Source organism: Crinia signifera, chromosome 4 (assembly GCF_055691185.1).
Source record: "Crinia signifera chromosome 4, ASM5569118v1, whole genome shotgun sequence".
NCBI lineage: Eukaryota > Metazoa > Chordata > Amphibia > Anura > Myobatrachidae > Crinia > Crinia signifera.
In genome coordinates this window covers 307,948,918-308,021,006 of record NC_139220.1, presented here as the reverse complement: position 1 = coordinate 308,021,006, position 72,089 = coordinate 307,948,918, and the positions used below count along the sequence as shown (strand labels likewise).

At 46.5% G+C, this 72,089-nt stretch overlaps 2 protein-coding genes across 5 annotated transcripts; both read left to right on the top strand.

Annotated features, from left to right (window-relative positions):
• Positions 1–13,099: 13,099 nt before the first annotated feature.
• Positions 13,100–38,197, top strand: LOC146075788 (mitochondrial adenyl nucleotide antiporter SLC25A23-like). 2 transcript variants are annotated; one of them, XM_083185384.1, is made up of 10 exons: positions 13,100–13,421; positions 16,263–16,389; positions 19,067–19,154; positions 19,893–20,004; positions 25,678–25,836; positions 25,928–26,080; positions 26,211–26,318; positions 26,552–26,719; positions 26,809–26,962; positions 36,314–38,197. In XM_083185384.1, exons 1-10 carry the CDS (start codon positions 13,266–13,268, stop codon positions 36,496–36,498), a joined length of 1,410 nt encoding a protein of 469 aa, XP_083041510.1. In that variant the 5' UTR covers positions 13,100–13,265; the 3' UTR covers positions 36,499–38,197. The 2 variants fall into 2 exon arrangements, with proteins under 2 accessions (XP_083041510.1, XP_083041511.1); XM_083185385.1 differs by lacking the exon at positions 13,100–13,421 and having other exon boundaries at positions 16,368–16,391.
• A 12,630-nt stretch (positions 38,198–50,827) lies between these two features.
• Positions 50,828–67,870, top strand: KHSRP (KH-type splicing regulatory protein). 3 transcript variants are annotated; one of them, XM_083185383.1, is made up of 20 exons: positions 50,828–51,074; positions 54,817–54,910; positions 55,041–55,079; positions 55,195–55,231; positions 55,322–55,374; positions 55,466–55,537; positions 56,447–56,504; positions 57,675–57,846; positions 57,941–58,039; positions 59,137–59,298; positions 59,377–59,479; positions 60,973–61,073; positions 61,158–61,299; positions 61,411–61,571; positions 62,652–62,761; positions 63,407–63,507; positions 64,504–64,629; positions 64,720–64,791; positions 64,876–65,069; positions 67,237–67,870. In XM_083185383.1, the coding sequence occupies exons 1-20, from the start codon at positions 50,964–50,966 to the stop codon at positions 67,243–67,245; spliced, it is 2,016 nt and encodes a 671-aa protein (XP_083041509.1). In that variant the 5' UTR covers positions 50,828–50,963; the 3' UTR covers positions 67,246–67,870. The 3 variants fall into 3 exon arrangements, with proteins under 3 accessions (XP_083041509.1, XP_083041507.1, XP_083041508.1); XM_083185381.1 differs by having other exon boundaries at positions 50,830–51,074; positions 64,429–64,629; XM_083185382.1 differs by having other exon boundaries at positions 50,831–51,038; positions 64,429–64,629.
• The last annotated feature ends 4,219 nt before the right edge of the window (positions 67,871–72,089 follow it).

Genomic DNA, 72,089 nt, shown 5'->3' with positions numbered 1-72,089 from the left:
TCTGGAAAATGCAAACTCTCCCTGTGCACCTGCTGGCTGACCTGGAACATGTGACCTGCTGCTGATGGTCTGGGAACTGTGACACTATTTGCAGCCATCCACTAAGCAGGGATTTGTCCAAATTTGTGTATTATGGGGATGATTCAGGTTGGTGTGCTAATGGGCAAAACCATGTGCAGTGCAGGTGGGGCTGATGTAACATGTGCAGAGAGAGTAAAATCTGCGTACACGCCTACAGATTTATCTGTCCAAACTGTCTGGTGGGAACAAATATCTAGTAATGTACGGGAGCAAAGGACAATCTACCATCCACTCCCAAATGCTTGGAAAGGGACAAAAACAATCGTTCGCATTCATTTGTTAAATTACATGGATTTAAACAATTTGTCTGAGTGTTTATTTTTTGTTTTCCAGTGTTTCGGAGCAAATGTTCGATTCTCGTATGCTACCATACACTACCAGATCTTTGGACAGATACATCTGTAGGTGTGTACCCAGCTTTAGATTTGGGTAGGGTTTGTACTTCAAACTGATATCTATATTGTAGTGTAAAACTCAAGCAGCCAGTATTTACCCTGCATAGAAAAAAAATAAAACCCACCCAAATCTAATGCTGCCCATACATATGTGAGATATTGCATGCAATCGTCGATTTCGGCCACATCTGGCCGATAAATCGAATGATTGCATGCATTTTGAAGCGATGCGCAGGCACGCCGTTGAATGACGCATCGATAGATATTATGTGCTGTGCATAAAATTGATCGAATTGCATGAGCAACCACATGCAATTGCTCAAATTCAATCAGCGTGGGGACTGGAGCGGGGACCGGAGCTGGCAGCGGGGACCAGAGCTGGTGGTGGCGGAGGACCTGGACAGGAGTGCTGGCGGGGAGTGGGGTACATACCTGGCTGGGGACCGGAGCTGTCAGGCGGCGGGACTCAGCAGTGGCAGCATATGACTTTGAAACACTGGATATCCCTCTGATTGGCTGAGGCCGCTGAGAGAGAGCTCTCTCAGCCATTCAGCAGCCGCCTGAATGTGAGGCCGCTGATTGGCTGAGAAAGCTCTCATACCCCTTCACACTTAAACGCGCATCAACCCGGGATTTTACTCAGTGTGAAAGGGTCTTGAAGGAATATCCCTGACCTGGGTAGATTCCGGAATCGACCCGGGATGCAGTCAGTGTGAATGGTCCTGTACCCGGGATTGGGTACACAGGACTTTAAAAAAGCTGCTGATTGGGCTCACAAATGCTGTCAACGTTCAGAGCGCTGGAGTCCATTTCTAATGACATGCAAATGTATTTGCAGGGATTTCCCGGGATCAGTGTGAATGGGGCTGTCCCGGGTCGATCCCAGGTCAGAGTGCAGTGTGAAAGGGTAAATTCCCGGGTAGAGTCCCGGGAAGCATCCGGGAACACAATCCCAGGTATGACCCGGCTCTGCGAGTGTGAAAGGAGTATCAGTCTCAGCGGCCTCGGCCAATTAGAGGGCCATCCAGTGTTTCAAAGTCCTGCTGAGTCCCGCCGCCTGCCTGACAACTCCACCGCTCTGCTCCTCAGCCAGGTACGTACCCCGCTCCCCGCCAACTCTCCACACAGCCACTTCCAGCACCCGATGTCTGGCATGCGTCATCGGGTGCTGCACCGGGCACCACTTGATGCGATCAGGTACGATGGGACATCGCATTGCGATGTCGCATTGCATCTGATCGCATAAGTGTATGGGCAGCATAACTCTCTGTGCACATGTTACATCTGCCCCCCCCCCCCTGCAGTGCAGCATGGTTTTGTCCATCTGCAAACCAGATGTGCTTTGCAAACCAACATGAATCGCCTCCTATGTTTCTAGAGAGTCATTTACGCACAGGTAATGCAAAACTTTCATTTGCAAAGGCTATTGTCATGGCCCAGAATTCCATCTGAGGAGCGAATGCCTATCCACACAGAAAGCTGCTATAAACAAAGTTATTCTTAGATGGTTCATTGGCACAAACTGTGTGAATCTAGTTTTTACAGAATTCCAGCAGGGCTGCTACCACAACTATCCGCTGCTGGAAGAAACCAACGCCGGCACAATACTTTTAGGGAAATTTACAAAACAATAAGAATAAAACTTTTTTTTTTTTTTTTTAAACTGCGACAAATTTTTCTGCCTGAAAATGTCTCAAAATAGGCCCTTATTCACATCTGAGCGCAGTACAAATTTGTTTGGAAAATGGGCAAAACCATGTGCGCTGCAGGTGGGGCAGATGTAACGTGCAGAGAGAGGTAGATTTGGGTGAGTTAGTTTGTTTCTGTGCAGGGTAAATACTGGCTGCATTGTTTTTACACTGCAATATAGATTTCAGTTTCAACACACCCCACCCAAATCTAACTCTATCTGCACATGTTAGATCTGCCCCACCGGCAGTGTACATGGTTTTGCCCATTCTCTGAACAAATTTGTACTGAGCTCAGAACTGAATAAGGGCCATGGTGTGAAAAATAAAAAAATATATTGGGGTATATTTTATTGAACGTTACTACTCTTTGTGCCTGATTCCGAGGTGTTATAGCAATGTATGGTAATTCAGCAGGAGGTACAGGATCTACTAGACATGGCCCTCGACAGTGCCAGATTAAGCCTTCGAGGGGCCCGGGGCACTTTAGACAGGGGGGCCCCCTTGCACTTGTCATTACTGGCCGCAAATTGCATGGGGGAATATTACACTGTCAAAACACAGAGTAAAGGCATTATAAACTTGGTCAATGGGTAACTTCAGGGGATATATATTTATATACATACATACATACACACACACACATACACACACACACACACACATACATACATACATACATACATACATACATACATACCACATGAAAAGCCTGTGTTTGTCCCTCTGCACCTTACTCTGTAGGAAACCTCACAGTCCCAGTGCTACCTCTGATTAAAACCCCTCCCATGACTAGGCTGCTGCTGTTATCCATGGGCCTGAGAAGCATGCAATGAGCTCCACCAATCAGAGCTCAGCACAAACGTCTCAGCCTCTGCCCTCTGGTGCATAGTGTCATGGGACTTCGTCAACTCCCAGTAATGCACTGCACACTTGGCTCCCGATGCTCAGCACCATTAATCATTGTCACATTGGCAGATAGGTGAAGCTGCAGCACTACCCCACTCCCATGCACAAAACCTTTAGCTAAAAAAAAAGAATTGAAAAAATACATGCCAACCACAGGGGGCCCCTAGCTAGAGGGGGGCCCAGGGGCACTGACCCCTTGTGCCCCCATTATAATCCGGCCCTGGCCCTTGACCATCGATGATTCAAAATCATCGATGGTGCATGACCGTTGTAGAATAGTTTGCCATCGATGGGGGAGAACCAGGTGACACCCGTAAAGCTCCGCCTTAGGTTTGTAGATCACATAGAAACATAGAATGTGACGGCAGATAAGAACCACTTGGCCCATCTAGTCTGCCCCTTTTTTAAACATGTTACCTCAAACCATATTTGATCCTTATTTCTTTGTAAGGATATCAATATGCCTATCCCAAGCATTTGTAAATTGTTCTACTGTATTTGACTCTACCACCTCTGATGGGAGGCTATTCCACTTATCTACTACTCTTTCTGTGAAGTAATTCTTCCTCACATTTCCCCTGATTCTTCCTCCCTCTAGTTTCAGTACTTGTTTGGTGGAAAGTGGGAGCTTTGCAAGAGGAGATTGATATTCGTGATTTTGATTTAAGTATTTAACGTGTCCCCCCCCCCCACTGCTCGGATCCCCTCTCCTTACCCTGAGTACTGATGTCATCCATAGACTGAAATCATTCTGATTTACAACAAAATGTCTGATATTCGTCTCTCTCTCTATCACAAAATGTTATCAGGACATTATCTAGTTACCTCTATCATAATGATAGATTTTCTCTATCTATAAATCGAGTTAGTTTTTTTTAAAGCATGTCCAGGTTTCCTCCAGCACAGATAAAGATTAGTATATACAGGGGCACAGGTTACCCCCATTGCTGTCCCCCTTATTTTGAGATAGTCATAATAGTCTTTAGAAAGATCCGATCTGATTAGTTTCAAAAGGAAGTTGTTTATTTACTCATTAGCCACCAAATCTAAGAAGTACTTCACTGATTTAACGCATTTTTCATGGTTAATGTTTGTGAATGGGCTTTCGACAGTGCATGTTCCTAGCATAATAGTGCCCAGTCTTACAGCTTTTATTCTTGCTAATACGCATCAAATGTGTCTCTTATAGTAGACAGTGTAAAAGTGGTAGCAAATGAAGATTTTATCTCAGAAACTGTGGGACAAACTCATGGAGTGTGTCATGGAAAGCGGTTGTCATGGAGAGCATGGAAAGCGGTTGTCATGGAGAGCATGGAAAGCGGTTGTCATGGAGAGCATGGAAAGCGGTTGTCATGGAGAGCATGGAAAGCGGTTGTCATGGAGAGCATGGAAAGCGGTTGTCATGGTTTTCTTATGGTGTTCTGCACATAAGGAATCGGAACCTTTACAATGTAAGCTCTCACGAGCTGGCCCCTCTTGTGCGTTTCCTTCTCTTACTTAGACCATCTTCGATGGCACCAAATCCTGTGGTTTTCTGCCACCCTGATACTTATGTCAGTGCCGCCTGCTGATGCAGCTATGGTTATATCCCCTGTACTTATCCTCTATTTTACCCAACTGGAAGTCACTGTTTTTGCTTATTCAGTTATGTTCTCTGTAATTGGGCGCTGCGGATCCCTTGTGGTGCCATATAAATAAAGGATAATAATTTTTTGGGATGAATCCTTACCTATATTACCTATGTACCTATATGTACACTGATACGGTGTCAATGTCGACCCCCCAAAAAATTTGAAAAACTCTTCGACCTTTTAACTGCCGACCTTCCCATTGTCGAGCGAATGTTGTGTAACAGGAATTAGCGGACATTGTGCGTTCTGTCTCCAATAGATCTTTATCCCCGAGCCGCATCACAATGCTTTGTCCTTTGTCCGTGAGGTTTTTCTTGCTGGCTGCAACCGTACTTTATAAATTCCGTTCATTTCCTCCTCCTTTGTCCCTCCCAGTCCCAGCAGATAACGTCCCTTGTCCAGGTCATGTGATGCTAAGACAAGAAATACATTTTCTTATTTTTAATGCAATCTATTTTTTTTTTTTTTAAAGCAAAGACAAAATAAATTCACAAGCAACAGCCGGCGTTACCGTGCAATTGAAACAGACAATAAAGTTGATTCATTAATACAAGAGGCAAAGACATTAAGGGAAACATTTACTAAAGCTTCTAAAAAGTGAAAAGAGGGGGTGTTACCAATAGCAACCAATGAGATTCTGTCTATTATATTCTAGGATGCAATAAAATGCCAGTATTTCAGGTATTGCACAGCAGGGGGCGGGGCCACGATGACGCGATTTGCATCATCAAGTCCCCACGGACCCCACGCCATGTGTACTGCGTCCCCTCACATGGCGCGATGCGCTCGGCACATTATCATCTCACTGGATGCCCACTGGGATAGTGAAGTAAGAACAGGCCGCAAGAGGGAAAGAATGATGGGTGGGGTATTGCATGTTGAGGGGCACCTCCCAGATTCTGGAGCCAATAGGTAGCTGCCTAAAAGTAGATCCGGCCTGCCTGATAAGTGCTAATTGCATAGCTCCAGTGTTAATTTTGTAGTGCACTGTCAGGTCAGCCATGTAAATCTGAGTGCTGATAAGTAATATCCCTTCTACACCGCCACAAAACCCCAGGTCTTCGGCAGGTCAGACCCGGGTCAGCGGGGTTGTAATTCACGCCGTGTCCCTTTACACGGGACTTCTACCCAGGTCCTGACCTGGGTAGAATATGGCTAGGACCTGGGTAGAGGGCGGTGTAAATGGGTACGCTGGGTCATCCGACCCGGCTCCCATTACATCTATGGGGGACATGCAACCTCCGGACGCAGCGTCCACAGGTTGGGCGGGGGGGGGGGGGGGGGGGGGCAGAGAGCCTTGGCTGCTGTCTGCTATACTCTGCAGACAGCAGTGGTGGCAGCGTAGGAGATGAATGGCTGCCTGTGTGCGGCATCCATTCACCTCCCGGACGACGGTTGGGAGGGTGCACGGGGGCTGGGGGCAGCCCATCAGCTTACCTTGATGTTGGGCTGCCCCCAGCACGGTGATCAGCGGTCCCGGCGTGGATGACCGCGGTCCCGGCGCTTGGAGATGATGTCATCTCCAAGTGCCGCCTCCGTCTACACTGCGGGTGGGCACCGCAGTGTAAATGGTGTAAATTCCGGATCCAACCCGGTTTGGATCCTTCTTCCAAATGCCCCGGATCCGGAATTTTTGGTGTAAAAGGGTTATAAATAAGATGTCTGATCTGCCTCTAACAGAGCCAGTTACAGTATATAGTATATGTCTGATATATTGGGGGTTATTCTAGTTCACTCTTTCTGACAAATTCCTTCTTAGATGGACAAAACCATGTGCACTGCAGGTGGGGCAGATGTTACTTGTGCAGAGAGAATTAGATTTGGGTGGGGTTTTACTTCAAAGTGAGATCTATATTGCAGTGTAAAAATAAAGCCGTCCGTATTTTCCCTGCACAGAAACAAAATAACTCACCCAAATCTAATTCTCTCTGCACATTTTACACCTGCCCCCTGCAGTGCACATTGTTTTGTCCATCTTAGAAGGAATTTGTCAGAAAGAATGAACGAGAATAACCCCCATTGTCACATAGCAATGCTGCTGTTGTATTTATACTGTGGTGCCACTGAGCACTGATATATTTACACCGCTTATTGTGTAACATGTCAGCAGCCTGTGCATGCCCTGGCGTAGTCATTCCCATGTATCATCATACATGGGGCTGCACCTGTACACACACACAGCTCAGTGTCATATATCATAGCAGGAGGCAGCTGATATAAATGCAGTGACAGCAGCGTGACTATTTACATAAACCCCTTCCTCGGCCAATCACAGGACACAAGGAAGTGTGTATGGGGTAAATCTGATGGTCACAGAGCTTTGGAGTCTGCAAAGTGACACAGGAGGGATGAGCTTTAAAGCGGCTGTTTTGGGAATCCAGTGCTTCCTAGTTAGATCCTGATATTCCATTCACAAGACAACACTTGTGCTGTGTGCATAGGACTTGCTTGCTAGCTGTAGTACGGCCTTAGGACACAACTCGATACAGCAGGAGGTGTCTGGTATAAGCAGGGCTATTTTTCAGCAGGCTCCAGCAGGAACTGAGGCCCTTATTCTAGTTCACTCTTTCTGACAAAATATTTCTTAGATGGACAAAACCATGTGCACTGCAGGTGAGGCAGGTGTTACTTCAGGGTTGCCGACTTTCAAAAAATCCTCTACGGGAGAAGCCCGGAGAGGAATCTTGCATTACGAGTTTTGGGGACGAGGCTTAATGGTGACGTCATTAAGCCCCGCCCCCATTATGACAAATGGGCAAAATAACTGATATCCATGGAGGGGGCGGGGCTAAAACGACACGATTGTGCCGTTTTAGCTCCGCCCCCTCCCCTGAGACCCGCGGATTGCGGCATATAAATGCCGCGATCGGGGGGCTCAGTGGGGGTCCCCCTGATTCCGGGAGGGTTGCCCACCCTTCCGGGGGCCGGGAGGAAGGACCCGATTTTCGGGAGACTCCCGCAAATTCCGGGAGGGTCGGCAACCCTGTGTTACTTGTGCAGAGATAATTAGATTTGGGTGGGGATTTACACCTGCCTCACCTGCAGTGCACATGGTTTTGTCCATCTAAGAAATATTTTGTCAAAAAAAAAGTGAACTAGAATAAGGGCCTCAGTTCCTGCTGGAGCCTGCTGAAAAATAGCCCTGGGTATAAGTAAATGCATTTGTGATCAATTGTTGCATTATAATAGGTAATGTTGGATCACATGCAACACCTTTGGCCGACTACGGGTCAAGCAAACCGGCCACCACAGTTCCTACAAAAAGGGCAGTAAATTCTGTCACACTCCCCACCGGCAAAGAGCTGTCACTCTACTGACATCGTCATCCATAGCGCCTCCGACCCACGCTGTACATTATCAGACGACATCCTTTGGAGTCTGAGTTAGGCCAAAAATGCAAGTGTACTTCAAATGAAACAACATGGAGCAACAGGTATCCCCCCGTCTGATAGGCCGACAGTGTCTAGGACGACAGCCAATAAAACGACATTGTTAGCCTGCACTGATCAATTTGATGTGCGACATTCTCACACCTGAGTGTACACCTGCCTATATAAATGACTGAGATAACAGGGGCTGCACAGTTTTCTCACGCCAAGTGTCATTCCGCTTCATCTGCGACTTTAAAAGGAAGTGGAGGCGTTGCCCGTAGCAACCAAACAAATTCTAACCATCATTTCTCCATGGCATCTGAGAAAATGATATACAGAATCTGATTGGTTGTTATAGGCAACACCACTAAGGCCAAAATGTACTAAGATGGGAGTTCTATTTCACATGGGATGTTGCTATGAGCAACGAATCAGAATCGACTTCTTATGTATTTAGCACATTCTAGAAGATAATAGACACTGGGCCAGGTTCTCTAAGCTTCAAAAGTGATAAAATGGAGAGTGATAAACAGTCAGCCAATCAGCTCCTGCCTGACATTTTTCAAACTCAGCCTCTGACATGGCAGGCAGGAGCTGATTGGCTGGCTGTTTATCACTCTCCATTTTATCACTTTTGAAGCTTAGAGAATCTGGCCCAGTATCTGATTGGTTGCCGATAGCAGCCCAATCCTATGTGACATAGAAATCTCATTTTAGTAAATTTTTCCCTAATTGTCTGATTTGGAAGCTTTGGTTAATAATATGCCCCAAACCATAAGTGCCCCTAGCCATAAGTGCATGAGGTGAGGACACATATAGGTTTTATTAAGGTGGCCATACACTAGTAAGATTTATCTTCAGATCTGGCTGGTTGGAACAAAAATAAGGTTATGGATGAGAGACAGTTTGTCAGTTTTCCAGCATTTCCAAGCAAATGGTCAACTGTCATTTGCTCTCATCCATAACCATGTTTTTGTTCCAACCAGCCAGATCTGAAGATAAATCTGTGTGTGTATGGCCTATGTTTTACTCCATCTTTCCCGGTTTCCAGGCAATTGTCAGCTCTGCCAGATGCACAGTCGCATAAGGACTTATTCTCACGGGAAGGCCGAGGCTGGTGAATATCCCTTATGAAATATGGCACCGGATTACTGTGATAAACCCACACGGATTATAGGATTAAATCCTTAAAATATGATTGTAAGGGCATCCGTCATAATGAATTAGCAGTGTGGGATTCAGCCGACTATCGCGTACTGCTTATATAATACATCGCTTGTCTACCTGACACTTACTTTTCCTGTAGACGTCTCCTAATTTGTACGGAATGTTGACCTTTTTTTTTTTTATTGACACTTGCAGTTATATTGTTTGGTTCTGTTGTTTAAAATTGGGTACACACTATACGATTCGCGGCACCGCCGATACCAGTCACGATATTGGCGGTGTGCCTGGATGATCAATCTATCGATAAAACACTGAACAATATTGTTAACGATATCATAAGTGACACCACCCGGCCCTCCGCTGAACATGCAGTCGTTGACGATATATAGTCAAAGTTGACTGCATGTTCAAACAACAGGGAGGTCCTTAATGGGCAGCGGGAACGTGCATCGCTAACGATATAGTGGGAATGCACTAGATCAGGGGTGGCCGAAACCTGTCCTCAAGATCTAGCAACGGTGCATGTTTTCCAGACAACCTGTGGATCTATAGTAGGAATGGATGCGGCAGATTTGAAAATGTGACAGTTATACCCCTCTCAGACCGCACTTATTACCTGCTATTCTGACGTTTTTTTTACTGTTTCAAATTGGTAATATGTGCGGTCTGAAAGGTCCAGAGTTAATTTACCGTTTTAAAAAGTGTCACCGCCGCTAGCCAGCTCCACCCAGGGCCTGCCTCTGTACTCCCCTCCGCCGGACTCCGCCATGTTCCCGGGGCAACCTTACCTCAGGTAAACGACTTCATTGCCGATCAGTGGCCCCATGCTTTCACACCCCAAACCTGCTTATACCCGGTATAATACCGGGTAATATGTGCGGTGTGAAAGGGACATTAACCTGCATGGATCAGTTTTAAGAAACGTTTTGAATACCGGGTCTAAGCAGGTTTTGCGGTGTGAAGCAGCATTAGTAATGACTGCACCGGTGCACCAGCTAGGTGATCTGGGGAATGTGACAGTTAGTAATGACTGCACCTTTGCACCAGCTAGGTGGTCTGGATAATGTGACAGTTAGTAATGACTGCACCTGTGCACCAGCTAGGGGGGCTGGATAATGTGGCAGTTAGTAATGACTGCACCTGTGCACCAGCTAGGTGGTCTGGGTCATGTGACAGTTAGTAATGACTGCACCGGTGCACCAGCTAGGTGATCTAGGTCATGTGACAGTTAGTAATGACTGCACCTTTGCACCAGCTAGGTGATCTAGGTCATGTGATAGTTAGTAATGACTGCACCTTTGCACCAGCTAGGTGGTCTGGATAATGTGACAGTTAGTAATGACTGCACCTGTGCACCAGCTAGGGGGCCTGGATAATGTGGCAGTTAGTAATGACTGCACCTGTGCACCAGCTAGGTGGTCTGGGTCATGTGACAGTTAGTAATGACTGCACCTGTGCACCAGCTAGGTGATCAGGAAAACGTGGACCGTTTATAGTTCTCGAGGACAGTTTGGCAACTCTTGCACTAGATCACAGGTTCTCAAAGTCGGTCCTCAGGTCCCCACACAGTGCATGTATTGCAGGTCTCCTCACGGAATCAAGTGAAATACTTAGCTCCACCTGTGGATCTTTTAAAATGTGTCAGTGAGAAATGAGTGCACCTGCCGGGTGACCTGGAAAACGTGAACTGTGTGGGGTTCTGAGGAACAACTTTGAGAACCACTGCCCTAGATCACAGGTTCTCAAAGTCGGTCCTCAGGACCCCACACAGTGCATGTTTTGCTGGTCTGCTCACAGAATCAAGTGAAGTAATTAGCTCCACCTGTGGATCTTTTAAAACATGTCTGTGAGTAATGAATGCACATGTGCACCTGCCGGGTGAACTGGAAAACATGAACTGTGTGGGGTCCTGAGGACCGAGTTTGAGAACCACTGCCTTAGCTGATATGCGCAAAAATTTCGTTAACAATATAGTTTTCGTGTATATTGTTTGCAAATATCGCATAGTGTGTACCCAGCAATAAACCCAGCAATAAATGCAAGTATGCCATGCAACAACATCAAACCTGCTGAGCAACCCCATGTATGTTACTGTAGGACAGAACAATGATTATTGTGTTCTTCATTAACAGTGTGTACAGGCAATCCGATCTGACTGGGATTCAAGTCCGATGTCTGGGGTTGCTGTCTGTGTGTGAGCCATTGGGTCCAATAGCAGTTTAACCATCGATGATTTCCTCCTGATTATTAAATACCATTTATATTTGCCATTCCTAATGTGACGTGAGGGCCTATAGCTTTATTACTGGCATATGGGATATGTTTTATATGACAGGGATATTATCCCCCGCTGGGCATGTTCCTGGCACATTACTACTAGGAATAGTGACTAACGTAATGTAACGTGGGCCTTACTCAGAGAGAGACGCAGTGTGGCAATGTCGTATACAAGTTTTATGTCCTGATGGCTAAAGCTTGTCTTCAATATAACTCCCATCTTAGTAAATATACCGCCATGTGTTTATCCTGTGTTGATGTCAGCTGTTTTACTTGAGACAAACTTTACGATGTTAACCCTTCGTGGCATACTGTTGCAAATTTGCTACATACCCATATACATATACCCATATACATAAGCAGGGTTGTCTACCCTCCCGGAATGGCCGGGAGGGTCCCGAAAATCACTCTCCCGGCCCCCCCGAAAGGTGGGCAACCCTCCCGGTTTCAGGAGGGGCGGGGCTAAAGTGTCACAATCGCGTAATTTTGGCCCTGCCCCCTCCAAGGAAATCAGCAAATTGGGTCATTTTCCATCGTGGAGGCGGGGCCTAATGATGTCACTCTTAAGCCCGCCCCCCGAACTCTCCGGAGAGGAGATTACAAAAGTCGCCAACCCTGTACATAAGGTATATAGGTATACCATTACATGGTGTATCAAATTTGCTACAGAGAGTTTTTTTCAAAAATAACTTTTATTTTTTGCCTGTGTCTTTTTTATTATTATTTTTCCTTGTCGGTACAATACACAAGAATCATTAAAATATATTTTTCAAAAATCACGCAACAATGGGTTAATGGTGACATTAAGAGCCTCACTGTAGCTTTACAAAGGCTATGGACCATTGTAGGCTGCAGGGGGCACTAGACCAATGGATTGACCTAAGTAGGCTTGGCCTGTTACCCGATAGCTATTACAAACCAATTGCTATTATAAATAAAAAATTTTAATGCACCAAATCTGCAATCAGTGGGCATAATGTGGGCATAATGTAGCATTGGTACTTCCTCATCTTTGCGGCCACAGGTTACGCTACGGAACTTATGCAGTATAACCGGCACCACCTTGGGTCCACGCCACCATCTATTACCTTTAGTAAAGTTGTGGCGAGCGAAGCGAGCCACCAAGCCCGAAGCGTAGCAAGCAAAGCGAGCCCGCAAGGGGACAATGGTGACATTCTGAAAGCGGCTAATGTCACTGGCGTAAATTGTGGTTGCAAAGATGAGTAAGTACCATGGCATGTAATGGCATTCTGCTATGTTGCCTCTAGCACAAGCCACCATTATGATTAATTACAGTAAGCTTCCCCTGTATATTAGTGCATTCACAATGTATTCCACGGGATGTATTCCACTTATACACTAATTTCTTTCTGCAGCACACCTGACCACTGTGCAACCATGCACACATTTTGACAGACTCATTCTCATGTTTCACAAGGCATAGTACGCAACAAACATCGAGTGAGTGGTCAATTCATTGTGCTGCCAGGAAGCAGCACATGCTGCGCCATGTAGTCCCACAGAGCTCAGGTGGTGCAGCTGCTCTGTCAGCACTGTCTTCTACCAGCAACACATCCTGCTACTAGCTGCTATGTAGAAGCAGCTGCACATCCTGTGCGGGCGGGCCCTACACACAGACATTATACTCCGCCGATTTACAGAGCTAGTACGCGTGCTGCAGCAGGCTGAGAGCCGGAGCCGGCATAGGCCCCCGGGGGCCACAGGCTTCCATCTACCTCGCACAACATGGAGGGTCCTGAGGCCAGGGACCCGGAGAGAGAGGAGAGGTACTCCAGGCTATTCCATTTGATGGACTCCAACCAGGATGGGCTTGTGGATATCAACGAGCTGAGGGAAGGACTCGCAGCCCTGGGGATGAAACCCTGCCACAATGCAGAGCAAGTGAGTGATACACAGTACTGCTGTATAATGCTGCCATACAGCCACTGCAGAGCTAGTTATTCCCAGTACTGCTATATAATGCTGCCATACAGTCATAGTGAGAGCTAGTGATACTCAGTACTGCTATATAATGCTGCCATACAGTCACAATTCAGAGCAAGTGATACTCAGCACTGCTGTATATTGCTGCCATACAGTCACAGTGCAGAGCTAGTGATACTCAGTACTGCTATATAATGCTGCCATACAGCTACAATGCAGAGCAAGTGAGTGATACTCGGTACTGCTGTACAATGCTGCCATACAGTCACAGTGAGAGCTAGTGATACTCGGCACTGCTGTATAATGCTGCCATACAGCCACAGTGCAGAGCAAGTGATACTCAGTACTGCTGTATAATGCCACAATGCAGAGCAAGTGAGTGATGCTCACCACTGCTGTACAATGCAAAGCAAGCAAGCAAGTGAGTGATGCTCACCACTGCTGTACAATGCAAAGCAAGTAAGTGAGTGATGCTCACCACTGCTGTGCAATACTGAGCAAGTGAGTGATGTTCAGTACTGCTATATAATGCTGCCATACGGTCACAGTGCAGAACAAGTGATACTCAATAAGGCTATATAATGCTGCCATACAGTCACAGTGAGAGCTAGTGATACTCGGCACTGCTGTATAATGCTGCCATACAGTCACAGTGCAGATCTAGTGATACTCGGTACTGTTGTATAATGCTGCCATACAGTCACAGTGAGAGCTAGTGATACTCAGTACTGCTGTATAATGCTGCCATACAGCCACAGTGCAGAGCTAGTGATACTCAGTACTGCTGTATAATGCCACAATGCAGAGCAAGTGAGTGATGCTCACCACTGCTGTACAATACTGAGCAAGTGAGTGATGTTCAGTACTGCTATATAATGCTGCCACACGGTCACAGTGCAGAACAAGTGATACTCAATACGGCTATATAATGCTGCCATACAGTCACAGTGAGAGCTAGTGATACTCAGTACTGCTGTATAATGCTGCCATACAGTCACAGTGAGAGCTAGTGATACTCAGTACTGCTGTATAATGCTGCCATACAGTCACAGTGCAGAGCTAGTGATACTCGGTACTGCTGTATAATGCTGCCATACAGCTACAATGCAGAGCAAGTGAGTGATACTCGGTACTGCTGTATAATGCTGCCATACAGCTACAATGCAGAGCAAGTGAGTGATACTCTGCACTGCTGTATAATGCTGCCATACAGTCACAGTGAGAGCTAGTGATACTCACTACTGCTGTATAATGCTGCCATACAGTCAGTGAGAGCTAGTGATACTCAGTATTGCTGTATAATGCTGCCTTACAGTCACAGTGAGACCTAGTGATACTCAGTACTGCTATATAATGCTGCAATACAGCCACAGTGAGACCTAGTGATACTCAGTACTGCTGTATAATGCTGTCATACAGTCACAGTGAGAGCTAGTGATACTCAGTACTGCTATATAATGCTGCCATACAGTCACAGTGAGAGCTAGTGATACTCAGCACTGCTGTATAATGCTGCCATACAGCTACAATGCAGAGCAAGTGAGTGATACTCGGTACTGCTGTATAATGCTGCCATACAGCTACAATGCAGAGCAAGTGAGTGATACTCGGCACTGCTGTATAATGCTGCCATACAGCCACAGTGAGAGCTGGTGATACACGGCACTGCTGTATAATGCTGCCATACAGCCACAGTGAGAACTGGTGATACTCGGCACTGCTGTATAATGCTGCCATACAGCCACAGTGAGAGCTAGTGATACTCGGCACTGCTGTATAATGCTGCCATACAGCCACAGTGAGAGCTAGTGATACTCAGCACTGCTGTATAATGCTGCCATACAGCCACAGTGAGAGCTAGTGATACTCAGCACTGCTGTATAATGCTGCCATACAGTCACAGTGAGACCTGGTGATACTCGGCACTGCTGTATAATGCATCCATACAGTCACAGTGAGAGCTGGTGATACTCGGCACTGCTGTATAATGCTGCCATACAGCCACAGTGAGAGCTGGTGATACTCTGTACTGCTGTATAATGCTGCCATACAGCCACAGTGAGAGCTGGTGATACTCGGCACTGCTGTATAATGCTACCATACAGCCACAGTGAGAGCTAGTGATACTCAGCACTGCTGTATAATGCTGCCATACAGCCACAGTGAGAGCTGGTGATACTCGGTACTGCTGTATAATGCTGCCATACAGTCACAGTGAGAGCTAGTGATACTCAGCACTGCTGTATAATGCTGCAATACAGCCACAGTGAGAGCTAGTGATACTCAGTACTGGTATATAATGCTGCCATACAGTCACAGTGAGAGCTAGTGATACTCAGTACTGCTGTATAATGCTCATGAGATTGATCTCCAATGCAGAGCAGATTAGCCATACTTAATACTGCTGTATAATACCACTGGGACAGCGTCATACTCAGTAACACTGCCAGCTTAAAACTGTGGGACAGAGTTACCCTGCACAGCGATCTTTCCCTCCTCATTCTTATTTAAAACAGAAGAGACAAATCATCACCATAACACACAATAAGGTAGAGAGAGGCTAGCAAGGAATGCTGTGACTTGTAGTTCCACATTGTATATGTCCGTATTTAATATCTAGGTGATGCACATAATTCACCATGCGTCCCACCAGCTGCTGGGGAACTACACATACCAGCATTCCCTGCCACAGTGTTAGCATATACCCCAGCTCCTATACTGCGACAGGGCATGCCGGGATGTGCTGCCAGCCTTACGATGGTGCCCAGCGCTCACAGCATCTTCCCTCTGTTTGCCCAGGAGATCCTGCGGGCCGGGGACACTGATCAGGACGGACAGCTGGATTTTGAGGAGTTCACACGATACCTCGTGGAGAGGGAGAAGCGCCTGCTCATCATGTTCAACAGCTTGGATCGCAACAATGATGGTGTATATATAACACATCCGTAATTATAGACGTGTCTGGGGCCACGTACACACACACACGTACAGAGGGAAAGCAATAGCTGGGGTCACCGGGGACCTCGTCTGGGACATCCGTCAGCAGGGACAGCCCAGTGTGTCACTTCCAGCCGGGGGACATGGCCTGCTGATTTTGGTAGATTGTCAGTTTCTATGTCCCAGGGTAGATAATATACTGATGGCAGCAGGTATCCTCAGCCTAGCTGGTTGTGTAGAGGGAGCAAGCCAGGAACAAGGAACGGTCCAGAAGTTGCTCATGGAGCACTGCCATATTTGTGTGACTGTTGTCACGTCCGGGGCCCTTGACCAATTATCAGGTGCAGGATATATAGGGATACGGTCATATTATCTACAGCATTTAGGTCTACAAGCATTATGTCTACACCACTAGGCCGACCTGCATTTAGGTCGACATGACTGAAGATCGACATGACTTAGGTCGACAGGGTCATTAGGTCGACTTTTATAAGGTCGACAGGGTCATTAGGTCGGTGTAGCGAGGCACCGTGCCCGAAGCATGGCGAGCGCACGCGGTTCTATGTTGACTGTGTCGACGCTTGAAAAAAATTGAATTTTTTTTGAAAAACAAAACCCCATGTCGACTTTTTCACTGTCGACCTTATACCTGTCGACCTAACACATGTCGACCTAATGACCCTGTCGGCCTAATGACCCCATCGACCTAACCCATGTCGACCTTCAGTCAGGTCGACCTAAATGCAATTCGACCTAATGGTGTAGACCTAATGCTTGTAGACCTAAATGCAGTCTGACGAATGATCCCATTCCCTATTAAACTGTTTTGCATCTCCACCTGTGGGTGAAGGGGAAAAACTAGAGCACCTAAGCTCGGCCCAGTGAGAATGTGATCACGGAGTTGCGGGGTGAGATGTACTGACATGTACATACACCTGTTACCAGGGTTAGGGCTGGTGCTATGACACCAAGCGTACTGATGGTGGCAGCATTTAGTCCTGCACACACAGTGCGTCAGCTGTGACAGCCGCCTCCAGTTCCGTTCTGAGTTAGGACCAGACAATCTTATCTCTGCCTTTGTCTGCGATACAAGGTCAGGGGACTATACCAAGATAAAGGCCCCCATACACTACGCGATTTGTGCTGGACTTCATCTGATTCCACCTGACACCCAAATAGCATGTGTCTGATGTCCCGTGTGCATTGGAACCGAGGTGGAGATCATGTAAAGGCCCCCATACATTAGGCCGACTTGTCCTTAGGACAAGTCGGACCCAATTCTCCTGTGAGCCGCCCGGCAGCTCCCCGGGAGGCTCACATACAATTTGGCACTTGATGAGCCAGTTTTTACATGTGATAAATCGCTTGCGATTTATCACATGTAAAACAAATGGGGAGCTGCAGGGCGGTGAGGAGTAGTGGGGGCGGGCGGCGGCAGTAGTTGGGGCGGGCGGCGGCAGTAGTGCCTGGCCGGCATGCTGTGATCACAAATAGCAGCGCTGCCGCTGTGGGACGGGACGCACAATGGCGGCTATTAGATTTTCAAAATACCTGTCAAATGACCGGCCGTTCTGTGATTGGCTGAGAGCTCTCAGCCAATCACAGAACGGCCGGTCATTTGACAGGTATTTTGAAAATCTAATAGCCGCCACTGTGCGTCCCGTCCCGTAGCGGCAGCGCTGCTATTTGTGATCACAGCATGCCGGCCAGGTCAGCATCACTCGCCGCACCCGGCACCCGCCGGGAACTCATTTGTGAGCCGCCGCCTGCCCCCACTACTGCCGCTGCTATTTGTTATCATAGCATGCCGGCCAGGTCAGTGTGTCTGCCCTCCGTGCTCCCCCGCCCCCCGGTGTTTGCATGCATATGCCTGACAGGTGGGCAGGCATATGCATAGCATACAGGGAGGTCGGATGATCTTATGTGCTGACCGTCCGACCTCCCTGATCCGGTCCGATGCGCAAGGGACCGCGCATCGGATCGGATCATACATCACACACCTGCGATTTTGGGGCGATTTCATCCGGTTATCGGCCCAAAGTGCTGAAATCGTCCCAAAATCATATAGTGTATGGGGGCCTTAAGATCTCCGGGTTGGGCCCCCTCCCATATACTCACTGGCACTTTACAATAGGAGACGGTGATGCAACAAACTGGGTATTTACAGACAGTCAAAAAGGTAGGAGGGCCCTGCTCGCAATCTCTAATCAATACTGGGTATTATAATGGGTATCGAGGTTGCCTCTCCGATAGGCAGAATACTGCCAGCAGCGCTCTGACGTTCCCAATTCCAACGGATCTTGAGGAGAATCTTAACCCTACTCCTAACCCACCCCTATGGGTCCGAAAAACTCCAATGTTGCCGCGCGTTAAAAACCCATCCACTAAACCAGGAATGCCCCAGAAATGCAGGAACTGTGCTATTACTTAGCTTTTGTGGGCTGTAGTTTTATTCCTCCAGGCTGTTTTATACGTACGGTCCTGTACATTCATCCCACCGGGAGCAGAGGGGACACCTACCATGCTTGGCCCGGGAATGTGATGTGCATTTACCAAATACGTAGGGATCAATAATCCCCACTATAGACCTGCACTGCGGATAGACTGTGAGGCCTGCACCTCCATCCTGACTGCTACAAATCAAAAGCCTTTCTCTCCTCATCCAGGTCGCATCGATGTCTCTGAGATACAGGAGTGTTTTCACGGTCTCGGAGTCCATATCACGCTGGACCAAGCCCAGAAAATCCTGCAGAGGTGAGAGCTAAGAGGTCCTAGGGAGAGGGGGGGGGGGGGGTGGTAATTTAAAGTCTCTGGTTGCAGGGATATTTGTTCTATATCTTCAAACTAGGCACCCTAATAGCCCAGGATTTCCAAAAATCCATGCTTTAGTACTGGTGACTAAATTGGAACATCAGTTTTTATTTTGATGTAACCGTCTCTGCCCAACCATAGACAGCCTCAGGACTGGCAACAGAAATCTTGGGGCCCGGAACATTGAAATCTCTGGGGCCCCCCCCAACACCGCATGCAAATTTTTATTACATTGCATATTGAAAAGTATTTTTTTTTATTACTAGAAATAAACAGATAATTAATATTTACTATGCAATATAATAGAGAAGGGCAGATTGGAGGGCACAGCATTGTGTGTCGTGTGGTTTGGTGCTGTGCATGATGTCACTAAACTCATTAGAACGGGTAGCCAGACAGGTCAGCCATGCTTACAGCCCCTAAATTCCTCAAAGCCTTGGGGCCCCTCAACTGGTCGGGCCCGGTACGAGTGTCCCCTTTGACCCCCCCTGTCACCTGCCCTGGACAGCCTTTAAACCTGGACTGCTAGGGTGCTTTGAGGACAGTTTGAGAATCACTGTGCTAGATAAATCCAACCCTGCCACCTAGTGGAGCTTGTTATAATTGCACGGATGGTTCCTTTGGTCTATAATAAAGTGTGTACCAGAGGGCTGTATAATGTTGTGTTGTGTGTGTACACAGCATGGACCGCAACGGCACGCTGACTATCGATTGGTTGGAATGGAGGGATCATTTCCTATTTAATCCCCTGCACAATATGGAGGATGTGGTCACTTACTGGAAGCATTCCTCGGTGAGTAAGTCTGTATATGAGTGTGGACTCCCTGCCTAGATGCAGGGCAGCCGAGAGGAATGCCGGGCCCCGGTAAAATTTTGGGGGCGTGGCTTAAGTGTGTGCTGTGGGAACCTCCCACACTTAGGCCACGCCCCCAAAATATTTAGCGGAGGGTGAAAGAAAACTCTAAAAACTGTAATCTCAGAAGCAGCACACACCTACAGCATGTGCTGTGCTGACTGTAGGCTCAGCATGACCTCTCACGCTGTCAGTGAGACACTCATGCTGAGCCTGCTGTCAGCACAGCACATGCTGTAGAAGTGTGTGCTACTGTTGCTACCCGGGAGGGATGGAGGGGGAAGGGAGGAGTCAGACCAGGGCCCCTTCGGGGCCCCTTCAGCAAGTGTGGGCCCGGGTAATTAGTACCCGCTCCCCCCCTCTCTCGGCTCCCCTGCCTAGATGTGCTGTGTATAGTTTTCCCAATCGCTACAACTTAATAGGATAGATGGGACGCAGTAAATGAATGTATTCGCAGCTGCGCAGTGTGTCAGTTGCACAGGAACAAGTAATCGTTTCACTGCCATTGTATTGGGTTTGTCTGTGAAGCCGTCCTCCGGTCACTCCAGTATTGGCCACATGGCACAGTTACTGCCGCTAGACTGACAGAATTATGGCCCGCCCCTTGTTTGCCAGGCTGCGAATGTGTTTTGTTATGGTACAAGTGGTAAGTCCTACCCCACACACGCCTACCTTCATGTCATCATTAAGTAGGTACCCAGCAATTGCCAATACCTGGAGGATGGATGGCTGCTGTACAGACCACGATGAACTATATATAATTCAGAGTTGGATTAATTTTTTTTTTTTTTTATGAATTTGATAGAAAAACATTACAATAAACATTAGAGATTTATTTTTATTTATTTATTTACAGTTTCTTATACAGTGCAGCAGATTCTGTTGCGCTTTACAATAGTAGACAGTGATAAAACAAACTGGGTAACAACAGACAGACTTGGAGGAAGGAGGGCCCTGCTGCAAGCTTACAATCTATAGGGATATAGGGGGAAACACAAGGACAGGCAGCAGTAATAGCATAGCAGTCCCACCAAGTTACAAGTCCAGAAGGGAAGCTATATAATACATAAGTGCCTCAGAGGGTTATGCATGTAGAACTTAAATATGATAGGCTTGCCTGAAGAGGTGAGTTTTCAGGGAACGCTTGAAAGTTTGGAGGCTAGTGGAGAGTCTTATTGTGCGTGGAAGGGCATTCCATAGGGTGGGAGCAGCCCGATGAAAGTCCTGTAATAGTGAATGGGAGCTGGTGATCTGTGCAGAAGAGAGATGTAGATCTTGTGCAGAGCGGAGTGGTCGAGATGGGAGATATTTTGTGATCAGTGCAGAGATATATGCTGGTGCAGTATGGTTAATAGCTTTATATGCGAGTAGAAGTATTTTATAGTGAATATGGTAAGATACAGGCAACCAATGGAGGGACTGGCAGAGCGGATCAGCAGACTATGAGCAGCTTGCAAGGAAGATCAGTCTAGCAGCAGCATTTAAAATGGATTGCAGTGGAGACAGATTGAATGTGGGGAAGAAAAAACAGGTCAGAGTCGAGGGTGACCCCTAAGCAACGAGCTTGTGGGGTAGGGTAGATTGTTGAGTTGTCGACAGCGATGGAGATATCAGGATGGTAACTGTTCTTAGTTGGTGGGAATATAAGTAATTCTGTTTTTGGAGTTTGAGTTGGCGAGAAGACATCCAAGATGAGATGGCAGAGAGACATTCAGAGACTTGGCCCAAAACCACTGGTGACAACTCTGGGGTTGATAGATAGATTTGAGTATCATCCACATATAAGTGATAGTATAGATTGAGAAAAGCAGAGGACCTAAAGCTGGGTACACACGCTTCGATTTGCTTTAGATTCGATTTTCTATTAGATTTGGCATTAGATCTTCCCATTCAATTTGGCATTAGATCTGTACTTTTGCATTCGATTCGATTTCACAGTGTAGGCACAATGTACTCATTCGATTTACTGGATCGAATTTGAGATTTCCTTGGCTGCACAGTAGATTTTTCTTTTCGGTTTTGAGAAAACGGGAGCGCGCATCGAATCGAATGCAGATCGAAAGTGTCCTAAAAACCATTCGATGTGGATTCGATTTTGCTTCTATAAGCAAAATCAAATCAAAAACTGGGAAAAATCGAAGCATGTGTACACCGCTTTAGACTGAGCCTTGCGGCACTCCGACTGACAGAGGTAGTGAAGAGGAAGTAGTGTCAGAGAAGCGAACACTGAAAGAGTGATCAGATAGGTAAGATGAGAACCAGGAAAGGGCTGTATCATTAAGACCTAGGGAGTGTAGTGTTTGTAAGAGAAGAGTGTGATCCACAGTGTCAAATGCAGCAGTAAGATCTAGAAGAATTAGAAGTAGTGAGTAATGGCCTTTAGACTTAGCAGTTACCAGATCATTCGCCACTTTAGTCAGTGCTGTCTCAGTGGAGTGTTGAGAGCGAAAGCCTGACTGAAGCAGGTCTATTAGGGTGTGAGAGTTAAGAAAGTTTGTGTGGCGAGAGTAGACAAGTCTCTCCAGTAGCTTGGAGAGGCATGGGAGCTGAGAGATAGGACGATAGTTAGAGAGAGAGTTAGGGCCGGAATTGTGTTTTTTCAGAATGGGAGTAATCACTTCATGTTTGAGCAGAGAAGGAAATGTACCAAAAACAAAGAGTCACACACATGATTGTATACAATAATGGTTGCAGAAAAAAAACATGACCTGTATAAGATATTGCTTTGATTATCCAATAGTAACATTCACTCGTATGGTTAGTTCATTGCTTAGCGAGCCTTGTAACGCCCCCCCGCCGCACTGCGAATATACCTGCCGCACTGCAAAAACATCAATTCGAAGGCTAGCACGTGGGCCCGAAATCATTCGAGGGTCACCAACCATCGAATGATTTCTCTAGTGCTCGCAAATCTAAGTCCGTCTCTGCTGACTTAGATGTGCGGCGTCCTGCTCCGAGAACTGGGCGGGCGGCTGACGTCCGGTTACGTCAGCCGCCCGCCCCCAGAAGGCAGGTACCTGTCCGTGTTCGCATGGGTATTTTTCCTGGGTGCACCCAGTATTTTTGTGGGTATGCCCAGGAAACGCATGCAAACACCCCCACTTTGCGAGCACCTTTGAAGGCACCCACATAGAAGCCCTGCACATGCGCAGAGCTTGAACATCGATCCCCCGTGTGAAGGCACAGGACCCTTCTGTAGTCAGAATGACCTCCATAGCTAGAACATCGGACCATTACTGATAGACTTCACTGTATACCAAGAGGTGGTTAGGAAGATATTACGCATTGCAGTCGGATCCACTTTTAATTGTACCATTGGGAACGTCTAATGTGTAACTATGTAGCCGAAATGTGTTCATGCTGTAGCATCCTTTGGCTTAACCCTTTAATCGCTGAGTCTTTTTGGGGGGGGGGGCATGTTTAGGGCTGGGCACATTCCAACATCAGAAAAAGTATTTATAAACACTGCGCTCTCATACCCTCCAACATGACCCATTCCATTAGGTACAAAATGCTCTGTTCCTGGACTTCCCTGCCAGTGACCGTTACAGATGTGAGCCTACAGCACAGTCCAATATTCAAAGAGTGATGTTTGGGATGGCAGTAGGTGTGGCTCCCCTTTTTGAATATTGGACTGTGCTGCAGCCCAACTCTATAACTGCCACTGGCAGGGAAGTCCAGAACCAGAGCATTTTGTACCTAATGGAATGGGTCATGTTGGAGGGTATGCGCTCTGCCTGTGTGGTGTTCTAAACTAAACTCAGTACATCAGTGTCAGTAATTTGTACCCCAGCGTTGTGCACTCTGCCCTATTGCCCGACTATGTCCTGCCTGCCGCATCTCTACATTTACACCCCCCCCCATGGGATAACTATATACCTGCGGCCCACCTGCCCCTTTCTCCGCACTTGGAGAAGGGGGCACCTTCTCCCACCGTTCTCCCACCGTTTGGCTACTCCTAGTCCTGCAACCAGTGGTTTCACGTGTGATCACCAAAGAACGACTGAAGGGTCACATCGTTCTTAACATGGTTACCGATGCCAGAGTGGGGATCCATCCCCCCCCCCCCCCCCCCACATCCTGCCCTGTGTTACTGATATCCATACAGACCAGAGCTTATTCTGTGATACTCGCACATGATCACCAGAGAATAATTCTGCAGGCGCCCGCATATTTCGAATAAGACTTTTCTATTTCACATGTGATGTCGCTATCGGCAACCAATCAGATCCTATCTATTATGTTCGAGAAGGTGCTCAATACGCAACAAGTAGATTCTGATTGGTTTCCCATAGCAACATCCCATGTGAAGTAGAACTCATATCTTAGTAAATGTCCCCCTTTGTGAGTTAGGGAATCCAGTACAATTGTGTAAGACCCCTAGAACCCTGGGGAGGGTGTTGCACCTAGAACGGCCATCGCTGTTCCCTTAGTGCCAGATTTACACGCCCATACTCGGGTGACTGCCAGAGCTTATACCTCCAGTAGTAGGAGCAGGCACCTGGAACACAGACCAGCAGTTCACATCAAAGTACAGACTTTTACTGCCCTTTAAAGGGAACCGGGCCAGTCAGCAGCTCTGTGGGGGAGAGCACCTATATATACATGTCCTGTGCAGATGCTGCGCTGCACGTCTCCCGTAATCCTGGCTGACAGCAAGAAAACAGTCCCGCATCCTTAGCAGCTGCTCGGCATCCCTGTTGCCTAGCAACCAGGGGGAACTCCGGGGACGGAAGTGGCGTGGCTTCCTGGTCTCCTAGTGACGACTGGGACCTGCGGGAGAGATGTGTATTTTATGTGTGACTTGGCGCCACCTGAATATTTCTCCTATAAATGGCACCTAGGGGTAAATTTAATAAAGCTTCTAAAAATTAAGAGGTGATTGTTGCTCATAGCAACCACTCAGATCCTATAATTTCTCTATTGCATCCTAGAAAATGATAGATTGGGCCCGATTCAAATGCCACATTGCACCCAATCTCCCACCTGAAGTGACGTGGGATTGCGAGGCGATATGCAACTGAGTGCGCCGATTAAAGTTTCGTTTAGACACGAAGCATGGTTTAGAGCAGGCATGTCCAACGTTGGCCCTCCAGATGTTGTGAAACTACACATCCCAGCATGCTTTGCCACAGTTTTGCTATTAGAGAATGCTAAAACTATTGCAAAGCATGCTGGGATGTGTAGTTTCATCTGGAGGGCCAACGTTGGACATGCCTGGTTTAGACCCATCAGCAGAAAAATTTGAATACCACCAGCGGGTGCCCGGAACCTGCGGCAAACATTTGAATCGGGCCCATAGAATCTTGGTTGTTATAGGCGACATCACCTACATGATCGATACTGTGATTTTCAAGTTTGCTTTATGGGATCGTGTTCTAGAGCTGCTCTAGGCCAGTGGTGTCAAACTCCTGGCCCTCCAGCTGTTGTGGAACTACATGTCCCAGCATGCCCTGCCACAGATTTTATATAATGGATTGCTAAAACTGTCAGGGCATGCTGGGACGTGTAGTTCCACAACAGCTGGAGGGCTATGAGTTTGACACCACTGTGTCGGCACAGGATCACGTTTTGTCTCTGGAATTGACCGTCCCTCTTGTAAAATGCCTGCAGGTCCTAGACATTGGCGAGTCGCTGGCCGTTCCAGACGAGTTCTCCCAGAAGGAGATCCGTTCCGGGACATGGTGGAAGCAGCTGCTGGCCGGGGGAGTGGCTGGAGCGGTCTCGAGGACAGGTACCGCCCCCCTGGACAGGCTGAAAGTCCTCATGCAGGTGATATAAACATGTATATTACATGGCACAGGCAAACCATCCATCGCCACGTGTCCACCCACATACTATATTTGTCTCTGCCTGTATACAGGTTCACGGATCAAAATCTCGGGGGCTCTCCATGCTGCGAGGGTTGAAGGAAATGATTCAGGAGGGGGGGATCCGATCTCTCTGGCGCGGGAACGGCATAAACGTCCTGAAGATCGCGCCGGAATCTGCCATAAAATTCATGGCTTACGAGCAGGTGAGTTTGGTGACATTACACCTGACATAGGCCTTCCATGAGCGTCCAGCACTTCCTGTTCGGCTTTCCATTGAGTCAGTGGCAAGGTCTGACGTATGAGTAGGTACTCACGCCTGTTCTTCTTTCTCAGATTAAGAAGGTAATCCGGGGCCAGCAAGAAACTCTGAGGGTCAGAGAGAGGTTCGTCGCTGGGTCGCTGGCTGGTGCCATCGCCCAGACTGTGATTTATCCTATGGAGGTGAGAAGAGGGGGCCGGGGAACGTCGGACGATGGGGAACGTGGTGTAGTTATTGGGATTAGACCATGCTGGGGTTGTCATACGGAGAAACGCGTTATGATGTTCTAAAGAGAAAGCCACAGAGAGATAAATTAGATGAATATTTTAAGATCTTAGGTTTAAATCATTTAAATTTGTAGAGATTATGTTGTAGAACTCAGTGATGACGCGTTTCACCCCTTTACGTCTTCCAGGTGCTGAAGGTGCGCCTGGCTCTCCGCCGCACCGGTCAGTTTAAAGGGATGTCAGACTGCGCCCGACACATCTTGCGCACAGAAGGCGTCAGAGCATTCTCTAAGGGCTACCTACCGAACCTGCTGGGAATTGTGCCATACGCCGGCATTGACTTGGCAGTCTATGAGGTGAGTTAATGTCTGGTGGCGAAATGCGTTGAAGCTCCAATAGTCAGATCATCTCCTCCATTAATTCTTATTTTCTCAATCTGCCCTAGACACTGAAGAACACCTGGTTACAGAGGTACCGGGCGGGCACCAGCGCAGACCCCGGGGTACTTGTATTACTGGCGTGTGGCACAGTGTCCAGCACTTGTGGGCAAATTGCCAGTTACCCACTAGCCTTGGTCAGGACGCGCATGCAGGCGCAAGGTGAGAGGAGCACTGTAGGGCTGGGGGCTCTAGTTTATGATATTTGTTATAGTCAAAGTGTAACCAGCAGAAAATAATATATGTACTGTATACAAAACAGGAAAGGGAATTTTGTGTACACCCTTATATTTGCCAGCCTATTATGAAAGGCAAAATGGATCTAATTCATATATGTTTGTATGTATGTATGTATGTATGCATGCTATGGTTCACGCAAGTGAGGAATGAGCGGCAAACTGCACATGTGCTGCGATCACACTGCCGCTGCCCCTGACACCGTCAGGGGTAGTCTGGTCCAAGTTTGGACCTTACCTGGTATAACTTGATAAATGGTTCAATATTATATTTCATAAATTCCTCCGCCCTATTGGTGACTCTGATCCCCAAACATCTAGTGTCATCCACCCAGCTCAATGTTCCTACATTATTGCCCTGTTTTAATCTACTTCCTCTCATAGGTATTATATTGGACTTCCCCCAATTAATTCTTAGCCGAGAGTATTTCCCAAAAGTTTCTACTATCTTTAGGACTACCGGTATTTCTACTTTATGATTGAACAGGTAGATCAACATGTCATCTACATACATGGAGATAGTTTCTCTGTCTCCCTCTCTTAGGGATTTATTCAGATCTGAGCTCAGTACAAATTTGTTCGGGAAAAAAATGGGCAAAACCATGTGCACTGCAGGTGGGGCAGATGTAACATGTGCAGAGAGAGTTAAATTTGGGTGGGGTGTTCTGAAACTGAAATCTAAATTGCAGTGTAAAAATAATGCAGCCAGTATTTACCCTGCACAGAAACAAACTAACTCACCCAAATCTAACTCTCTCTGCACATGTTACATTTGCCCCACCTGCAGTGCATATGGTTTTGCCCATTTTCCAAACACATTTGTACTGAGCTCAGATCAGAATAAGGCCCTTAGTCCGAACCCTTCCAACTCTTGTGTATTCCTCAATATGCACGCCAAGGGTTCTACCGCCAGGTAGAACAAGGCAGGGGACAAGGGGCACCCCTGCCTCGTTCCCCTAGTTAGTCCAAAAGGTTCTGTACTGAACTCATTAATTTGAACTTTGGCCCTTGGATTCTTATATAAGAGTTTATAGAGTTCCAATTTATATATTTAGGGTCAGACCACAGGTATGTCCACTCTATGCAGTCATACACTATAGCCGCATCTAGTGATATTACAGCAGGGGCGGATTGGGATGTAAAAACAGCCCGGGAAATTTATGGAAGCAGCCCTGGGGGCGGGGTCTGCTGAGGGGGTGGAGTCTGTTAAGAGGGGCGGTCTCTCATAATAGAATCTGATTTAGAGTTGCATGCAGTTGCAGCCTACCTTGTATTTTTGATGCAGTTGCATATGCAACTTTATGCTAATGCTGTTACACTGCCACCATTGGCTGAATTTTTTAAACTTTCACCAGCAACCCCAACAGGTAACAAACATACTGACCCCCAATATAAAACCCCACAGAAAACAAAAACGGCAGCACATTCCTGCAGGAGACGAGGTGAGGCCGGACCATATGGAGCAGGCAGCTTCAGTGCTTCCTGCACCATTACATTAAGGTGCGTACACACGGGGCAATATGATCGCTGGCAATCATATTGCCCCGTGTCCCGTTTTCATCTGCGACCAGAGATGGTCGCAGATGAAAATTTAAACACTGCTTGGTGTAGAGGCAGGGGATGTCACTGGTCAGAGGAGCATGTTCCTCCGACCAGTGACCATTCAGGGGCTGAAAACGGGAGGGCGCACCCGGCGATTTATCGCTGGTGCACACTCCAATCACTGGCAATATGGTCGCTCAGCGACCATATTCCCAGAGATTTCAGCCCCTATCGCCCCCGTGTGTACACAGCATAACACAGCAGGTAGCACTGCAGCCCTGACCGCATGCTGCTCCTTTCGCTCATTAAGGGAGCGCCTCTCTCATATATGTATATATGCTCATTACAGAACCTCCCCATACATATAACCCTGCCAGGGCCGGTGTAAGGCTTCTCAGCACCCTAGGAAAAACATCAACCTACTGAACCCCCCCCCCCCTTCCTTCTATACTGCCAATACCCACTTTTCAACCCTTTAAGGCATACTTGCTTAACGATCCGGAATAGATGCTCCCAAAAATCGGGTGGTCCAAGCAAGTGTGTCAACGTTTTCGGGAAAAGCTGGTAACACCCTCACCAGTTGCCGACAATAGTAGCGCTGCGTAACACCCTCACCAGTTGCCGACAATAGTAGCGCTGCGTAACACTCTCACCAGTTGCCGACAATAGTAGCGCTACGTAACACCCTCACCAGTTGCAGACAATAGTAGCGCTGCGTAACACCCTCACCAGTTGCCGACAATAGCAGCGCTGCGTAACACCCTCACCAGTTGCTGACAATAGTAGCGCTGCGTAACACCCTCACCAGTTGCTGACAATAGTAGCGCTGCGTAACACCCTCACCAGTTGCCGACAGTAGTAGCGCTGTGTAACACCCTCACCAGTTGCCGACAGTAGTAGCGCTGTGTAAGGCCCATACTAGTTGCCGGCAGTAGTAGCGCTGTGTAATGCCCATACCGGATGTACGTCCCTAGAGTAGTCAGGGAAAATCATAATCTTGGCTCCATTCATTTCCAACGGACTTTTTGATTGAGCCAATCGGTTAAATAACATCACGGTCTCTAAAGTTCATTATTTTGGTAACGGCCTCTCTGGTATCCTATGGGCTCTTTTGATACAAAATTGTGGGGACAGCACCTCTCTCCCAAATCAGCCATTTTTCTAGCCACACCTCAGGGGAATCTCCTTCTGTTTTTTTCCGGTACCCCCACCAGTCTGATATTATTACGTCGTAGACGGCCCTCCATTTCGGACATCTGGGATTGTATCCCCACCATGGACCCTTTAAGCTGATTAATTTGGGCTGTTACTGAGATTTGTGTGTCTTCTGTCTCTTGTATTTACATTTTGCACCTTTCAGCAATAGACCATCCTCCTCTTGCTTGTGACCCAGCGGCCTCCTGATGCTCACTTTTCAGGATTCTTAGGGTACCTTTAGGCTGTTCTGCTGGAACTTATTCTGCCACTGGGCCAGCCACCCTTTCAGATTCCCTTGTCCCAGTTCTACTCTCAGGACTGCGAGGTCACCACACTTTTTTTGCACGCTTGAGTTGTGAGCAGTGTTTCCTCTCCAGCTTACTGCTTCCCCCAGTTTTTGCCACACATCACTTTTCCCCAAAAGGGGATAGAAGGGGGAAAGGAGGGAGCGGCTATTACCACACTGGGCCTTAAGGAGCCCACACACGCACCGTTGCCGGCGGTGCGATGCTGTACGATGGGGTGCGCGCTCCCGCGGCACCTCATCGTACAGTACAAAAAGTATGTGCAGCACATACTTTTTGTACTTGCTTTTTCTAGCATCGCATCGCATCGCATGCACATCTTATGCACAAGGCATACGATGCGATGCTATGTGTGCTAGTTAAGCCCACAACGCACGCCGGGATCGGTGCGTGTGTGGGCTCCATTATTCAGATCTGATTGCAGTTAAAATTCTTTTGGAAAATGGGCAAAACCATGTGCACTGCAGGTGGGGCAGATGTAACATGTGCAGAGAGAGTTAAATTTGGGTGGGGTGTGCTGAAACAGAAATCTAAATTGCGGTGTAAAAATAATGCAGCCAGTATTTACCCTGCACAGAAACAAAATAACGCACACAAACCGAATTCTCTCTATACATTTTACATCTGCCCCACCTGCAGCGCACATGGTTTTGCCCATTTTCCAAACAAATTTATACTGCGCTCAGATCTGAATAAGGCCCACTGACTGTGTCTCTGAGCGTCAGTGTTCATCCCCCTTCCGGGTACTCGGTGGGCGCGTCACTCTGCTCAATATCCAGTCTGCTTAGCCATAGGCCTTCCCTTAGACCTCATGGGGGAAATTTACTAAGATCGTCGATCTTAGCCGATCCCGTGTATGAACAGGTACGACCTGAGAACTCGGGCTGATTTACTAAGCTGCCGAGTTCTTAGGATTCGTATTTTACGATGTCAAACTCATTCATATCAGTCTACCAAGTTTCCCAGCATTTAGGGACCAGTTCCCAGATCAGTAAAATTACCGGTACATATGGGAATAGTTTTATCCCCCCCCCCCCCCCCCCCCCCCCCCCCCGCTGCTGCCTGGGGCGTGTGTGTGTCAAACCAGGGCCCATGTTGGGCCACTTCAGCAATTAGTACATTTATTAGTACAATTAATTAATTGTACATTAATTACTACATTTCATGGACAAATTCAGCAATAAGTATGATAGTAAGTTTGTTCAGATAGAACACTTTGCCTATATACAGCCGAGTCCTATCAACTTTGCCTATAAACAGTGTACCATGCATAAATACGGAAAATCAGCCAAATTCGGTTGTTAGTAAATTAGCCGGGCACCGGCTTCCCGGTCATAAGTAAGATCGAATGGGTGTGGAGCAGTACTCCGCTGTCTCATACTACAAACTAAACACCTCCAAGACTGAAGCCCTTCCAATACATTTTTCCTCTGCCCTTCTACACTCAGTGAAGACCCAATATAACTACGCTTGGCAGGCTAGAAGCCTACAATATCTCGGAATCCACCTTACCCCGAAGATCTCAGACCTAATATCCGCCAACTACCTCCCCCTTCTCCGCAAAATTTCCATGCTATTATCTGATTGGATGATGCACCATGTTTCATGGGTGGGTCGCATAGCCGCTTTGAAAATGATGGTCCTTCCCAAAATGATGTATCTGTTTCGAACAATCCCTATTTTGCTCCCTAAGGCCTTGATCACTAAGTTTAACTCGGCACTCATAAGATATGTCTGGAAAGGGAAAAAACCTAGACTGGTTCGCTCTACAATGTCACTCCCTAAATCAGAGGGGCGGTCTGTCACTCCCAGACTTACATCTATAACAATTAGCATGCATCCTTTCCCCCATTAGTGCTTGGTTTGTAGATAGCAACCCCAAAACATGGGTTCGACTGGTAATAGGACTAATTTCACCCCTCCCTCTGACCGACGTCCTTTGGCTCCCAGAAGGTGAGGGCCATTGTTTACTGTCACGTTCAGTGGTGGTCCACTCCGCAAGGAAAGCATGGCTGGAATTGATATCCAAAATAGATAACGCTCACCTTCCATCCCCTGATCTATCATTAGCAGGTTTAGCGTCTCTGATCCCGGATTTGAATTTAGAGTCTTGGATATCTGGTGGTATGGTCTCACTTAACGAAGCAACCATGGATGGCCATCTCCTAGCGTTTAGCCAACTTCAATCCCAGTTTTCCATACCTCCATAGAGATTTTTATAAATTTTTACAAGTTCGCCATTGGTTACATAGCGTGACACAAGCCCCTTATAAAATATATGTAATCCCAACATATATCAGAGATTTACTCTATAGAAATGACAGTAAGGGTGGAATAAGTAAGAGGTACTCGTGTATCATAGCCCTACATTCACCTCAGAAATTGAAGGCCTTAGTGAAGTGGGAATCTGATCTTACCTGCTCAATATCAAATGAAGAATGGCAGGGAGTGTTCTAGAACTGTTTCCATGTGTCAAAATGCATATCTCATATTGAACAGTACTATAAACTGCTCCATCGGCTGTATCTCACCCCTGCCAGGCTCCACTCAATTTGGCCATCTCACTCAAATATGTGCCGGCGTAACTGTGGGGGCGTTGGCTCCCTTATCCATATCTTCTGGTCCTGCCCTACCCTTGCCCACCTCTGGACAGCAGTTTTCACCCTCATATCTGACATCCTAGGTTACTATATACATCCACTACCCAAACTGGCACTTCTACATATTTATTTTGGGGCTCTCTCCCCCAATCTGATGGGTATGTGATGGGGCATATATTATTAGCGACCAGGTCACTGATCGCTCAATACTGGCGCACCCCCCAAGTCCCCACTTTATTAGCAGTTGAACACGCGGTCCAATCCCACTACGAATATGAAACGGCAGGTCTACTTTTCACTGGTAGCCCTCCCAACCAGGCCCTACGCTGGTCCGCCTGGCGCACCTATAGATCCCTTCACCCGTTACAATAAGCCCCTGACCAAACAGCCACCCTAAAGATTCTCCACGAGGTATGTACCTAGCTGACATGACCTCACTTTTATATAATGTTTCCTCTATGTTATATGACAATGCTATGTAATTAACTACGTGTTTGTATCTCTATTCCCCACCACCCCACCCTTCCCTTTTTACCATTCTGTACCCTTTTCCCTTTAACTGTTTTGCAAAAAACCTAATAAATAAAAAAAAAAAAACCAATGGGTGTGATCGAACCCATTCGGTCTTAGTAAATTTCCCCCCATGTACTTTGTCTTTTGGCATACAGTAGGCTGTGAATGTTTACACAGTTGCCAATGAATTTGCGATGGCTCCGTAGCCTTAAGGCCCCCATACACTAGGGCGACTTGTCCTTAGGACAAGTCGCCCCCGACTTCCCCCTGAGCTTCCCCTGCTGCTCCCCGGGGGAGCTTGATTAGATTGGCACTTGATGTGCCATTTTTTACATGTGATAAATCGTCTCGATTTATCACATGTAAAAAACCCGGGGAGCAGGGGGGGGGGCTACCAAGCAGGGCTGCTGGTGGGAGCAGGGGGGGGCTGGGGACGCTGCGGGGGACACAGGCGGCATAGAGCCGGGCAGGGGGAGCCGGCCGGGAGCTGTCAGTAATGAATAAAAAGAAAAAGCCCATACAATGAATGGGCAGCCTGTGATTGGCTACTGAGCGCTCTCTCAGCCAATTGCTGACTGGCTGAGAGAGCGCTCAGCCAATCACAGGCTGCCCATTCATTGTATGGGCTTTTTTTTTTTATTCATTGCTGACAGCTCCCGGCTCCCCCTGCCTGGCTCTATGCCGCCTGTGTCCCCCGCAGCGTCCCCAGCCCCCCCTGCTCCCTCCACCGCCGCGCCACCCCACTAGGTCCCAAGTCGGGTGGTCGGACGTGCAGCAGGTCCGACCACCCGACGCAGATCCGATGCGCACGGGACCGCGCATCGGATCTGAGGGGACATCAAAACTAGCCGATTTAGGTCCGATTTCGGCCAGATCCGACTGATCTGGCCGAAATCGGACCAAAATCGGCTAGTGTATGGGGGCCTTTAGACAGTCCCAAATGGATTTACAAGCATAAATTAGGCCCAATATACATCTATAACCTCAAATAAAGAGCACACACCATTAGTTGTATACCCCATAGTTGGTTCCGGTTGACAGATCTACAGTGGTTATACTGTAGGTCTACCTCCATGAAAGGAATGGAAAAGTTTTTTTTTTTTTTTTTTTTTTTTTTTAAACTGTCTTGCTTTTTTACTTTCCCACCCATGTCGGCATAGAGGGAGAATATAATCGTGTGCCAAGGGTAGCGAGCCACTGAGCGCGAAGCATGGCGAGCGTATCCCTTACACTAAGTACAGTCCATGTCGATAGTTGTCCACATTAAAACAAATTTGGACCATTGGCATGTCTTATTGGCTATATAGACGGGATGCGGTCATTTGGTCTACAGCATGATGGTCGACAGTCATTAGGTCGACACCGTTAGGTGGACTTGGGAAAAGATCGACATGGGTCTAGGTCGACATAGGAAAATGTCGACATGGTTCTAGGTCGAAAGGTCATTAGTTCAACAGGTCGTTAGTTCGACAGGTCATTAGTTCGACAGTGTCTAGGTCCTGTCGAACTAACGACCTGTTGTAAAGGAGCGGACGGTGTCAGAGAGAGTATAACTAAAGACCAGATCATTAAATATACAATATATTTATAAACCTGGATACACAAATACATGTAAACCTAATGGGCCAGATGCACTAAGCTTCAAAAGAGATAAAATGGAGAGTGATAAACAGCCAGCCAATCAGCTCCTACCTGCCATGTCACAGGCTGTGTTTAAAAAATGTCAGGCAGGAGCTGATTGGCTGGCTGTTTATCACTCTCCGTCTGGCCCTTTATCTTTTGCTAAGCCTTCCAATAAGTAAGTGGGACCGTATACAAAAGAAATGGATCGCAGAAAATGAAGGGCCTGATTCAGCCCTGTCAGCTACGCTGTCTATGTTCACAGTCTAGCAAACCGTTAAACGACGTTCGCCCCCTTCGCAGATCGAATCCCCTCTCTAGCATGTGAGGGAATGTTTTCGCAAACACATCAGCTTGCATGCTGACACTCGGGTAAAAAAATCATTCGATGGTCGATTTTTTTTATTTATTTTTTTAAATCCGTTCCCAAATAAAAGTCAGTCTAGACTGACTTATTATGGCAGAAGATGGGCGAATTCGGGGCGGGCGCTGATGTTGTGTGATGCCGGACCTTTGGGGCGGGGCCTAATTCATCCCGGTATGAATTGGTCCCTAAAGTTCAGTATATGACAGTCTCTAATCATAAACCCTCATTACCGCAGATAGAGATTACTCTGGGCAGACCGATGGTTTACGCATATCTCCGATGTTTGCTGTGCTACGCGGACTGCCAATCACTTGGTGCATCACTTGTGAATTAATCTGTGACCACTGTCACAGGCAGGCAGAGGTTCCCGCGGTCCTCCAGGAACCCCAACAGTTCAGGTTTTAAGTATATCCGTTCTCATTCAGGTGACTTAATTAGAACCTTCAGTCGATTTGATTTAACAATCTGTACTGAACCATGGATATACTTAAAATGTGAATTGTTGGGGTGCCTTGAGGGCCACATTTGGGAACCTCTGAATAACCGTAGTGGTATCCATTTAGCACGGTCTAGAGTATGTTGGGTAAATTTACTATGATGCAACCTATTAGATTCTACTACTTATTCATTTATTACCATCTAGAACAGTGGTTCTCAAACTCGGTCCACACACAGTTCATGTTTTCCAGGTCACCCGACAGGTGCACTCATTACTAACTGACGCATTTGAAAAGATCCACTGGTGAAACTGATTATTTCACTTGTGACTCTGTGAGGAGACCTGCAAAACGTGCACCGTGTGGGGTCCTGAGGAGTGAGGACCGAGTTTGAGAACCAGTGATCTAGAACATATTAGATATAGGGCCACATGTACTAAGCTTGAAAAGTGATAAAGTGGAGAGTGATAAACCAGCAGCCAATCAGCTGCTAACTGCCATGCCACAGGCTGGGTTTAAAATATGACAGTTTGGAGCTGATTGGTTGGTGGTTTATCATTCTCCATGTTATCACTTTTCAAGGATTATAGTACATCTTGCACAACATTGGATTGGTTGCTATGGCAACATCCCATCTTAGAAAATGTCCCCCTGTGTGTTTCCAGCAGTATTACAGATCTCTGTTCTCCCTTGCAGCCTCAGTACAAGGCTCTCCTCAGCTGTCCATGATGGCTCTGTTCCGTTACATCGTGACACAAGAAGGGGTCTTCGGCCTGTACCGGGGGATCGCTCCCAACTTCATGAAAGTGATACCGGCCGTCAGCATCAGCTACGTGGTGTATGAGAACATGAAGCGCGTGCTGGGTGTGACCAGTCGGTGATAACGCCCACAGCTCACCCCGGCCTGCTCAGAGACACAGCGAGACCTTCTCAGTGATTGAGCGGCATTGCCCCACATATCATGGTTACCACTACCAACCCGCCGCACTCTACAAACCGGATCTTCCCCAAACCAAGTCGTTTTCATGTGGGATTCCCAGTCGTCCACACCTCCCATAGGTATCAGCCACACACATCCTGGGCTTGCTGTTTGCACTGATCTTGTAAAGTTGCTCCTTTTGGGGGGACATCCTCTTTGTTCCTGCCACAGTTTCACTGCGAGGACTTCTTGGGGTGCCTGATACTGACTTTGCGTGGAGTCCCGAGTAATGCTGCATCCTCACCCCAGGTCTCAGATTTGTATTGATTGTATATTTGGCATGTCGTTTTTTGATGGCTGTAGGGGGGGGGGGAATTACCCCTTGATGAGGGCCTGCAGCGATAACTTGTCATCTGAATGTAACTCTCTCCATACACTGAATGTAACCTCTATCTGTAGCCACAGTGCATTTATCGGGCTGGGCCAGGGGAATTATACACGTCGGCTGAGATGTTACTGCCCCGTCCGTCACCTGCCCCCGGTTCTCTGCCGTCGTGCATACTTCTTCCTTTACTGAATGTTCCGAGACAATGTCCCTGGGTTTTTAGACTGTCCTATAAATGGGTTTAATGAATGTATTTATTGGGTTGCGTGCTTGAGAGGTAACGTTGTGTGAGGTCATAGAACAAAGCTTTATTATTTATATAGTACAAATTCTGCCCCCCAACACACAACCTACGCACAAATCTCCGTACGTAACGCGACACAGCTCCTCCCACAGGAGGAAGTGTTATAGACCACACATGATAGGGTATAGGATGTACATTATCACATGTAACGGTGGAGATGTTCTGCCGCACTCTGCAGGGCGTTGCTCCACAATCTGTGTGTTATGTGTGGAGATCTATGCTGACGCTATATGTTTGCAGAGCATTTCACCACAGCCTGGGTCTCATTGATCCTATATCCCTGCAAAAGCATAGCTCTGTATATTATGGGTGGGGGACTGTGCTGAATGCGAAGGTCTGCAGTTGTACTGATGCCTGTGTATTATGGGTAGGAGATCTACGCCGATGCTGTATCTGCAGAGCACTGCACTGCAGCCTGTGTATAAGGAGTAGATACCTACACTAATACTATAGATATGCAGAGCAACGCTCTGTTGCCTGTGTATTATGGGTGAAGTTCTACGCTGTTGCCGTACATCTGCAGAGCATTGCACTGCTGACTGTGTATTATGGGACCAAATCAGATCTGATCGCAGGACAAATTTGCTGCACCGCAGGGGGGCAGATGTAACGTGCAACGAGAGCAAGATTTGAGCGATTATTTTGTTTCTGCGCAGGTTAAATACTGGCTACTTTATTATAACACTGCAATTTAGATTTCAATTCAGAATACACTCCACACCAATCTAACTCCCCCTGCACATGTTACATCTGCCCCACCTGCAGTGCAGTATGGTTTTGCCCATTTAGAGCACAAAGTTGCACTGCAATCAAGTCTGAATTAGGCCCTAGGTGGAGATCTCTACACTCACACTGTATATTTGCAGAGCATTGCTATACGTTTCTTACAATACAAGAGGGCTGTACATATATATCTATATCCACACTACTGACATGTATTTCTATGCTGAATAAACACCGTTTCAGATAGTTCAGCTGTGTGTAATGTCTCTGAATGCTGACAGTGACCGGGAGCCCATCCTACGTGTTTACAATACATGAGTGAAACCTATGAACTCAAACTTGCTTTTGGCCTTCTCATGTGAACAGTAAAAGAATCCTATGTGCATATGTGAAGGCGGACATACAGCAGGTAAGGAAACCAAAGTGAGGCTCCGTGACTAAAGCTGGGTAAACATCTATACAATCCCTATTTCTTGCAACCGTTCGGCCGACCGTACTCCCGTCGGACCGTCCACAAACAACAGCCGACACGCGCGTACACACCTGTACAATTTTACTTGCGACGTCCGATGTACTCCCGTCCAAACAGTCGCAATAAAAAGATTGTACCACCGTACACACTGTCTCGATTTGGGCTATTGACACGTCACATGTGACCAAAATTATCATAATGGGCTGGGTTAGGGCATAATTATAGCAAACATTTTAGTCACCCTTTTACCTATTAAAAAAAACAAAAACGTTGTGGGGTCCCCCCCACAGCCATAACCAGCACCAGGCTGAAGAGCCGGGGCTGGTATTAAAAAATCAGGAAACCCGACAAATAGGGCTTCGCTGATTTTTTTAAAACCAGGTCCGGGGCTGGTTCCCAAAATACGGGGGACAAAATGAGTAGGGGTCCCCTGTATTTTAAGAACCAACCCCAGGCCAAACCAGCCAGCAGGGTAATGCCACAGCCGGGGGACACTTATTATATAAGGTCCCGCGGCCAAAGCAGTCAGCCTGGCCAGGGGCCCTGGGGGAGTGGGGACCCCCCCTATAATGGGCCTCCCCCTTCCAGGACTTACCTGACCAGGCTGAAGCCTGGTGCTGTCCCAGGTGGCCCTGTGCGGTGGCCACCGGGCTGATTCAGTGTAAAAAAATAGAATTAAAAACTATTGTTTTAAACTGTGGAACTATGAGTCCCAGCAAGCCTCCCCCGCAAGCTGTGACTTGGAGAACCATAAGTCCCAGCCTGCGGGGCATTAAAGGGCCCGCTGGGTCTTGTAGTTCCACAGTAAAAAAAAAATAGTTAAATACACACTGACACATTAGAAAAATAAAAGTTTAATACATACATTACACAAACACACTGATACTTACCTATCTTGATCCCGTAGGTAGGTCCCAGGGTCCGGTCCGGTGGCTTGGTTCAGGGGCTGAACAAAAGATGCCGGGGTGGTCGCCAAAGGAGCAAGTGAGTAGGATTTCCTTCCCCAGGTACCCCTTTGGATTACTACGGATCCTGGACCCCGGACTCTTCATCCCTGGAGACCCGGACCAGCCCCAGAACCAAGCGACCGGACCCTGGGACCTACCTATGGGATCAAGATAGGTAAGTATCAGTGTGTTTGTGTAATGTATGTATTAAACTTTTATTTTTCTAATGTGTCAGTGTGTATTTATTTAACTATTTTTTTTACTGTGGAACTACAAGACCCAGCGGGCCCTTTAATGCCCCGCAGGCTGGGACTTGTGGTTCTCCAAGTCCCAGCTTGTGGGGGAGGCTTGCTGGGACTCATAGTTCCAGAGTTTAAAACAATAGTTTTTAAATCTATTATTTTACACAGAATCAGCCCGGTGGCCACCGCACAGGGCCACCGGGGACAGCACCAGGCTTCAGCCTGGTCAGGTAAGTCCTGGAGGGGGGGACCCCTTTATTGGGGGGGGGTCCCCACTTCCCCAGGACCCCTGGCCAGGCTGACCGGTCAGAGGGCTGAATGCTTTGGCCGCGTGACCTTATATAATAAGTGTCCCCCGGCTGTGGCATTACCCTGCTGGCTGGTTTGGCCTGGGGCTGGTTCTTAAAATATGGGGGATCCCTGGTCATTTTGTCCCCCGTATTTTGGGAACCAGCCCCGGACCTGGAGCCTGGGGCTGGTTTTAAAAAATCAGCGAAGCCCTATTTGTCGGGTTTCCTGATTTTTTTAATACCAGCCCTGGCTCTTCAGCCTGGTGCTGGTTACGGCTGTGGGGGGGACCCCACGCCGTTTTTCTTTTTTAGTCACCCTGCCAGAGATGATGCAGCTATGGAACGCCCACGTGGGCGTTCCAGCTTTGGCAGTATAGTCGCAAGGACGGCAGTATATCGGTCGAATGTGCGTACACACTGCACTTTTGTTCCGATATGGGGCCGATGAAAATTAAGCAGCAAAGAACCGTCGACCGACCGAGTATGGACGGTCAAGACAGTTTTTTGCCGTTTATGGCTCGTACGGGACAGCGTACACACATATACAATTGAACGGCCGTCCGACCCAGAACAGAAGAACGGCCCGACAATTGTATATATGTGTACCCAGCTTTATGCCACAGTGCATATTGCCTTTGCCTATATCTAGACACTCCAGCTGTTGTTGAAATACGCATCCCAGCATGCCCTGCAACAGTTTTAGAATGGCCAAATAGCAAAACAGTTTCAGGGCATTCTGGGATATGTAGTTCAACAGCTGGAGGGCCAAAGGTTCCCTATCCCTAATCTAGACCGTCAGCTCAGAGCACCTCACCTAAAAAAAAACCTTGTCACACTCACTAACTCTTCAGAAACCATATAATCTTATATGTTGGAGACCGCCTGGGTGCAATAATGTGTTCCAGCTAATGTAACAACTGGAACAGCCATAGGTGTGTGCATGGGGGAAGGGGGCCCAGCCACCCCCTAATGACCACCACAGCCCCCACTGCCTCCGGCCTCCAACCCACAGCCCCTCCACTGTGCACAGTCTGTCCTCGGTGATCCCGCAACAAATGGCCACCTCCTTAAAGTTGACAGACACTAGAAGTCCTGCCTGAGCTCTAGTGACTGTCAGCGGAGAGCAGTGCGCTCGCCGTTACCTGGAAGTGCAGATTCCGGGTGCGCTGTTAGAAATGAACCCCCTTGGCAACGGACATGTGCTCCCTCCCCAACCTGGCATGCAAGTCCCCTTGGCAACAAGCATGCAAACCCTCCTCCCCTGGCAATGAGCATGTAAATACCCCATGGGCAATGAGCAATACAATTGTGGAGATGAGCATGTAGGTAAGTGCCACTTATGTGGTATAATATGCGTTGTGTGTGTGTGTGTGTGTGTGTGTGGGGGGGGGGGGGTATAATGTGTAATAGGCAGTACGGTGTGGTATAATTTGTAATGGCCATTTTGGTAGTGGCATTATGTGTAATGGGCATTATGGTGTCAATTTTTGCAGTACCCCTTCCCTATTTCTAGTGTGTGTGTTGGGGGAATAATTCATTCTGAAGCCCATATACATAAGTTAGTTTGCATTGATTCCCAGTAGGGCCATCTTGTCTGTCCTAAACATATGTACATGTACACACTTACATGCTAGGGTTAATTTGTCTGGAGCCAATTAATCTACCAGTAGATTTTGGAGTGCAAAAGGAAATCCAAGTACCCAGAGGAAACCCACTCAAGCAGGGGCAGATTAAACAAACTCCACACAGTTGGGGTTGTGGTGGGAATCAAACCCATTAATATGGGGCGTACTGATTGCTCTCTTTATACAGTATATATCATTTCTGTAGCCCTAGTTTAACATAAAATAATTATAATTAGAAAAACTCGGGACATTTAAAAATAAATAAAAAGCTATCAAGCAGCAATAAATAGCTTTTCAATCTATTTATTATACCAATCAATGGCAGATTTTAGCTATGGGTTGCAGGACTGTAGCCCTCCTCCTGTAAGATCCTCCACTGGAGGAGTCGGGCTGAACTGGCTTCACTGTGACTTCCGACTGCACAGGCAGTCCCATTGGGAGGTGTTTCCTCCCTCCGGGACTGCCAGTCCAGACTGCGAATAACATTGAGCTGGCTTCCTGTAGAAGACCACCCCCTGCTTCATCGTCAGCCCAAGCCAAATTCTATGGGCTGCAGCCAATGCAGTCCATAAAAGCTGGCGTTTGTGCATGTTCAGTCAAGGGGCGGTGGCAGCAGCGGCTCTCCGGCAGCATGGCGGAGGCAGCCCCCCTAATAAGAAATAAAATAGATATAACCAAGCGCAGGGCACTAGTGAAGGTCCCAGCTTCCGTTTATAAGGGATACTCAGCCCTCAGAAATTACAAAAAACATACACACCAAGTAAACGGCGCTAATGGACCACACTAGTTAGTATTCAAAAAGGTATAAATTTATTAAAAAATTATATATAATACACAATAATACAATTTTAACAATGCCACCGGCCGGTAGAGCTATCAAAAATGTGCACAATAATTTCTGGCCATAAAAAATACAAGAAAGAAAGCTTCTTTCATTAGGCTGCAGCGTGTGACTTAGGATCAATGTTCCATTATTATTAAATCTAGGATTGCCTAATTAGGCTACAGCATATAATGGATCTGAGGCTTGGTAGCTTTAAATCCTCTCAGTAGTTTAACAGTCCCAGAGATCTTTTGGGCACATAGATAAGCGTTGATGTTAAATGCAAGCGTGTTAGTCAGTCACACAATTAGGCTTGGTATAGAACAGCCCTTAGAATTGCTCCTTGTATAAAAAACTGCAGGTGCTCATTCATTCAAGCAAAGCAGCGTATTTGAGTAAAAGTAATATTGATACTTAGGCTTCCAAGCGAGTGCAGCACGTTGATGCCCACAAATGGGTGAGAGTTCGCTGGCCTGAAGCGGGTCCCCAGCTGCTGGTCTTCCCAATTTTGCAGCTCCTCTCTGGGACTCACAGCTCCGGCAGATTTCTCCCCAGCTCACGTGGTCTTGCTTGTTTTGCCGAAGTAACAGTGACGCTCGATGACGCGTTTCCCCGCCTTCTGGTCAGCGGCTTCATCAGATGGTTTGTCACAGTGCAGCTCCGTCTATTTGTACCTGCTCGCGCCGCCCATATGGGCGTGTATTCAGCTGTAATCAGATTCATTGCGCGGCAGCTCCGTATGTTTCTAACCAAGCCTCGTTTTCACGTACATTTTGACTGATGAAGAGAGCCAAGCCTCGTTATCATATTAGTCACAACAAACTTTACTTCTTTTGTACGGCAACCAAGCCTCGTTATCGTGCCTGGTCTCCATTTTTACTTTCACTCATGTACGCGGCTCCGTTATTTAGTGCAAATTAGCAGTATTAGTTAAAACCAATATTCACATACGAAATAATAATACTAGAATTTACTTTAATCGCCATGTCTATAAAATAAAGAAAAAGTATATGTACACATACAATTACATCATAATTCTGTTCCCAGAACAGAGAGAGGGGGGGAAAAAGAAAAAAGGGGGAGGAAAAAATTAAGGGGAGAAATGAACGATGGGAAAAATGGGAAAATGTATTGAAAGAGAGAGATAAAGATTGGGGAGAGATAAATTCCCCAAACCAATCAAAAAATACATATATATATATATATATATAGTAATCTGAATATATACATACTTTCTATAGTAATATAGTTAGAGGTTTTTAATCCTCTTTTCTTACAAAAAGTATATATATATATAAATATATATAAATAAAATAATAATAAAAAAATAACAATAAAAATAACGATAAATATAAAAATAAAATATTTAGCTAAAATAATAGAAAACATACTTTACTAAATTAATATAAATAACAGTAATTAAATAATTAGTATTCTTCATTATCAATAATTGATAATGGGTAGTAAATAATAACCTATAATCCCAGATATTAACAGAAATACCAATAACAATAATATTCCTATCCAAAAATTGGAAAAAAAGGTATACATACACATATGCATTCAAAGATACCTAATAAGGGTATCAGAGGTATATAGGTAAAGGGACTGGTCTTTGTTTTGAAAAAGGAGAGGGGTATAGGTCCTAACTAAATTGGAATTGGGCCATTGGATTTCATATGTTATTCAGTTCTATGGTTTCGTTTAAACCATTAGGTATCATTGTCCCTAACTGGAAAATCCAGTAGGCCTCTCTTCTACATAGCATTCCAAACCGATCACCCCCTCTTTTTGTGGGTTTGATATATTCGATGGCTTTTACTGTGATATTATTCGTACAATGATTCTGACAGATGGAGATGTGTTTAGACAAGGGGTGTGTTCTAACACCGGTTATTATGTTACGTTTGTGTTCCATAAAGCGTATATGTAGACATCTTGTGGTGCGACCCACATATTGGAGGCCGCACCCACAGTTTATCAAATATATTACATAAGATTGTTTACAGTTAATAAACTCTTTGATTTTATAAACATTTTTATTTACAAATGAACTGAAATCTACACTCTTTTGTTTTTCGCTATGTGCACATGTGTAACATCTGCTATTACCGCATTTATGAAAGCCTATCGGGAGTTTTTTGAGCCAGTCCTTTTTATCATCTTTTATATCTTCTTGTTTTTCCCTACTGAAATGACTACACACTAATTTATTCTTAAGATTATCTCCTTTTCTGAAGATTACTTTATTCTTATCACCCAAAATTTCCTTTAATAAGTCGTCTTGTTTCAAAATGAGCATGTTTTTATTTATAATTTTCTGTATTTCTTTAGCGCAGTTATTATATTGAGTCACAAACGATATTTGTTTATTTCCTGTTTCTGTTACCTCATTCTTTTGTTTTCTCTTTGTTGTTGTTTCCATAAGCAGTTTTTTTCTTTCCATTTTATCTACCTCGTGTTTTGCCCTTTGGACAAGGTTAATTGGATAGCCTTGTTCCAAAAAGGTCCCTACCAAGTTTTGTGATTGTTTATGGAAAGCTTCATCAGAGGAACAATTTCGCTTCAGCCGGATTAGCTGACTTTTTGGTATATTGTCTTTCCAGACTTTTGCATGGGCACTGTCATATTTTAAATAGCGATTCTGATCGACTGGTTTTACATATGTTTGTGTTTCTATTTTATTGTCCTTCACAGCGAGCGCAATATCCAAGAAGTTTATGTGTTAGAACACACCCCTTGTCTAAACACATCTCCATCTGTCAGAATCATTGTACGAATAATATCACAGTAAAAGCCATCGAATATATCAAACCCACAAAAAGAGGGGGTGATCGGTTTGGAATGCTATGTAGAAGAGAGGCCTACTGGATTTTCCAGTTAGGGACAATGATACCTAATGGTTTAAACGAAACCATAGAACTGAATAACATATGAAATCCAATGGCCCAATTCCAATTTAGTTAGGACCTATACCCCTCTCCTTTTTCAAAACAAAGACCAGTCCCTTTACCTATATACCTCTGATACCCTTATTAGGTATCTTTGAATGCATATGTGTATGTATACCTTTTTTTCCAATTTTTGGATAGGAATATTATTGTTATTGGTATTTCTGTTAATATCTGGGATTATAGGTTATTATTTACTACCCATTATCAATTATTGATAATGAAGAATACTAATTATTTAATTACTGTTATTTATATTAATTTAGTAAAGTATGTTTTCTATTATTTTAGCTAAATATTTTATTTTTATATTTATCGTTATTTTTATTGTTATTTTTTTATTATTATTTTATTTATATATATTTATATATATATACTTTTTGTAAGAAAAGAGGATTAAAAACCTCTAACTATATTACTATAGAAAGTATGTATATATTCAGATTACTATATATATATATATGTATTTTTTGATTGGTTTGGGGAATTTATCTCTCCCCAATCTTTATCTCTCTCTTTCAATACATTTTCCCATTTTTCCCATCGTTCATTTCTCCCCTTAATTTTTTCCTCCCCCTTTTTTCTTTTTTCCCCCCTCTCTCTGTTCTGGGAACAGAATTATGATGTAATTGTATGTGTACATATACTTTTTCTTTATTTTATAGACATGGCGATTAAAGTAAATTCTAGTATTATTATTTCGTATGTGAATATTGGTTTTAACTAATACTGCTAATTTGCACTAAATAACGGAGCCGCGTACATGAGTGAAAGTAAAAATGGAGACCAGGCACGATAACGAGGCTTGGTTGCCGTACAAAAGAAGTAAAGTTTGTTGTGACTAATATGATAATGAGGCTTGGCTCTCTTCAACAGTCAAAATGTACGTGAAAACGAGGCTTGGTTAGAAACATACGGAGCTGCCGCGCAATGAATCTGATTACAGCTGAATACACGCCCATATGGGCGGCGCGAGCAGGTACAAATAGACGGAGCTGCACTGTGACAAACCATCTGATGAAGCCGCTGACCAGAAGGCGGGGAAACGCGTCATCGAGCGTCACTGTTACTTCGGCAAAACAAGCAAGACCACGTGAGCTGGGGAGAAATCTGCCGGAGCTGTGAGTCCCAGAGAGGAGCTGCAAAATTGGGAAGACCAGCAGCTGGGGACCCGCTTCAGGCCAGCGAACTCTCACCCATTTGTGGGCATCAACGTGCTGCACTCGCTTGGAAGCCTAAGTATCAATATTACTTTTACTCAAATACGCTGCTTTGCTTGAATGAATGAGCACCTGCAGTTTTTTATACAAGGAGCAATTCTAAGGGCTGTTCTATACCAAGCCTAATTGTGTGACTGACTAACACGCTTGCATTTAACATCAACGCTTATCTATGTGCCCAAAAGATCTCTGGGACTGTTAAACTACTGAGAGGATTTAAAGCTACCAAGCCTCAGATCTATTATATGCTGTAGCCTAATTAGGCAATCCTAGATTTAATAATAATGGAACATTGATCCTAAGTCACACGCTGCAGCCCCCCTAATAGACTGTATCCAGATCTTGATTAATGAAAGCATAGGACAATTATCAGAACTTTACTAGATGCTGCTCACACGGAGCCGGCATGCTCTAGACACCGGGCAAACTGCAAGCACTTTGCTTACAAGGACTCCAGGCTTCTACCAGTACTGGAAACTAATGCACACAACCCCTCGGGACCCAAGTGTGCAGAAATTAAGGATACAAAGCTCCTGTTTGCTTTGTCACACATCCTCTACTAACACCTGAGCAAACTGCCGCCGGGGCTGTTCTGTCTGTGGAGTGTGCCAGAACCTAGGCTTACCTGTTTGCCATGTGTCCAGATACGAGTGAGCGGGATGACGTTCTACATGGAGGCACATGGAGGTTCTCCATACAGGGGCAAATTCTCAAATTAGCTAGGCACTGATAAAATATTCTATGTACCACAAAGATAGATATTTCATCTGTGATTGATACAGCCTTGACACCGCAGGCAAGCGCGCACGGAAAAGGAGCTTGCCCATGCATTATGGGAGTGTGGCCTTGTTTTATGCCCTGTAAAAGCATGACTGGACAGAGGGGGCTACTGCCGGGGGCCCCTTTCAGCATGAGGGCCCCAGAGCAGCCTAAGGCAGAGCAAATGAAAAATAAAACATTGCTTACAGCAATCCCGTTATCGCTGGCCAGCATTGGGCGGCATCCGTCCTCCCCCTGTCCTCATCCTCTAGTGGTCACACTGAATGTTGGTTGTGACTTCATCACGCCTGACATGATCAGCGAGGAGCGCCGAGAGAGGAGCCACCGCCACGACGGACAAGGCAGAAGAGAAGAAATCAGAAAGAAGGCAGTAGAAAGGTAAGTGAAGGGCAGTACATTGCATAATGGAGGCACAGAGTGAATTTGGGGAACATTTTCATTGTTTTTCAACTTCAAGCCTTGTTTAAAGGTGCGTACACAGGGGGTTGATTTTTGCTAATATCGCGGGAAATATGGTCGCTGAGCGACCATATTGCCCGTGATGGGAGTGTGCACCGGCGATATATCGCCGGGTGCGCGTTCCCGTTTTTTCCCCGTAGTGATCGCTGGTCCCAGGAACATGCTCCTGTGACAGCTGTCCATACTGTGATGTCCACACTGTGATGAAAGAAATAATGGTTACAAATTTAAAAAACTTTTTTTTTTTTACTAGCATTTTGAGGTCCAATAAATGCTACCTGGAAGCTGTTTGGTTGCTACGGGCAACTGCTCAACTGGTTCACTTCACTCTTTTCACTGCATCAAAAACCCAGAGCCACAAGCCTGCTTGCTTTGTTTAGCAGGCACCAACCAGGATTGCTCCACATTTAGGGGGCTATTTTGGTTCACTCTTTCTGACAAGTTCCTTCTTAGATGGACAAAACCATGTGCACTGCAGGTGGGGCAGATGTTACTTGTGCAGAGAGTTAGATTTGGGTGAGGTTTTACTTCAAAGTGAAATCTATATTGCAGTGTAAAAATAAATCAGTCAGTATTTGCCCTGCACAGAAACAAAATAACTCACCCAAATCGAATTCTCTCTGCACATGTTACATCTCTCCCCCTGCAGTGCACATGGTTTTGTCCATCTAAGAAGGAATTTGTCAGAAAGAATGAACCAAAATAAACCCCTTAGTATGGCAAGAAACCATTAGACCCAGAGGCGCCGTTCCTCTCTAGCTGGCAGACTCTGGGGCCAATTCACTCCTGTTTGTTCGGGTCCAAATTCGGGCCCCTTGTACGATGATGGGGGGTTTGCGCTTGTGCGTTTATGCGCATGTACAGACCCCAGGAGTGAACGGCTTCAGCAAGTTTCAGACTGGCCAAGCCTTTTCGCTCCTGAGGGGTCGGGCGGGAGAACAGAGGGCTGAAGCAGGGGAACGCCCAATGTTTTATAGGTGTCCCCATGAAAGCGCTGGATGTTTCCCTGGAACCGCAGGTGGACCGATCAGATCTGACTTGACTTTTATTAACGAAGGGGAGAGAAATAATTACCCTGTCACCCTCTTCCATGTCACCCACTGTGTTTTTCCTGTAACACTCTGCGTCTCCGTCACCCTCTACCTCTCTAGGTGGCACTCGATGGACTAACTACTTTTTTCAACCTTAATTACTATGTTACTATGTCTCTCCCTGTCACCGCCTGCCTCTCTGTCATCGCCTGCCTCTCCCTGTCACCCACTACCGGGTTTTATAGTGTGAATTTGAGTTGGGGTAAAGAAAGTGACCTAAAATATTCTTTTGCACCTGGGCTTGCCACGCACAAGTTCCGCCACTAATACAGGTCTCTGTGAGAATGGTGCGGCGGCCATTTTCTCAGTGTTTTTTTTTCTACTGCCCATGTGCAGAATGCCAGGATAATGGACGCTGAGCCATAGGAGGTGGGAACATTAATCCTGCAATGTTATCAAACATCGGTTGGCATGGCATCCCCACTGTCGGATGCGTCATCCGGCACCACAAAGAACAAGGTCAGTACATGGCATTGAGTTATATGTTGGCTAATAAAAAAGCGAGGAAAACAAAGAATGTGCAATGATCATGGGCACATACAACAACCCCTAATGGGGTATATGGGGACTATGTAATAGTCCAAGGGCAGTGATGGAGAAGACCAGCTGGTACAGTAAATTCGGAGGTTTGTAAAAAATCCTCCGGGTCCAGGGTGAGATGTACTAAGCCTTGAAAAGTGATTAAATGGAGAGTGATAAACCACCAACCAATCAGCTCCTACCTGTGATTTTTCAAACACTGCCTTTGACATGTCAGTTACAAGCTGATTGGCTGGTGGTTTTTCACTCTCCATTTTATCACTTTTCAAGCTTAGTACATCTGGCCCCCAATGTGGAAATTAAAGGGTCCCATTTATAATGGAACTTGGCAGAGGAGCCAGCGGATAGGATAGAAGGGTCTTCTTGTCAAAATACAGTTGTTGCAACATCATGGAGCTGGGGTCGTTTTTACCATCCAATGTTTAAGGATACGTTTTTGGCAATGGTGAATGTCGGTAAACATGGGAAATAATGGTTTGACTGCTACAATGAGTAGTTAAGACATACGCTTGCGTTGGGTGAGCTATGTAGAAATAGAGCAAAATGAGATTTGATAAAGAAGTATACCTTGTTCCAGAACCGTATGATCTTGGGACAGTCCCAAAAGCAGTGGTAGAAGTCAGCTCGGAATCTCCCGCATCTGGAGCATGATGGCTCGGCAGAGGGGTCGAAGTGGGCGCGGGCGGATGGAGGCATGTAAGCCCTATGAATGGTCTTCACATGCACCTCCTGTAGGTATGCTGAGACCAGCAACCGCAGGGTAGGAGCATAGTTGGATAATAATACTAATAGTAATTATAATAATAATAATAATAATAACAACAATAATAATTACAGTAGGAGCATAGTTGGATAGTAGCATGCCGGCTGATTGTATGGACGGTATGTCTTGTAACTTAGCGATGTTAGATAATACTAATAGTAATCATAATAATTATAATAACAACAATAATAATGATCATAATAATAATAAAAATAACAACAAAAATAATAATTATAATTAATGAAGGTGAGTATATGTTACTAATACAATATACATAAAGCTACACTGCTGAAGAAGTCCTGTATCATCCCCTATTGGCCAGCCTACATACAGCAAATGCAATATACCTCATATATACTAGTAAAGCATTGATATATCGCATTTCATTCAGGACAGCCTCTGATTGGTTCCTTCTCCTGTCCTTTACAGCTTGTTCAGCCAATCCAGTGAATAAAACCATCATTACGCCCGCCACCTTGTAAATCTTTTCCAGTGATTGGTCACATTTCCTGTCGGTTACCAGCGTGTTTTCCTCTCATTGGATAAGGTGTGTAGCAATCAATTCAGTCCCTCCCACTTGTCTTTGTCCCTATCGGAGCTGGGTGCGCTCTTCCTATAGGCTGCCAGCGCCTGTCCATCATCGAGGAGAGGTCAAACCCCCTCCCGCTATTGGCCACCCGTGATCACACGCCGGGAAGTCATTGGCTCAGTTGCGCATCACTCTGCTCTCCGGCCTGCCGCCTCACTTCCCAGTGTGCTCTGCGCGCCGCGGCCTTGTTCGCGCCTTCAGCCGCGGAGGAGCTGCCACCGCCATGTCCGACTACCCCGGAGCCCAGACCGGGAACCGCAAGGACGCCTTCGCCGACGCCGTACAGAGGGCCCGACAGGTGAGGGGCGGGGAGAGGACGGGAAGCGACTGGCTGGTGAGGAGAGCGCGGCCGGCGTGCTGTGCGGGGGACAACCGGGGATAAAGGGGATACGTCCCTGCTGCTGGAGGAGGGCGGCTGGGTGTACATCAGTGTGTCTCCGGGGGGGACTGTGTCCTTGTATGTCCGTGTTACTGGTGTGTATAGCCAGGGTCTGTGTGTTACCGGCGTGTGTGCGCATGGGGTATCGCCTGGGTCTGTGTTACTGGCGTCTGCTGTGTGTACATGCGGTATCAACAGTGTCTGGTACTGTTGTGTGCATGGGGTATCACTGGGGCCTGTGGGTGCATGGGGCATATTGCCTGGGTTTTGTGGGGCGCATGGGGCATATTGCCTGGGTTTTGTGTGTGACGCCCCTTACACACTAGGCGACCTTGTCCACAATATCTCTCAGACATAGTGCAATGGTTCCCAAACTGTACCTGGGCACCCTCAGGACACTTGCAGGGGTACCCTGGGTTGGTGGTTCAAGGCCATTTCTAATTTTCAATGTAACATGCAAAACCAGTACTGGTGGCCTACAGTCATAACATACTGTACGTGAACAAATAGAAGCATATCCTGTCCCTTGCCACATAACTAAGGATAACCTAAACACAATTAATTTAATTGTTTCTGAAATTTTCAATAATAAACATTTGGTATAGGGGTACCTTGAAAAAAATGTTGATGCCGTGACTTAAAAATAGTGTGTAAGCGCCCTGCCATTAACTATGCGCACTCCCTTGTCCGGCATCTCTGGATGAGGAAGGTTTCATTAACAATGGCCATGCTGCATTGGCAGCCCAGCTGTTGCTTCCCCTGGAGCCAGCATCAGCAAGTATGCATGGGGTATTTCATAGTGTGCGTGCATGGGGAATCTCTAGGGTCTGTTAGCGGAGTGCGTGTTAGTGGTGTGTGTGCACTTAGGGCAGGGGTGGGGAACCTCAGGCCCAGGGGCCGTATGCGGCCCCCGTAGCCGGTCTGAGTGGCCCTCGCACCCACCTGGCGGCTTTTTCGAAAGTCAAGTACAGGGGAATTCTCGCGAGAGGTCAGTAGTTCTCGTGAGATTTCTCTTAACAGCAGCCGGAGACTGTCGGTCCTATTCAGCGGCAGCCGCCGGAGCGTAGGACGGCTGCAGCAGGACGATTTGTAAGAGACATGTTTACATATGGCCCCCAAAAGATTTTTTCCCCATACAAACGGCCCTTGGCACAAAAAGGTTCCCCACCCCTGACTTAGGGTATCGCTAGGGTCGGTGTTAAACCACTGCATTTACTGTGTCTGCATGGGGTATCGCCAAGGTCTGTTACGTGTGTGTGTGTGCGCGCATGGGGTATCGCCAAGGTCTGTTACCGGTGTGTGTATGGATATCGCTAGCGTCTGTTGCTGCTGTGTGCATGGGGTATCGCCAAGGTTTGTGTCTAGGGTCTGTTACGGCTGTGTGTATGGGTATCAACTAGAGCTGGGGTAGCCAACTCCAGTCCTCGAGAGCTACCAACAGTGCATGTTTTCTAGATCTCCTCACATAATCGCAAGTGAAGTAATTAGCTCCATCTGTGGATCATTTAAAACGTCAGTAATGCTGGCCACACATCAGACCAACTTTCATCCAACTAGATGGTTGGATAGAATAAAAACCTGGTACTGGATGGGAGCAAATGACAAAGAGCAATTTGCTCACAAACCCAGGAAAATGGCCAAAAACATTCAGTGACATTGAACCGATACAACTACATTTCTTTGTCTGAGCGACAGGTTTTGTCCATTTCCAGATTTTCGGAGCAAATTACTGAATTTACAAATTACTTTTGCTCCCATCCAGTACCAGATTTTTATTCCATCCAGCCAACTAGTTGGATGGTTTGATGGAAGTTGATCTGATGTGTGGCCAGCATTAGTAATGATTACACCTGTGCAGGAGCTATGTTGTCTGGAAAATGTGAACTGTTGGTAGCTCTCGAGGGCTGGAGTTGGCTACCACTGAAGTAGGGTCTGTTACGGCTGTGTGTCTGGGTGTCACTAGCGTCTGTGTCTAGGGTCAGACTAGGATCTGTTGCCTGTGCGTGTATGGGTATTACTAGGGTCTGTTACTGCAGTGTGTATGGGGTATTGCCAAGGTCTGTTACATGTATTGGTTATCACTAGGGTCTGTATCTGTTACTAGGTCGACATACCCTTAGTCAACATTAACAAAGGTCGACACAAGCTTAATGTTGCCATGAGTTCATGTTTTTTTTTTTTTTTAAATGTGGTTTATCCTATTTACTATCCATGTGGGCATAGAGAGAATAGAGTAGCGAGCCATGCGATTGGATGCGGTACACTTATATGGTGTCCATGTTGACATAAGTCTACATAGACGCCAAAGCTTGTGTTAACCTAGTCATGGTCAGCCCGGGGACTGTTGGCCCATACCCGTTTCAGACGTGCGTCCTGGTATTTTGATTGCCGGGTCATTTTGCCTAGTGCACAGTCTGACCCTCACACAGAGCAGGAAATTACTGGGTTAAATGTCAACCCAGTAATTTGCTGAATTACACAGGCATTTCTACAGTGTGAAAGGGTCAACCCGGGTTGCAAATCCTGGGTCGCCAACCTGGTTAATCGCAGGGTTGTCGTCCTGGGATTTAAGACCCAGGTTGGCCCTTTCACGCTAAACAAATTAACGGGTAGAACTGCTTCACCCAGTAACGAAATGTTTAGTGTAACAAGGGTACTGTATAGTCCATCTATACTGTAACCCTGTTTAAAGGGCAACGTTTTTACGGGAGATGTATCATTATCAATTTGTGACTACATACATCTAAACCAGGCATGTCCAACGTTGGCACTCCAGATGTTTTGAAACTACACATCCCAGCATGCTTTGCAATAGTTTTAGCATTCTCTAATAGCAAAACAAAGCATGCTGGGATGTGTAATTTCACATCTGGAGGACCAAAGTTTGACATGCCTGATCTAAACCACCAGGTTACACTATGCCCCCCCTCATTAATCGTCACCTAAAATGAGCATGTTGATACCCTTTGTAAGTGAGTGTGTATAATTCTTTTTAGGAGGCCTCCAAGACGCAGAGTTGTAGATGCACATGAAAGTGTTACTTGGTGTTCAGGGCACAGGTTCATTCTGTCAGCTTACAGCCATGTTTTTTTAACACAACTAGGCACGTTCATACTACTCAGTCATGGTTTTTCAAGACATTGGACTTTCTAAACCAGGGCTGGGCAACACCGGCCCTCCAGATGTTAGTGAACTACACAGCAAAACTAATGCAAAGCATCCTGGGATATGTGGCCATGCTGAAACTGATGCAAGGCATGCTGGGATGTGTAGTTCACTAACATCTGGAGGGCCGGTGTTGCCCAGCCCTATTCTAAACTGTCCTCAGTGACAGACCATAGGCCAGATGCTTTAAGTGATCAAATGGAGAGTGATAAACAACCAATCAGGACCTACCTGCCATGTTACTGGGTGTGTTAGAAAAATGTCAGGCAGGAGCTGATTGGTTGTTTATCACTCTACATTTCATCACTTTTTAAGCTTTGTGCGTCTGACCCCATGTATACTATTAGAGGTGCAGCCTCTAGGCTTCTGTGTCGCTTTTTGCATCCTGGCAGGTTCAGTGATGAAGGCTCTCGGCTGCCCCTGGAAGGTGTTGTAAAGATCAGTGGTGTATATCAGCGCTATATAATACCTATGCTTCACACCTCATACCTGCACTCAGATCTAACCCTCTCCCTCCTGATCTCTCTTGCAGATTGCAGCAAAAATTGGTGGCGAAACAACCGGCGGAGTCAACAACACCCCCGAATTTAACTTTGGCGGACAAAAAAGGCAGCTGGAAGATGGAGGTGAGTCTGGCATCAGCTTTAATGCCTGGCAACCAGTAAATAGGATTATACAGTGATATGCTGGATACATGTACATGTTACCCCTCTGCTGCCACATTTCCTGACTCGCGTACTATTTGTTCATTTCCAGACCAACCAGAGTGCAAGAAACTGGCCACACAAAGTGAATGTAAGTTCTGTAGTACCCTGTGTGTATCCAAATGTGTCCGTCACCCCCATGCTCCAATAAGTTAGTAATTATTTTATTTTTTTGTTCTAATTGTCTTTTATTTACTCTATTTTAGCAATTGCACCTCCGCTCGCTCCAGTCCACCCCACTCGGTAAGCATCCAGTCTGTCCTTCATGTAGATTGTCACGCCATCACGTATACATCCTTATTTTAAAATGCGATTTGTATTCTGTTCCTGCAGGTCATCCTCACTGACTGAGGAGTACCGCGTACCTGACGGCATGGTAGGACTTGGTGAGTACTCAGCGGCGCCCCCTTTGTGGAATTCAATCTAACTGCAAAATCGGAAAGTGATGTAAACCCTTCCAATTGTCTCCACTTACAGTCATTGGACGTGGCGGAGAGCAAATCAACAAGATCCAGCAAGATTCAGGATGTAAAGTTCAGATTTCCCCAGGTGAGTCCGTCACTAATGACTATCCTAGAGAAACTTTGGGTAGCTAAAAAACTGGGCACATTTTATTGCCTATTCAATTTCTATCGCTCAGTTAAATCATGAGTTCTTCCGGAAACACACAGGTACAGCGAAGGCTCTGTGTGTTCGGCTGCTGCAGCCCTGTTTTTTGCCTGTTGCAGGCATAATGATATTATCGCTGATAAGTTGGCATTGCCTTATCAGGGATAATTAGTCCCTGGTGCGCATATTGGCCACGGTCAGCGGTTGTTGGTAATAGAATATCAGTGTTAATCTTCTATCTGAAAAGGTTGTTTATTGGATTTAAAGCCCAGCCATAACTTGATATAGATTCACTTACTTAAAACTGCATCTTAGCCCCCCCCCCCTCCCTCCATGAGTAAAAGTGGCTGGTTTGAGCACTGACACATGTGAGCCTCTTCTCACTGTGTCCATTACCTTGGTCACATGTTACTGCTTCACATGGATAAACCTAACCTCTCAATGCGCAATAAAATAACAAATCACTCCTTGATCTGCTGTCACTTACACAGGTGCCCTTTGTTTCCCGTTAGACCCAAATAAGGATAGTGCGCCTGCTTCTTTCTCTCACGGTCTTAAAGCTAAATAGAATAAAATCTTTAATGTGATAAGTTGCCAACATGGGTTTTTAGAATTACATAAGGGATGGTGTCCATACCATGTGGGTGCTAAAATACAACCAATTGCTGCACTGCAAAAGTATAAGGCAGGACTTCATATCCCAAAATGCTCTACTTCAATGAGTTTCGGCACCTTTTTATCAAGACCTGCCTGCAAACTGGTAAAGAACACATTTGTACGGCGGCCACGTTGTCAGCAATAAAAGTAACAGACAATGCAACAGCTAATACTCCTTCCTCTGTGTTTCAGACAGTGGCGGCATGCCGGAGAGGGTGGTGTCTCTCACTGGGTCTCCGGACGCTGTGCAGTAAGTTATGGCAATCTGACATTCATGCTAAACTTCACCCTTTGATTGTCTAATAGCTCCAGCAAACTAAGAAAAGCTGCTGACTGTTTACTATATGTATGACATGGAGACCTGTGCTAGCAGGAAGATCCTCTGGGGTTTCCTAAATCTTTCTTTACAATGTAACTGGCAAACTGACTGTTCAGGGGTTGTTCAGTCAGAAGCCAAGGTCCCTGGCTAGTCCTCAGTCACAGCCCCATGTTTGGTTTAGAGATGGGTTTCAGAGCCCCATGGAAGTACCGCTCCTAATGAAAAGGCTTATGATTCTGAAGGGCTATTAACATTGATATATTTTAATTACTTGAGTCTATATTAAGGTGTTTTAGGGGAGGGGGAAGATGTACCAAGCCTTCTAAAGAGGGGAAGTTGCCCATAGCAACCAATCGGGTGCAGTCTATAAAATACGTAGCCAGTTGGCCGCTATTGACAACTTCTCAGCTCTTAATTGCTCTGTACATCTGCCCATTGTTAAAGCCAGACATATAATGGGTTTGAAGGAAAGTTGCAGGAGTATTTATCAAGTATTATTTATGTTTGTTAGTTTCTGATGTCTAAATCCAGGGAACTATTTTTTTTTTTGCTTTTTCTGGTGGCTGACGTCTTACTAGCCTCTTGACATGGTGGTTCCTACAGATGTGTCCTCATACAACTAGCGCCTGTATCCCATGTGGTGGTAGATGACTGCTTACACCTTAGGGTTATGAGTTTAACTGGCGCACAGCCGCGGAGCGGAAGCCACTCTCTGCACTAGAGTTGTTAGAATTCACATTGCACACGTGTGATGTTGCAGATAAAGTGCAACAGATTACTTTGCGTGCAGACTCGCATGCGTTCGCACACAGATGTTGAGATCCAGCACCTTGGTGAACAGTGCAAGCTAGCAGAGTAGCCGCTTACGTGTCGTGTCAGTGTCGTACTGAACCCCGTGCACCCGGGTGGGGGGGCTGCTTATTGCCACTGAAGCCTTGTTGCGCGAGGACACATCTGGGTATAGTTTAGTGATGGCCACATTGCTCTATTTAATGGTTGATGTGCTACAGAATAAGCTGATGCTGTAACTGCAGCTGCTAGGCTGCCACTGTGAGATCTGCGTCTCTGTTCCTATTGTGACCCATCTTCCTCCTGTTGTAGGAAAGCAAAGATGATGCTGGATGAAATCGTTGCGCGGGGCCGCGGTGGCCCCCCCAGTCAGTTTCACGACAACTCCAACGGGCAGAACGGTTCCTTACAGGAGATCATGATACCTGCTGGCAAAGCCGGCCTCATTATTGGCAAGGGAGGCGAGACAATCAAACAGCTGCAGGTGAGGGGAGACCGTGGAGTCTGACGCTGGTTACAGCTACAAGTCTGTCTGGGTACGAAAACCTAAGCCTTATGTTCTTCTGGTGTCCCTATAGGAACGTGCCGGGGTCAAGATGATCCTGATACAAGACGGCTCACAAGGCAGCAATGTCGATAAACCTCTACGGATTGTAGGAGAGCCCTTCAAAGTGCAGGTACGTTTCCTTACCCATGGAGGTCCGGTGCTCCCAATCTCTGGGAATATTGGGCCCGGTTACTGGCCTGATCTGTTGCTATCCCTTGTGTATGTAATGTGGAACTTGCACTAGGTTGTTTACCTGCAATCTGCTTTTGTCTGGTTCTATGTTGACGGCTCTTCTTGTCCAGATTGTGCAGCAGAGGACAGTATGCATCTTGATTGCACTCAAACTGTTGCATCGGGTCTTCAGATGCAGCACAGATCCGGGGTCCCTGCTCCCGTCCTGCCAGACTTAGTTCTGGTATCTATACCCTACATGGTCTTGTATGTCTGCAGTTTGAGCATGGGCAGTGCTGGTGCACACCAATCTCTGCTGTGTTTTATAGTAGGGATAGAAAGTCTTGGGGGGTGCAGTTGGCACCATTTGTGGCTGGGAGCAGATGAGGAGAGTTGACACTTACCAGGACCTTCAGTTGCTGGCCTCTTCCTGCTCCTGCAGGGTAACATCCCCCCCTTCACAGAAAGAATACAGCTCAAGCAGTAGTCTGTCACATGCACTTCTATGCATGTGTAATTTGGCCCAGCCAATGAGAAAGCAGGGGTGGAGCCACTGTTCAGGCTGCTGAAGGGAAATGTAGGTGGGGGGCGGGGCCATGGTTGTACTGGAGAAGTCGGCACTCTGTAGCTGTACTCTTGTGTCCTGTAATATGGCTGTTTGCTGCCTAATTATGGCAATAGGCGGTGTGTGGCCAAAGCTATGTCAGAGTATACTGGCTGGCGGACCAAGGAGCTGAGAATAGTACTGGCCTGGGGGGTGCATTAGGCACCCTGCCCCCAGGCCCAGCCTGCCACTGATTGTGTGGGTTTCATGGCATGTGAATCAAGGACATTAGGGTTTTTATATTTTTGGAACCACCTATAGTTAATTTGTGCGTGGTCACTTCATTTATCGCCTATATGATATGTAGAATGCATGCAATCTGTTAAAGGTGGAGCCCGCTAAAGTAGAATGTCTGAAGCCCACCAGGGTGTAAGCTTCAGTTTTGCAACGGTGGCTGTTAGATACAATCCTCTCCTAGTGTCATAATTCCCATGTATCCTTCTCTCCTGCAGCAAGCCTGTGAAATGGTTATGGACCTTCTGCGTGAGCGAGATCAGGGTAACTTTGGTGACCGGAACGAGTACGGCAACCGTGGTGGTGGAGGAGGAGGAGACGGCAACCGTGGTGGTGGTGAAAGAGGAGGCGGCGGAGGAGGAGGTGGCGGTGGTATAGATGTAAGTATCTGATAGACTTGACCAATATTGAACAGCAGCCATAGTCACATCTGCGCACTAACATTGCTGTTGGTGCAGGTACCCGTTCCCCGGCACTCTGTGGGCGTGGTGATTGGCCGGAATGGGGAAATGATTAAGAAGATTCAGAACGATGCTGGTGTCAGGATACAGTTTAAACAAGGTAAGGAAGACATGCAGGTATGGGATACGGCAGCCCTGGAAATGGTGGTGGGCGGGTTATCCTTGATACCTGTCATTATTATACTGATAATAAAGCAGTGCTCCAGTATCTGCACACCAGACTGCATTCTATTCACTAATGTTTATGTAACCGTGTCCCTGGCCCTCACTGGGGGGTAATTATCCCGAATTTCAGAGCATCTGTTCTCTGAGCCTCGTTTTAGGTGGTATATGGTCATTAGGTTGCCCAATACCGGTCAACAGCGTAGGTCAACTTGACTGAGGTAAGTGGTGTCGGAAAGTCAATACAAGCATTAGGTCGGCAATGGGAAGGTCAATATGAGTATTTGTGCCGATAGGCTGTATTTCATGCACCATCATCCACTGTGGCGGGAGAATATAATAGTGCCCGAAGCATGGCGAGCGTTCAGGCCTAAGAAACATTACTCCTGTTGACTGCTTGTGTCAACCTAAGGCATATCTACTTGAATTGGATCGACCCATATCCATTTTAGGTATTATGGACGTGGTTACACACGGCTTGCCGACCAGCAGTACGCAGGCGCTGTAATGCCGGCTTAGTGTAACATTCATCCCCTCACCGGCGCTCTACATTCTGTGGTGAGGTTTGAATGGTGCGCGATGTATATTCAGGGGTCTCCTCATAAAGTGGTCACAATCCTGGAATAGTGTCCCATGTTGCCACTATATATCCTTGCACAATGTTGTAGTACCGCTAAAACATTTTGTTCATTTCGTTGCGCAGTCCGTAGTTGAGTATTCAAACAAATGAGTGAATTTAACCCCTTCCCGACATTTGACGTACATTTACGTCATGGCCGGGATGTACTTCCCGACGCATGGCATAAATGTATGTCATGACTTTAAACTGTCACCGCGTCTATAGACGCGGTGACAGAGGGACGATGGCTGCTGTCCCTGACAGCAGACATCTTCCCTCATAGCCCAGGGGGGGCAGCGATGCCCCCCCCATCGGCGATCGCTGCGATTGGCTGTTCAAATGTGAACAGCCAATTGCAGCGTGTTCTGTGTATAATTTTGTCTCTGCTGCCCCCTAGTGTCCAAAAAAAATTAAAAGGAGGTTGAAATAATGATGGTAAAATAAAGTAGACATATGGTCTTTGTTAGTTATTAACTATTTTGAGTGGTATGATTTGTCTCACAAGCAGAAAATTTAACATTTTGCAAATTGCAAAATGTTCAATTTTTTTACGACATTTTGGTATTTTTCACAAAAAAAACAGACTGTATCGACCAAAATTTACCACTAACTTAAAGTACAATGTGTCACGAGAAAACAGTCTCAAAATCACTGGGATAAGTAAAAGCAATAAAAAGTTATCCCCACATAAAGTGATACATGTCAGATTTGAAAAAAAGGGCTCTGTCAGGAAGGCAAAAACAGGCTGTGGCGGTAAGGGGTTAATGGACTGAGTCTTTCATTCAATGTGTTTGTTGCGTTTTCACTCACAGATGATGGGTCAGGTCCAGACAAGATTGCACACATTATGGGTCCCCCGGACAGGTGTGACCACGCGGCCAGGATCATCGGTGACTTGTTGCAGAGTTTGCGAGTGAGTAATGTGGAGCGCTTGGCCGGTGATGGTGTGAATGCTATTGTGCGCGTTCACTGAAATTTTTTTTTTTGTGCGCAATAGACTGGACCACCTGGACCTCCAGGTCCCGGCATGCAACAAGGAGGCAGAGGAAGGGGCCGAGGACAAGGGCCCTGGGGGCCTCCCGGTGGGGAAATGACTTTCTCCATCCCCACACATAAATGTGGCCTGGTTATTGGCAGAGGTGAGCTTATACCGCAGGAGAAGGCCTCGCTTTTAATGTGCCTGGTTTCCGCCTCGGGTCAGGCTTTCCAGCCCATATCTCCTCATGGTAACACCTGTGTGATCTCTGCAGGTGGAGAGAACGTAAAGGCGATAAACCAACAGACTGGAGCGTTCGTGGAGATATCCCGGCAGCCGCCACCCAACGGCGACCCCAACTTCAAAATGTTTATTATACGAGGCTCACCGCAGCAAATTGACCACGCCAAACAGCTAATCGAAGAGAAAATTGAGGTGCGTACGGGAATAGGAAACATAGGTTATTGGTGGTTGCTGCATGTCTCCTAGTTCTATAATGACAATGGTCCGGTCCACTTGGCTTATTGCCTCATCAGATCTGGTTAAGACATGAGGTGGTCCTAATATCAGTTGTGTTTGGTGGACATTTAAGCGATGGGTGTCAGTTGGGTACTTGTGGAGTATCACGGCTCCCATCATATGCCATATGTAGTGGCATACGATGGTATACGATGCGATTTTTACAGATTTTTGGGCATTTCTGGTCAAAAATCGTATGCGATCGCATCGGATGCCACCCGATTTTGCACTGAAATGCATCAAAATGTGTAGTAAACATGTTAATTGGCCCCCAACTGTCATTTTTCACTGTGTACCACCCCCAATATCAACGCCAACCCGAAGCGTGGCGAGCGGCGGCGGTACGCGCCCTACGACCTTTTCATACCCCCACTATCCACGTCGGCGTGGAGTTAAGAATATAAAGTGTGGCGAGCCACCGAGCCCGAAGCGTGGCGAGCGCGCGCGGATACCTGTGAAGCCCGCGAGGGGACGCGTATAGCTGTGAAGGTATCCGCGGGGCTCGCTGCGCTCGCCACACTTTCTATTCTCAACTCCACGCCGACTTGTATAGTGGGGGTATGAAAAGATCGTAGGACACGTACCGCGGGCTCGCTGCGCTCGCCATGCTTTGGGTTGACGTTGATAGTGGGGGTGGTACACTATGAAAAATGCCATTTGGGGGCATTTCACAACTTTACTACACATTTCAATGCATTTTGATGCATTTCAGTGCAAAATCGGGTGCAATCGCATTTTTTTTTTTTTTTTTTGCATACGATCAAGGTCGTGGGAGCCGTGATACTCCACAAGTACCGTCAGTTGTATTTTGGGGCTGTAAACCTTTTTGGCTTGTACCTTCTACCTATAATATGAGACCCGGGTTATCGGTTCACACTGCCCAGCAACCCAGGTCGGACCCAGGTTATTTGTGCGGCGTGAAAGATGTATCTGATGCAAAGCAAGTTTATATCCTAGCACGTATTATGTTTTTAACTTTGTGCTTAATCTTCCCAGGGTCCTCTTTGTCCGCTTGGTCCTGGTCCCCCTGGCCCTGGTCCGTCTGGCCCCATGGGACCGTTCAACCCTGGTCCTTACCCATCTGGGCCTCCAGGAGCTCAGGCACAGTATGTATTTTGCACATGATCCTTGCAGTCCCCCCCCCCCCCTCTCCCCTCTCTCCCAGTAGTTCTGAGTTCAGACAGATGGTTCCCTAATCAATATCCGGCATTGATTGGCCTCTGTGTAATGCAGCGCTAGCTTATGTAGATGTGTAGTAACGGCTCCATCGCCGTCTGGGTGGTGGAGACTACAGACCTGATCATCCTATATTATATCACTGTCACTTGAGTAGTGTAATAACACCAATTTAGATAATGAGACTTGTGTAGCTCTTCATATGCCGTGTCTTATTGGAACCCACACTATGGGCAGGATTTAATGTCCTCGGAGTTTGACGGCCCTTTTTAAAAAGCCCGATTTCTGCAGCCTTCAGATTTGGCCGACAGATTTTCTCTACTTCAGTAACTGGTTTCAGTTATAGGTCTGAATTAAATGTCTTCCCGTCTATATATGACTGGATGCTTTTGGACCTGTATTCTGTTTTATGTGTATGATCGTGTTACTGGTTCTATTCTCTGCTCTGTGACTAGGTGTTGTGGGTTCCTTGTGTATGACCGGTTGTTACTGGGTTTCTGTCCTGTGTTTCCTGTGTATGACTGTTGGTCACTATGACTTGTCCCAGATCTCCTAACTCTGACTTTGTTTTACAGCCCGGGTCCTCCTCCTCCGCCTCCCCAACACCAGTACCCCCCACAAGGATGGGGCAGCACGTATCCCCAGTGGGGGCAGCAGCCTGCTCCTCATGACCCCAGTAAGTGTTTTTGGCAGATTAATCTGGAAGCATGCTAGCCCTGTGATACAGGAGATATCTATCTGTATTATACCATGGTGGAGCTTTCCTCCCCGTGGGTGTATTACAACCTGCATTGATAACCTCCAGTTGAGATGTGAGTTTTAGAGACGATGGTAACCAGTGTATAGCGTCACTTCCAGTAACTTTATACAGCGTGCTGCACATCCTGTAGTGCTGCAGCATGACTATTAGGTCATAGATCAGAGCCTGCCCCAGTGGAGATTGCAATCTACTGTGTTTTTGGATTGTGGTTGGAAACAAGGGCAACCTAGAGCAGGCATGTTCAAACTGTGGCCCTCCAGCTGTTGTGAAACTACACTTCCCAGCATGCCTTGCCAGTTTGGACATGCCTGACCTAGAGGAAGCCCGGCAAGCACAGTGGAAGTCGGACTCACTAGAAAGATTACACATCTTTTTAAAAGACTGCAGCAGGATTGTAACTTTTTACACCAATGACAAAGATGTTATGAAATGGTAATTCTACAAAAATTTAAATTATAAATTAGCAAACCATATAAACTGGGAAACTCCCAGTGTTAATCCAGATAACGGCGCCCCTATCTGCAATGGGGTATAGGGTACCTGTAAGTGCTGCACTTCCGATCTCCTATTGGCAGCGATGGCTATAGGACAAAATATCAGCTACTACTGGCCCCATGGAACATTGCCACTTCATTTTTAAGCCACTTCATTATATATATATATATATATATATATATATATATATATATATATATATATATATATATATATATATATATATATATATATATATATATATATATATATATATATATATATATTATATTATATTATATATATTTTTTTTTTTTTTTCATTTACAAATGTAACTTAATTGCCCACTGTCATCCCTTCCAGCAAAACCTCCAGCCCCTACAGACCCCAGCGCTGCCTGGGCTGCTTATTACTCACACTATTACCAACAACCTCCAGCTCCTGTCCCTGGGCAGCCTCCTGTCGTCCCTGTACCACCACCTCAAGGTCAGCCCCCAGAACAGCAACCACCTGCCAACCAGCCTGACTACACAAAGGCCTGGGAGGAATACTACAAGAAGATGGGTGAGTGGTGAATGATAGCTGGGTGTCCTTATTGGTTGTGACCTCTTGTGCAGCCTTCCCACTGACATCCATGTTGTCTGCCCCCTACAGGTCAGCAAACGCCTCAGCCAACGGGACAACCAGATTATACAAAGGCCTGGGAAGAATATTACAAGAAACAAGGTACAGAGCATGTGCTGAGTGCTGTCTGATTTCCTGGATGGAAGTGGAGGCTCATACCTGACCTTTTGCATCACTTTATTCCAGCCCAAGTGGCAGCCACACCGGGCGCACCTGTAGCAGCTGTCGCCGCGACGGCAGCAGCAGCAACTGTACCCCCCACGGCGCAGCCGGACTATAGTGCAGCATGGGCGGAGTATTACCGACAACAGGCAGCATATTACGGACAGGCCCCAGGCGCTCCACCCGCACAGCCCCCTACGGCACAGCCGGGGCCACAGGTGAGTCCCCTGTATAGTCCTGAAATGAGACTGGATGCACATTCCCTAGACCTTTTTTTATTATGTAAGAATACTTTCATTCCTTTCAATGTGCAGTATGTCTCATGCGGCGCTGCCACCCAGGAAGCTCCAGGGGAGAAATCGCAGTAGTGTATGGATGGGGCTTTAAGTTTCCTATACCAATCCTACATCTTCCCTTGGCGTCAGCAAGGGGAGCAGACCGGCTTTGTACAGCTTCCAAGAAGCCTGTAAAGCAGCCTGCATGACCACAGTTCTACTCCGGAGGAAACATACTAAAGCAGACCGGCTTTGTACTGCTTCCAAGAAGCCTGTAAAGCAGCCTGCATGACCACAGTTCTACTCCGGAGGAAACGTACTAAAGCTTCTTTAAAATGAATAATGGTGTTGCCCATAGCAACCAATTGGCTTGTCATTTCTCTATTGCATCCTAGAAAATTGACAATCTGGTTGATGTGGGCAACATCAATTTTTATTTTTTACTAGAAGCTTGAGCAAAGTTATCCCTTAAAACAGTGGTCAGGGAACTCGGCCCTCATTACCCCACACAGTGCATGTTTTGCTGATAACCCAGCAGGTGCACAGGTGTAGTAATTACTCAGACACCTTTTATAAGGTCCGCAGGTGGAGTTAATTATTTCACTTGTGATTCTGTGAGGAGACCTGCAAAACATGCACTGCGTGGGGTAATGAGGACCGAGTTCCCTGACCACTGCCTTAGAATCTCCTATAGTGGGATCCCATCTCCTTTGCTAGTGAGTTCCATGTGGAATGTAAATTTGCGGAATTCTCTACAGCGGCCTCACGGAGACATAGGGTACAATGGCGTTATGACTGTAATCGCTGGTCTCCCAGTTCCAGGATATTCCGGTTTTGGACACTTATGGTTGGCACTTTGCGTACTTGTGTTAAGATGGCAACTGACGTTTGCAGGATCGTTAAATCGCTTGGTACTCAGATGTGGTTAACATGCAAGCAGCCCATTCTTGGTGGATTTCTGCCAGCAATAGTCAGGCTTATGGAGGCACAGGGCACAACATAATGTGTCTCCTAGGTCAGAGGTTCCCAAACTGTGCGCCTAGGCTCCCTGGGGTGCCTTGGAGCACTTGCAGGGGTGCCTCAGGTTGGTGGTCCAGAATCAATTCAAGTTATTTATGGCCAATGCAATAGGCAAAATCAGTGCTTGTGGCTTCCAATTAAGAATATGTGGGTAAACAGAAGTGAATCATGTTTCTCGCCACATAAGTGGACCCAAGGAAAACATTTAAATCGCAACTTTTTTTTTTTTCTCCCCTGGAATTAGTAACATTTGTCCTAGAGGTGGCATGAAAAAAATTCTGACACTTTAGGGTGCCGTGATTCAAAAAGTTTGGGAACCACTGTACTAGGTAGTGCAGCACAGAGCTGTAACTGAGCAGCTGTGTATGGCTGAGCCACAGGCAGTCTGATCACATGTTCACCATGTTCTACACAATTCAGGGGTTTGGCTATAAGGATGCCAGCCTGTAGGGTACTCTTCCTTAAGAGGCAACTTTGTTACATCAGCGTTGCTTCCAGTGAATTCCTAATAAGAGGTGTAGGTAGAGTTTTGTACTTTAAATCTCCCAAGCCACCTGGGGGACACTGCGCTCCTATGAGTAACATTCTTGTCCAGTTTTAGGATTTTTTTTCAACCATGTTTGTGTCTCTCCTCCCGTGGTGCTTGTTTATATAGAACAGATGCCCTTCTGGCAGGTGTGGGGGAACAGACAAGTGGGTACACACTAAACTATATTACAAATGATATCGCTTATTTTGGCTTTTCTGAGCGATATCGTAACTTTGTCCAGTACGTAAGCTCGATATGGTTAACTGTGCGCTCCCACTTTTGGTATGACTAATGCCTTTATCCGTGCTTTCATAACAAATATAGGGGCAGATGTATTAGGGCTGGCGAAGAGATAACGCACCAGCCAATCAACTCCCAACTGTCAGATTTCAAACACAGCTGATTGGTGCATTATCTCCTTCCACTTTTCTCCAGTTTATCTCTTTGCCATGCTTAATACATCTGCCCCATAATGTGACCAGGTCCTTCACTCTGCTGTCATGGGACAATCCGCCTCAGGTCTGCCCCCTTGTGCTAATGCTGTGATGCCTTCTCTTTCAGGCCCAATGAATGTTTCATGACGCTCATTACCAGTCTGGAGCCGGAAGCCTCTGTTGCTGACCTCAGTGAGGGGGGAGAAGCTGTTTGAAAAGTCCCCTAGTTGTATTTTTATTTTTTATAATTTTTTTTTTTTTTAGGACTTTCTCCTTTTTTTGTCCCCTCCATCCTTCCCCGGCTTTTTATTTTTTACAAAACATGAAGTTTCCTCCTCGCCCGTGGAATCTATTCAATGAAGGGCAGGTGTAGAAATTAGGACTAAGCTGAGCGCCTCCCGTCCACTACGTTTCACCTCCCCACAAGTAAAACAAACACGGTTTTATTCACTGGAGCAACCTGTGAGTAATTTATTTTATTTTTTATTTTTTTTAAAACTTAAAAAAAAAAAGCGATTACGCCACCTCATGTCCCCGTGCTTTTAGTTGGTCGAACATTCCCTGGTGACACCCCCACGCTGTCTGCCGGTTCCCACATCCGCAGCTGGGGTTTTGTGAAGTGCGTCGGTCCCTCCCGCACTCAAAGGTGGGGGGGTCGTAATGTGTTTTGTCTGTTCAGAGACATGGAAAATGTACGCTGAGTTTTTACTTTTTATTGCCTGTTTTTAACTTCACAATAAACAATGACAAAACTCTCCCGACTACTCTCTCTCCTCTGTTCCTTCATCGTCTTCCTCCTCTCTCTATCTCTCGTCCTCTTGTCCTGGTTCTGAACGTCCGGTCCGCTGTTTCTATTTTTTTTTTTTCTGTGCGAGATGCCTGTTAAACGTTTCTTGTGATGAAATCTATGCTGTGTTTGGAACACTTTAGGGAGCCGCAATAAATCTGTGAAAGAAAACAAACTAGTCTTGTTTTGCATACTGTACTTGTGTAGCATCGCAGCTGCAGGCCAGAGACAAGGTTGACTATCCTGATGGTGTTTACCTGGGTAGGGGCAGGTAATCAGGGGTAAAAAGCCAAGCACCCCCCACCCTCTTTGCTGGGCAGTCACTTTATCCTGCACTGTGGGTAAAGGGGGATGTCCCCTGTGTTTTGGGTGCTGCTTAAGGTCACTGGGTGGCTGAGAGCAGGGAACTGTGATGTCACCACACTGCTTATTATACTGAGACTTGGTACCAGCCTGTCAAGATGACCAAATAGTCATTTCAGAACTACCCGCTGTGTGCGCACAAATGGAGCAACACCTGAATTGCTCTGGGTGCTGACTGGCACTCAAACAATTCCCCATCTATAAAGGTGAGGAGCAGCATTAGCCTTTTATCTATATAGACTAGACTGTAACACTACAGGCCAGTAGGTGACGGGGGCTGCAGCCCGTATTGTACTTGCACACTGAACGGCATAAGCTGGGGATATTGTTACCGGGCCCGCTAAACATGCAGTTGCATGGCCTGAAATAAGTAGACGTGAGTTGGAAGGTCTACACAAGCATAAGATTGGTCAACATGTTCGCTTATGTCGACAGGCAATATTTCATGCCCTGCGATCTGCTAAGGCAGGGCTGGGCAATTGCGGCCCTCCAGATGTTGAACTACACATCCCAGCATGCCTTGCATCAGTTTTAGCATGGCCACATTGCAAAGCATCCTGGGATGTGTAGTTCCTCAACATCTGGAGGGCCGCAATTGCCCAGCCCTGTGCTAAGGTGTGGATCCAGAATAGAAGAGTCCCTGGAGCATGCTCAGTGGACGCGGTACACTTTGATGTTGTGTGTCGACATTCAGGACACAAGTGAAAACCTCATGACCTTTTCACTGTCAACCTTGACATTGTCGACCTTAGCCATGTCCATTTTAAGGCATGTTGACACAATGCATGTCTACCTAAATTGGTCTGACCCATGCCTTGGCTATATTATATTGACCTGCACGCTTGGAAGACGCTAATAATCGTTAGACATGTGGAAGCGGACATTGTTATTGAGTGTACACACTAGATGATGATGTGAGTGATCCTATTCCCAATATTGCCTGGTGTGTACGGGGTCTTATCCTCTGGCTGCCTTGGTTTTGGTTGAAGTTGGGTGATGGGGCTGTGGAGTGACCTACAGGATGCAGCTAGTTGCGCACCGTAAATGACAATGAGGGTAGATAACTAGAGGATAGTTGAGAGATTGCTTTTGAGTGTTTTTTAAAATAGATATCTCTAGTGTGTGAGGCTATGTGCAGGAAATCTCACTAAAGGTCCATCTTTCTCCTTACATACAGTATGTCTGATTCAGGCACACTTGGGGGGGAGAAACAGCTCTTGCAAAATAAAGATTGGCTTAAGCCCAGTATGTTAGGCTGTTTCTTGCCACTGCCAATATTGTCGGCAGCAGGGTGCTGGCCAATGTGAGGGCATGCTGCAGCAATTGCCCTCATTAACTGGTTCATCAGTCTCTACATGTACAGACCAGGGACTGGGCCCTTAACCCAGAAATAAGTGTTCCAGCACTGGTTGTGCACGTGTGATCCGTAGACCGTGAAAAGACCTGACGCTGAACACATTACAGGGATGTGTGTGCTCTGCAGTATGTCGTCATACCACATGGATGATTACAATGTGATTCTGGGGCTGACTATCCCACCTTACCCATAAGACACATTTGTAGTACAATCTGGGAGTGATAATATGTCCAGCAGCAGAGATGCGATGTGGTAGAGGCTGTGAAGTAAGGAAGCTTGTCCTAAAGCTAGCTGGAAATATTCCTTCATCTTTATGACGCCTGATGGTGTGAATCCATGTTGTCCTCTGGACACGGTGTATGGGAAGGTCTTTGTGCTGCCTTACCTGCCCGCTGTAGCACAGCTTCCTGGTTCATCTGTGTGAAATGACAGACTTGGAGAGAATCTACCAATCAGCACCTAAGTACATCTCGCCCTGGGTCCACTGCTTTAATACAATTACCTCTAGGAATGAGTGAGGGTATAAGCTCCTTAACCCTTTGAGGTCCAGACCACAAAAAAAAAAGCAAAGGGAAAAAAATTTCTTTGCTTTTTTTTTTTTATTCCCCGAGGATAATATCAACCAACAATAATCAATAGTTTTTTAAATTGAGACTCCAGTTTTTGAGATATAGGCCTCTACCAAACGGTTGAGAAATCAGCTTATGATCAACTTTTTTTTTGGTGCGGACCTCAAAGGGTTAAGCTGGGTACACATTAGCTGATAATCATTAAGGATCTGCACAATAATAAGTTATGCACTTTATAGTTAATGATGTATTCTCCAGCAGGCAGTTAATGACCACCCTCTGTCTGTACATGCAGTCATATACCACCTCTTCAAAGACCGACTGCTCCCGGATGTGGCTGGTAAATATCCTTTAGTGTACGCACCTGCGTCGTTCGTCCAGCCAGCTCAAGTGAAAATAGTCATGGACGATGAAGATTAATGCTTACCCAGCTTTAAGTAATGGTATACACATCTATACAGACCCAGCACAGGTGTCCCCCTCGCCTACACCCCCACAATTTAACGTGGTTGTAGCAGGAAAGGTGATGACATCTCCTGTTCCAGAGTGCGTAGTTCATGCCTGTATCATTGATGCTCTGCACCTTCCTCTCACGCTGGAGGTGAATAGCTGCTATTGAATTTAGGAGTGCAGCAGCTAGAAGTGGGTGTTCCATAAAATCTGGTTTGTAGCAGCTGGAGGTGGCTTCTGTTCATCTTGTAGGCAACTGGATGAACAAAAGACAGACTCAGGGAGAATTTACATTAAGTGCAGTACAGAGACCCTCCAACCTCTGTGAGACATTGGTGCTGAATTATGAATGAGTACCATCAACACGCAATGAGTTTTAAGACCCATTTCATATGATGGTGTGCCAGCCAATTGGCCCCCAACTGTCATTTTAAAAATGGCATCTAGGAGCTGATTGCAGGGAGCACCATTTGTGCAATGAGTTTTAAAATGTATGTATGGTAAACCTCATTGCTAAATCAGTCCCATTGACTGAAATGAGAACCTGGAGTTTATAGCACTTTAACAAGTAATGCGCAGCGTTATCCGGTAGTGCTAGAAGGCCACCTATTGGGGGCCTGCCGGCTGATATCCGCACAACTGGGGCATATAAAAGAGGAGCTTAGGTTATTGGTATAAGGGCACAATGAAACTTGGTTTGTCCAAATGTATCATTTATAGGGAGGAAGGGGGGCTATCGGTGATGGGAAGGGCTACTGGCCATGAGGGATGGGAAGGGGGAGGCAGCTGATGAGGAGCAATATCAATGTTGGGGAGCGGGGTGTCCATGAGTATTACTGTTTGAGAGAAAAGGCATTAGTAGTGAGAAGGGGGCTTCCGTGATGGTGATGAGGGTATCAATGCTGAAGAGATCAGCTCGCTGATGGGGTGGTCAGTAATGTGGAGGGGAGTAGTGATGATGGGAGAGGTGCAGTTATGGGGGTAGGGGGCATAGAGGGGGTGATGGTAATGGAGAGGAGATGGAATCAGTGGTGAGGAAGGGCGTGCTAGGCATAGAGGAGGTACCAGTAGTGAGAATGGGGATATTAATCAGAGAGGAGGTATCAGTAGTGAAGGTGGGTATTAGTCATACAGGGGGTGTCAGTCAGAGAGGGTATTCATGATAGTGGAGGTGGTAATAGTGATTGGGAAGAGGGGTATCAGTCAGAGAGAGATTTGTCATAGAGAGGGTATTAGGTGATGAGGAGAGGGTATTAGTCATAGAAGGAGGGTACCAGCAGTGATGGGGAGGTGGGGGCATTAGTCAGAGGGTGGTACCAGTGATGGGGAGGAGGGGGCATTAGAGGGTGGTATTATCAGTGATGGGGAGGAGGGGGTATTGGTCATAGAAGGGGTACCAGTGATGGGGAGGAGGGGGCATTAGAGGGTGGTACCAGTGATGGGGAGGATAGGGT

Bases quoted from the DNA above. Each gene is read 5' to 3' on its own strand.
- LOC146075788 (XM_083185384.1), top strand. From the start codon at position 13,266: ATGGAGGGTCCTGAGGCCAGGGACCCGGAGAGAGAGGAGAGGTACTCC. The intron at 20,005-25,677 runs GTGAGTAAGTCT...AAATGCCTGCAG, and splicing joins CTTACTGGAAGCATTCCTCG to GTCCTAGACATTGGCGAGTC. The intron at 26,963-36,313 runs GTGAGAGGAGCA...TCTCCCTTGCAG, and splicing joins GACGCGCATGCAGGCGCAAG to CCTCAGTACAAGGCTCTCCT.
- KHSRP (XM_083185381.1), top strand. From the start codon at position 50,964: ATGTCCGACTACCCCGGAGCCCAGACCGGGAACCGCAAGGACGCCTTC. The intron at 55,538-56,446 runs GTGAGTCCGTCA...TCTGTGTTTCAG, and splicing joins TAAAGTTCAGATTTCCCCAG to ACAGTGGCGGCATGCCGGAG. The intron at 61,300-61,410 runs GTGAGCTTATAC...TGATCTCTGCAG, and splicing joins TGGCCTGGTTATTGGCAGAG to GTGGAGAGAACGTAAAGGCG.